At 40.6% G+C, this 72,089-nt stretch overlaps 1 protein-coding gene and 4 long non-coding RNA genes across 6 annotated transcripts; 4 read left to right on the plus strand and 1 right to left on the minus strand.

Annotated features, from left to right (window-relative positions):
- Positions 1 to 425: 425 nt before the first annotated feature.
- LOC120434250 (NLR family CARD domain-containing protein 3-like) lies at positions 426 to 6,282 on the plus strand (the record flags this gene model as incomplete). Its single annotated transcript, XM_039601998.1, has 3 exons — positions 426 to 924; positions 4,826 to 5,256; positions 5,584 to 6,282. Coding segments are annotated over exons 1-3 (1,407 nt in total), but the record flags the coding sequence as incomplete, so codon positions are not given.
- On the minus strand, positions 4,011 to 4,813 carry LOC120437507. Its single transcript, XR_005611188.1, has 3 exons — positions 4,586 to 4,813; positions 4,325 to 4,511; positions 4,011 to 4,245 (listed from the first exon to the last, which is right to left on the minus strand). It is a non-coding gene; the product is annotated as an uncharacterized LOC120437507 (long non-coding RNA).
- Positions 6,283 to 6,382: 100 nt separating the features above from the next.
- Positions 6,383 to 14,190, plus strand: LOC120437494. Its single transcript, XR_005611172.1, has 3 exons — positions 6,383 to 6,596; positions 6,676 to 6,849; positions 14,133 to 14,190. It is a non-coding gene; the product is annotated as an uncharacterized LOC120437494 (long non-coding RNA).
- Positions 14,191 to 14,262: 72 nt separating this feature from the next.
- On the plus strand, positions 14,263 to 26,809 carry LOC120437487. 2 transcript variants are annotated; one of them, XR_005611163.1, is made up of 4 exons: positions 14,263 to 14,309; positions 14,655 to 14,831; positions 21,920 to 22,117; positions 26,656 to 26,809. It is a non-coding gene; the product is annotated as an uncharacterized LOC120437487 (long non-coding RNA). The 2 variants fall into 2 exon arrangements; XR_005611162.1 differs by lacking the exon at positions 26,656 to 26,809 and adding an exon at positions 25,271 to 25,315.
- A 10,680-nt stretch (positions 26,810 to 37,489) lies between these two features.
- LOC120437508 lies at positions 37,490 to 42,846 on the plus strand. The gene is made up of 4 exons (XR_005611189.1): positions 37,490 to 37,525; positions 37,612 to 37,788; positions 38,913 to 39,002; positions 42,403 to 42,846. It is a non-coding gene; the product is annotated as an uncharacterized LOC120437508 (long non-coding RNA).
- The last annotated feature ends 29,243 nt before the right edge of the window (positions 42,847 to 72,089 follow it).

Consider the following 72,089-nt stretch of genomic DNA (forward strand, 5'->3'; position numbering starts at 1 on the left):
GAAGCAAACATTAAATTATATGCAACATTCTCTGGTTTAACATTTAAACCTATTTTTTGCACATTCCAGCACATAAAATAAAATATTTTTTTGTGTTTACACTCACTCTTTCAAATAAATGCAAGTAAAACACAGCAGAAAATAAATAAAATCAAAGACTCAGCGGTCCTGTTGCTCTATTTTCACCTGTATAGCAGGCGGAGGTTTGCCCTGGTGCAGGTGTGCCGCAGCGGTCAGTGGAAGAATCCGCGAGTTTCTCTGTGAATTTCCATGGTAGCTACTCGGTGCTCGCTCGGAAGTTTAGGGTTTTTTCGCTGTAAAAAGAAGTTTTCTTCCCACGCAGTGAACAGTGGACACTAATGTTTTTGTCACTTTTTATGGAATCAAACTCAAAGTAAGGTCAGTGCTTCCACGCTTTGAACGCTGCACGCTCATACTCTCTCCACACTCGATATATTATCCATTGTTGATCTGCAGACAGCTGTTGTCACGAACGTCGCACTCTTTACATCACTGCCATGAGACACTCACAAAAAAATCACGTTTTTAGTAACGCAGTAACGCAGCATGTTTACGGGAAAGTAACGGTAATCTAATTACCTTTTTTGCAATAGTAATCCCTTACTTTACTCCTTAAAGGGTAAAAGATGACGACACCTAAAGAAATCCTTCTGGGGACTTTGAAGGATTTGCGACGTGAAGAGTTTGAAGAATTTAAGTGGCATCTGAAGAACAATGGGTGTGTAGAAGGTTTACCAGCAATCCCAGAGAGTGAACTGGAGAATGCAGAGAGGACAGACATAGTGGATCTGATGTTTGATGCCTACTCTATCAACACTTTTGAAGTCACTAAAAATCTTTTGGGGAGCATAAACAGGAATGATCTGTTGGAGAATTTAAATAATACCATCCCAGAACCCAAAGGTAAGTCAGGGAATGACTAAACAAAAAACACACAAACAATAAAAACATTAGTTAACATTACACAGCTGCCATAAGCATCTATATAAATAATAAATCCAACACTTTCAGGAGTGAGACACTGCAGAAAGCCAACAGTTTATATGTGTTCTATGCATCTGCACAAATAACCTCCTGTGTACGCATGAATATATGCTCTTTGGGTTTTGATTAAAATTTTGATTAAAATGGGACCAGCAGCAGGTTTTCTGCCCATTTTACAGATTTATATTGTCAGATTGGTTTTATCAACATAAATGAGGCGACAACAACAGTTTGGGACATGTCACCAATATGATCAAAGTGTTTTTTCTTAAATCTATTTACCAGTTGAAGGTAAAGTTAAAAAAAAAAAAAAAAAATGGCTGCCATTTCTTTCTGCTCTTTGGAGACCCAAACAAAAAAAAAAAAAAAATGCCCAGACAGTAAATGGTTTTTATTATGGTTGATAAACAGGACACTAAGGTGATTGGTCAAAAGTTGGAGGAAAGCCACAGTTTTCCTTATTTGACTGAAATCCACCATTTCAGCTCACGTTTTTTCTTCTGCAGCTTTCTGGGAGATTCCACTTCAGCCTTCTGCTGGCAACGCTCCCATTACTATGCTTCCCTTAGGCAGCATCATTAGAAGACATAGCATACATTTACACTGCTATGCAGATGACATGCAGCTCTATCTATCCATGAAGCCAGGTAACACACACCAATTAGTTAAACTGCAGGAATGTCTTAAAGACATAAAGACCTGGATGGCCGCGAACTTTCTGCTTCTTAATTCAGAAAAAACTGAGGTTATTGTACTCGGCCCTGAAAATCTTAGAAATATGGTATCTAACCAGATTCTTACTCTGGATGGCATTACCTTGGCCTCCAGTAACACTGTGAGGAACCTTGGAGTCATTGTTGACCAGGACATGTCCTTCAATGCACATATTTAACAAATATGTAAGACTGCTTTCTTCCATTTGCGCAACATCTCTAAAATTAGAAATATCCTGTCTCAGAGTGACGCTGAAAAACTAGTTCATGCATTCATTACTTCCAGGCTGGACTACTGTAATTCACTATTATCAGGATGTCCTAAAAACTCGCTAAAAGCCTTCAGCTGATCCAAAATGCTGCAGCAAGGGTACTGACAGGGACTAGAAAGAGAGAGCATATTTCTCCTGTTTTGGCTTCCCTTCATTGGCTTCCTGTTGTTGTGGCCATTTTTGTTGAATGTTTATAAATCAATCAATATACTTTATTAATTCCAAAGGAAATCAGGGTTACAGCAGGCAGCACGCTAATGGCGCATGCGCACTTACAAAGGAACCTTCTGACCAACTTTACACAAACATCACATTGGTGAGACATGTCAGAGAGGTAGGCTGATAGGAAAAAAAAAAACAACGAAAATACATAACATGAGGTGAGAGGAGGAGAAAAAACTCCACTCAGACTGAGCTCCTAATGGGAGAACAGTTTGATAACAGAAAAAACACCTCAGCACAAAAAGCACATGACTATCAATACACCATGAAACACAAGACAAGCAACAGGGGTGGGTAAAGGGTAAGAGAGAGCCGGTGTAGACAGCGCATCCGGTCGGCAGCATGTCTGCGCTGGTCCAGTCGACTGCCATCTTCCCCTACCGGAGAAGATGCATTATAAAATGCAATTTGTATTCATTTTAGTTTTTTCTTTAAAGTTGTAAGAATATACTGACCTAGTTTTGTTGTGTAAATTTGTAATTAATTTTTGGAAAGGTTTTGGAAAGTGATTGGTTTATTAGCTTATGGACCCTCCCATTAATCAAGGGACTAAGAGCACCCTGGAGGGGTGTGGTAAATGTTTTTTGTTTGCCAAATGTCAGATAGGAGGACAGGAGGGTTAGAAAATGATTTTTTTTGACCACTTTTAAGGTTGTTAAAGCAAATTAAGTTAACTTTCGTTTAATTTTAAGTTTTTAAGAAGTTATTTGGCTGATTTTTGTTTATAATTTTCCACGAAATAAACGGCATATGATTTTTAAACAATGGAGTCAGAAGTGCGTTCTAAAACAAACCTCCCGTTGCCACCCATGGCCTTTTCTTGGACTTTTTTGGTGTTTGGAACATAAAAGGCTGTGACATTTAAGTCAAAAAAATCATTCGATTCGCATGGATGTCAACTTGGAAGCTGGGAAAACTTGCAAGATTGGACTTGGAAGATTGGATCTTCGCAGAATGGAGTGAAAAAAATGACGCAAAGTTCATGAGTAAATGCGAAACTTTGTTTGGATGAGCCGAGATGCTGAGCTGCAAAATGAAACATTTGTATTAAACAATTATCTTTTGGACCTTGTGAAACGAATTTTGTGGTTAAAATGGAGGAACAAGAAAGAGCTTTTTAATTTAATTAAAAAACGAAGAGCGAAGCTTGACATTCTGACAAGAAAACGAAATGACATTAATGCTCTCATTGATGCTGGAGAATCAAAAGCCTCCATAGATTAACACATGAAAACATTTAATGATTATTTGGGAGAGTTTATGGACTTACAGACTTCAGTTCAAAAATTGCTGAACGATGATGAAAAGGAAACAGATCACAGCGATTGGTATGAACCTAAGCTGATCGGTTAAATCCAGAGCTCAAAATCCTGCTCCTCACATACGAGGTCTTAAATAATCAGGCCCCATCTTATCTTAATGACCTTGTAGTACCATATCACTCTATTAGAGCACTTCGCTCTCACACTGCAGGCCTACTTGTTGTTCCTAGAGTATTTAAAAGTAGAATGGGAGGCAGAGCCTTCAGTTTTCAGGACCCAAAAAGATAGTTGGGTTTTTTGTTGCATTATTGCAGGTTCTTTACCTTACAATATAAAGCACATTGGGGTGACTGTTGTTGTTATTTGGAGGTATAAAAAAAAAAAAAAAAAAAAAAAAACTTGGAGTTCTTTCATTTATTCTACATATTTATTCATTACTGGCTCCATAGTGTCATTTATGTAATATGTGAAATGTTGCTAGTATTGATTTGGTGCTGTATAAATAAAACTGAATTAAATTGAATGTTTCTCTGTAAAACCTGCACTCAGTTATAACCCAAGTGTCAGGGATTGGACTCAAGCACAAAACCAAGAACCGGAAGCTGAGTGACTTTAAACAGAAATTTACTTAACTAGATTTCTTGACAAGGAAGCTGAATCGCAGCTAAATTCAACAGCGATCAAGGTATTATGAGAAGTGCAGAGCTGAGGCCAGAACATAAGCTGAGGCAGGTCAAAGGAACAACAGGGGCAGGAAACTATCCAGGAACACTGGAACAAAGGAGACAATAATCAGAGTGGTCCACAGTGTAGTGCATGAGTCCAAGATTTAAAAACTAAGAGGTCTTACGTGGCTGCAGGTGGAGATTAGCTGGAGGAGGAGATGAATTAAATCTGGGTACAGAATGAGATGTGGGTGCACAGGGAGGCAGGCAGGTGAGGACGGCAGTTTGCAAGAGTGAGTTTTACCAGCAGTGGCAGGCCAGAATCCTGAGGCGTGACTTATGGCGTGAGTTGAAGATATATCCAGGTGCTGACTAGGGAACAGGAATAGAGGGTTACGCGAAACATGCTGAGCAGCACAAGACAAAATGTGATGCAGAGAACTCACTGTGGTAAGCAGACAGTCTGGAGAAGGTTCATTGTGAGTGCTGCTCATAAATACTGCCGGAGTAATTGGCAACAGGTGAGGAGCGAGGAGGGCTCCACCCAGGGGAGGAGAGCTAATGCTGTGGAAAGTTGCTCAGACTCACCTGGATCATGACACCAAGAGTCCAGTGAACTGAACACATAACCACAGTAACCAGAATACAGTTTTCTCATTTGTGTCATTTGCTGTATCTTCATGCAGAGATTCTCCCTGAGTGTCAGCTCAAACTCAAGTCAAACCTGAAGCAGAAGTTCCAGTGTGTGCTTGAGGGGATTTCTACAACAGGAAACCCGACCCTTCTGAATGAGATCTACACAGAGCTCTACATCACAGAGGGAGGGACTGCAGAGGTCAATGATGAACATGAGGTCAGACAGATTGAAACAGCATCCAGGAAACCAGAGAGACCAGAAACAACCATCAGACAAGGAGACATCTTTAAACTCCCACCTGGAAGAGATAAACCAGTAAGAACAGTTCTGACAATGGGAGTGGCTGGCATTGGGAAAACAGTCCTAACACAGAAGTTCACTCTGGACTGGGCTGAAGGCAAAGCCAACCAGGACATCCAGTTCATATTTCCATTCACTTTCAGAGAGCTGAATCTGCTGAGAGAGGAAAAGTTCAGCTTGGTGGAACTTGTTCATCACTTCTTTACTGAAACCAAAGAAGCAGGAATCTGCAGCTTTGAAGACTTCCAGGTTGTGTTCATCTTTGATGGTCTGGATGAGTGTCGACCTACTCTGGACTTCAACAAAACTACAATCCTAATTGACCCTAGAGAGTCCACCTCAGTGGATGTGCTGCTGATAAACCTCATCAGAGGGAAACTGCTTCCCTCTGCTCACCTCTGGATAACCACACGACCTGCAGCAGCCAATCAGATCCCTCCTGACGGTGTTGGCATGGTGACAGAGGTCAGAGGTTTCACTGACCCACAGAAGGAGGAGTACTTCAGGAAGAGATTCAGAGATGAGGAGCAGGCCAGCAGGATCATCTCCCACATCAAGACATCACGAAGCCTCCACATCATGTGCCACATCCCAGTCTTCTGCTGGATCACTGCTACAGTTCTGGAGGATGAGCTGAAAACCAGTGACAGTGAAGATCTGCCTAAGACTCTCACAGAGCTCTACCTACGCCTTGTGCTATTTCACCTAAAAACAAAGGACATCAAGTATGATGGAGGAGCTGAGACAGATTCATGCAGGAAGATGATTGAGTCTCTGGGAAAACTGGCTTTTGATCAGCTGCAGAAAGGAAACCTGATCTTCTATGAATCAGACCTGACAGAGTGTGGCATCGATATCACAGCAGCCTCAGTGTACTCAGGAGTGTTCACACAGATCTTTAAAGCTGATAAGCGTAACATGTTCAACAACGTTGTTTACTGTTTCGTCCATCTGAGCATTCAGGAGTTCTTTGCTGCTCTTCATGTCTATCTGACCTTCATCAACTCTGGAGTCAACCTGCTTAAGAAACAATCTCCTCTCTCTAAAATTTTCCAGAAAACACTTACTGTAAAAGACTTCTACCAGAGTGCTGTGGAAAAGGCCTTAGAGAGTCCAAATGGACACCTGGACTTGTTCCTCCGCTTCCTCCTGGGACTTTCACTGCAGACCAATCAGAATCTCCTACGCATGCTGACACAGACAGGAAGTAGCTCACAGACCAATCAGGAAACAGTCCAGTACATCAAGAAGAAGCTCGGTGGGAAACTGTCTGCAGAGAAAAGCATCAATCTGTTCCACTGTCTGAATGAACTGGATGATCGTTCTCTAGTGGAGGAGATCCAACAGTCCCTGAGTTCAGGACGTCTCTCCACAGATAAACTGTCTCCTGCTCAGTGGTCGGCTCTGGACTTCATCTTACTGTCATCAGATCTGGATGAGTTCGACCTGCAGAAATACTCCCGTTCAGAGAAGGCATTTTTGAAGCTGCTGCCAGTGGTCAAAGCATCCAAGAAAGTGCTGTAAGTGAATCTATGAACAAATATGTTTAATAATGCTAGATGAATAAAAGAATATGTCTCCATTGTTATTCTTCCTCAGGCTGACAGATTGTAAACTCTCAAGAAGAAGCTTTGAAGCTTTGTCTGAAATTCTCAGCTCCTCATCCAATCATCTGAGAGAGCTGGACCTGAGCTTCAAGAAGCGGCAGAATTCAGAATTGGATTTGCTGTGTGTTGGACTAAAGAGTCCTGACTGTAAACTTGAAACTCTCGGGTAAGGATACAGACTTTTTGACACTTTTTGACTCTTAAATCTGTAAGTTTATCTTGATGACGACATTCAAAGTCAGCACAATTTTCCTTTTAAGTTCCCGAGTTTATATTTTTGACTGTCAGGTTGTCTGAACAGATGTTTTTATTTTTTTACTTGTCCCCAAAGTCAGAACTAAACCCACATGTAGGTGACTTTCTGTTACTGGAGCAGCCTTCCTGAAGACAGCAGTGTGTTTTCATGCTTTTAAAGCCAAACTCACCTTTCTGACATGGCTTTCATTTATTATCTACTTTGTATTTGTCATCTATATTTATCATGCACTACTTTGCTCATTTATTGTTTGGTTTTAATGTTCTTACCTGGTCTCTGGTTTGTTTGTTTGTTTGTTTTGCTCAGTTCTGTTTTTCTGAGGTTTTTTAAGTTATTAAATTTGTAACTGTAGTGATTTGTGTGTGTGACAGAGAGACACTGCTAGGGATTTTTGACACAAGTTGTTCTTGTAAAATCAGTCTGTGAAGGTTCTCAGACATCCAGGTCACCGTAGTCTAAGGAGCTTGGAAAGAAAAGCGTCTGGACTTCTTTAAGTTTCCTTGAAGATGTTTCACCTCTCATCAGAGAAGCGTCTTCAGTTCTAGAGTCAAATGGTGGAGAGTCCCAGATTTAAACCCTGTGGGAGTGTCCCCCCAAGACATGGACCAGACTTCATAATCCAGACTTTGAAATTGGCTCTGATTATTTCCTCCTCTGTTACAGTGAGCTCACCCCAACAGTTAAACACACTATTAAACACGCTATTTTCAAAGCTTTTTATTAGAAACACATTTAAACATCTACTTTTTAATATCTCAGGAAGCACAAGTAAGCCTGCAGTCTGAGAGTGCAGTGCTCTGTGAGGAGAATAAGGGATTAATAATAAGAATCAGCTCATATTAGATAATAAGGTTTATTCCAGGAAGCTGCTTCCTGTTCCAGATCAGCACACCCCACTTTGCAGTTATTTATTTGTAAAGCATGTTTGGAATCATGTCTGATTTTCGTTCCACTTCTCACGTGTACACCACTTTGTATTGGTCTTTCACGTGGAATTCCAATAACATTGATTCATGTTTGTGGCTGTAATGTGACAAATGTGGGAAAGTTCAAGGGGGCCAAATACTTTTGCAAGCCACTGTATTTCCCCCGGGTGGTTTTCACACAGCTGAATAAACGTCAAACAGAAAACTGATTAAGCAGAAGTGTGAGATGGCCGAGAATTTACTCCAGTGTCCTCTTATATTTTAGATAGCAAGGAGCAGACGGACGAGTTTATTAAACTCCACCGAGACAGCGGTGACTCAAATCTGAAGGCTAGACCGTCCCGTTTCATAGCCATTTATTTCCGGCCTACCCGACCTTCTGAGGACCCGGCCCACATAGACCGAAGGCCGGGTCCTCAGGAGGATGCAACCCATGAATTTGGACATGACCATACAGGGCTCGCAAAATTTCAAAATCTCTGGTAGCCCTTCGGGCAGGCACTCTTCAGTTTTTGGTAGCCCAAAATAAATTTAAGTAGCCCGAATAAAAAAGAGAGCAATTTTTTTAATGTTCTGTTTCCTTTACAATATTATAGATTAAAGTATAATATTGTAAAGGAATAATATAATATTATAATATTATACATTATACATTAAAGTATAATATTGTAACGGAAACAAATTTATCAGAAAATTGTTAAAATACAAATCACAACAACTGTATAAAAATTACAATCATCAACTCAAATACTTGTTTCTAATTGAACAGAAATTTCTATGAACTTGCAAGAACTGTGTAGAACATGAATCAGTCTGTGTCAGATCCTGAATCTGAAATTTCCACTGAAGTCAAGGGTAAGAGGTAAGTGGAACCAAGATCGAGGCCATTTGCTTTTTGAAGTTTGCAAAAACTGCTAAATTTGGCCAATGGTAGTTCACTCTTTGCAACATAGTACGCTTTTGAAAGATTTTTCAGGACTTCTGCTTCTGCTTGGTTTATTTTTTGCAATTGCTGTTTGTTCTGGGAAAGATATTGCAGACTGGGCAATAATGCATTTCTTGCATTTCTCATGGGTTCTGATGGGGTCTTTCTTCAAATTACTGGTCCCAGTTACAAAGGCGCTTGTCGACGCAAATGAAATGAAACTCACGACACACCCGGCAGAACATTATGTTATTTAGCTCGTCATATTCCAGCCACATAAATTCTTTTGTCCATGAAACCAAAAAAGCTGACCTTTCTTTTTGCCTCATAGTCTGATTTGTCATAACTTTTCCGTTTTCTGGTAGGCTTTTATTTGGCTGTGCCTTCTTCACCCTGACCTGTCTTATTTGGCTCAGCAGAACTAAAATTCCAGCGTAAATCCTCCTGCTTTTACACAGGTACTTACATAACGGTCAGCGATTCTCTGTGCAATCAACCTCTCACGTGTTTAAGCTTGCTGTGGGAGATTTCACTTGTCACGTTTGAATAGTAAGCTAATGAGTGATAAGACGATGTCAGAGGAATTGGTGCGCAATTAATCGTCACTCACCAATCAGTGCTGCCGCTCTCTACACACAGTTCGCACAATCGCAAAGTGAAAGTGAAAGCAAAAAACAAGCACAAATTCAAACGCGATTTCAATATGTCACATAATGACAGTGGCTCATTGATGCCAATAACATAATTACTCAGCTACATTTGCGAAAGAAAATGCAAAATCATTGACACATTTTTTCTTCCTATGGTAGCCCGACGGGCAGGGCTGAGATGGATTTTGGTAGCCCGACTGGAAAAATCGCTAGCCCCGGGACGTCGGGCTAGCAATTTTGCGAGCCCTGCCACAGTAAAAGTTAATGGTGTCTGACCATTGACTGTAGAAAACATGGACGACACGACAGCTCCCCAAAAATGAAGACAAAACGTCTCTATCGCCCCCTGGTGTCTGGCTGCAGTATAGGTCATAAACCCCGCCTCCTCCATGTTAGCGGATGGGACTGGGGTCAGACTAAAATAAATTAATTCTCCTCAGATAATTTTTTTCCAGAGATTCTTTCTTTTGTTATCAATAGTTCTCATCATGCTGATTGATGTCCAAGGGGTCTCCTTTCCCATAAGTTTGATTCTAATTCCTACCGCGGTGATGTTAAATTGGGATGAAACGTCATCATAGCAGCTTTGACTGGCAGCTGCAGTCACGGAGAAACTTGCGTATCTCTGTTCGGGAATAGCAGATAGAGCGTAGGCTCTGAGAGGAGGGCCAGCGTTACGCCACGAAAAACACGACCGAGTGTTTTAACCTGACAGCCTGAGGTGTTCTTCAGTAAACTGGACTACCTGACAGAAGGACCCGAGGCCCCGCTGCACTTTTTCGGTAAGTTAAACGTGTTTGTAAGCTAATCCGGAACTACCGTCCTTAGCTAGGTCCTGAGACCTAAGCTGTGCCCCAAAACGTCGGCTGCATCCTTTGGAGGACCGGACCTTCGCGGTCTACGTGGCCCGGGTCCTTCGAAGACCGAGAAGGCCGGAAGTGCGAGGCTGTGAAATGGGACGGTGTAGCCTTCAGATTTGTGTCACCGCTGTGTGGGTGGAGTTTAATAAACTCGGCCGTCTGCTCCTTGCTATCTAAAATATAACAGGACACTGGCGTAAACTCTCGACCGTCTCACATTTCTGTTTAATCAGTTTTCTGTTTGACGTTTATTCAACTGTGTGAAAATCCCGGAGGAACCCACCCGATGGATTAATAAAGTTTTATTTAATCTAATAACTTTGATCTCAGCCAACCTGATTTACTCCGGAACACATAAAACCAAACCAAAAAAAAGCCAAACAATTACATTTTTAAGTTATCCGAGTGACTTATATATCATGTTTAACCTGGGTAGCGAAAGAGCGGGGGTCTGAAAACGATGAAGCCAGGAGTCCGCTGCTGTCACCGGCTCGAGTGACCATTGAACCCCCCCGGCTTGCTATCGAGTGGGTGGGTAACAGACGTCTCCGAAAACGTCGGCGCACTTTTGCAAATATGCGATATCTTGATAAACCAAGCAGATATTTGAAGTTTACACCGCCACTTTCTCGCCTGAAAATATGTTAAAAATTTATTTTGTGACCCAGAAAGATTAATAAGAGTAATTTTAAAACTTAGTAGCGGCCGCCATTGTTGGAAACTGAATTTGGCTGGGCCGCGCTATGAATTCTGGGATATGGTGGGCCACGAAGGACACACCCGACCCATCCTTCAAATTCGGGGAAATGAAGGACGCATTTGTCGGCCGCATTTGAACGAGATGACGAATTGGGACAGCCTTCGTCGCCTGGCTGTGACGTAATCGACCTTCAAATGCAGCCTCCGGAGGATGCAGCCGACGTTTTGGGACACAGCTCTAGCTAGCTAAAATGAGCACTCGGCTGTCGGGGTTCGTTTAGCTAATCTGTGCAGGTGAATGAATTTACTAAAGAAATCAAGAAAAACGCCCCGGGCTACTCAGTCACTAATTACTGTTACTGTACTTTTATTACAAGTATTATACTGTGAAAGCAACAGGCTGCACCCTGCTGCAGCTCCTGTGCAGAGCTGAATATTAAATATTTTATTAAACAGCAGCATGTTTTCAGTCTCTTCCCACATGTGTAAAGACAGTAACACCAACTTTAAAAACCTGGCACTTCAGTAACTCCTCATTAATCCGTAAAAACTGATCAAATAGCAAAGCTCAATATTTACTGAAACCAACGACTTCCTGTTGGCAGCTTAAGTTAAAATGTTTGTTTCATTTTTCCACTGATTAATTTTTGAGCACTGACTGTATTTTTTTTATACTGAGTTTGTTGCAATATATTGTTAATGAGGTATGTTCACAAATACACATGCGCAGAACTCTGTACAGATTACATCCTTTAAGACAAATAGTTTGAAGCATTAATATTTCTTGTTCAATACCAGTGCTGATAACACTGCTGATAACACTGCTGATAACACTGACTCTTAAGGACCCAGGACATTCATGGTTCAAAAAACAAAACAATGAAAAACACTTTTGTCATACTTGTGTTCAGTTTTGTATAGAAATGAGACCAAATTGATTGTGAGGTTAAATGTGATAGAAACAGCTCACACTGACATCCATCCTGTTTAAACATGAGTGTCATGAAGCCTGTTTGCATTTATTTGCTCTGTTTTCCACTCTGGATGTTGTTTCTGTTCAGCTGTAAGTGTAAAAGGCTCCAGTCTACAACCTGTTTGTGTTAGTTGTTCAATAGAAACATTATTTTGTGCTGATGTTGCACTTTTGCTCACAACCAAAGAGTTTTTTGAAAGCTGCATCAAATTGCATTTAAACGACTTTTGAATATTACTTTAAATATTTAGATTTAAAGTTCTGATAAAAGTGTAAATACAAAGATCAGTATTGTTAATGTTTTGGCTGCAGTGTGTCTTTGGAGACAGCTATAACAGAACAGCTTTAGTGTTTACATTTTTAAAAATTGAGTATGAACTTATACAAAATGCAGCAAGATATTAAAAAACAATTTGATTATAAAATCGAGTATATGAGATTCATATCAATATCGGACATGAAAAGCGGCATCGTTCCATCTCTGCTTTGATTACAGACACAGCTGAGAGTTTGTAATCTGTCAGCATTTTAAAAAGTTTCCATTTCTTCAGTGTTGAAGAGCAGAAATGAGAATTTCCTGTCAGAGGCCATTTTTGAAAAAATGAGGTGAATCAACCATGAAAACCATGAATCAACATGTGAACATGAGCTGATGCTGCTGAAGTGAAGCAAAGTTACAGAGGTTTGATTACAGACACAGCTGAGAGTTTGTAATCTGTCAGCATTTTAAAAAGTTTCCATGGAACAGCAGAAACGAGGCTTTGCTGTCAGAGGCCGACAGCACTGAACACAACAGCAGACTGGTGGCTAATAAACAGTGAATGATGCAGAAACAGATGTTTGGAGCTGTTCTTGGAGGACACTGAGAGAGAGAGAGCTGTGCAGGCAGGAACAGCCAAAGTCAGAGAGAATTCATGAGCATATTTATCAAACGTGAAGCAGAGTTTGATCTTCTTTTGCTGCTGGTTCACTCAGTTTTGGTTGGAGACAGATGAAACCTGCAGCTTCAGGATCTGTCAGCTGTCCACTTTCAGCCCCGACGGCGTGTCCGTGTACGTGCCGTCGAGTGAACGATCCACGCTCTGTGTTTCCATCTTTGTGTGTTTAGCTGCTCTCATTTACTGTTTTATCTGTTTGCTGCTGGTTGAAATAGTTTGTGAGCTTTAAGCTGAGATTCTGGCAAAATACATTTATATTAAACATCAATTCAGGATTGAATGAATCAACATCGTTTTATTCCAATTCAAACCATTTAAATGGGAACATGAATTTTTTACAGCCGCCTCTAATGCTGGGTAATGTCAGCTGGTCCATGTGCAGCTGGCTGTGAGGCTCAGGGAGCGTCTACAAAGTGCAACACTGAAAGAACATCATCCATAAATATTGAGGAATAACTGGACTCTCATACAGCGAGACTCAAATGCCTTTAAACATCAGCTTATCCTGCTGATCCAGGTCCAACACTGAGTTTGTAAAAACATGTTTGTCAATCATTTTGTTTGGTTTGTGAGGAAAATGATTCAATAACTTGCTGCTAATACACAACATTTCATCATATTTCCTCATAACCCTCTTTTGTCTGACCATTTGATCCCATTTGAATTTGCAATAAAGGATCCACAGAGTTTGGTGACAATAATGACAGTAGATGTTTGTGTGATGGAAGCAAATGAGTGTGTGATGTTCTTTCAGTGTTGCACTTTGTAGACGCTCCCTGAGCACTGGTCTCACAGCCAGCTGCACATAGAGACCAGTGTTGTTAGTCCAGGTCAGAAGATGACTTGTTGGAATGAAAATGAGCTTGTAGTTTGTCTGCTTTAATAATGTGACTGGAAAAAGGTGTTGGACTTCAAATATGTCCATTTCTTTCACACTTCACCTTTAAAAGTGAAGCCATGTGGTTCCTGGAAGGAAAAACATGACTTTTTCAAGTCTTTGTCCTGTTTTAATGAGAAATGTACGACTTTAATGTGAAACATTCAGAGTTTTTTCTCTTGTTGTGTTTGTTTGAAGCTGCTTCCTGTTGGCTTCAGCTGTTTGGAGTTTCCATTTTCTAAACTTCTACATTCTGAACCTTCTTCAGCTCTGAACAGATGATGAAACACTGAATGATTTCAAGCACTTTGTCTAATAAACTTACATCTTTCATTCTTTATACAGATTGAGGAGCTGTGGTTTGTCAGAGATCAGCTGTGAATATCTGGCAGCAGCACTGAAGTCCAACCCCTCCCATCTGAGAGAGCTGGAGCTGAGTGAGAACAACAAGCTGCAGGATTCAGGAGTGAAGCATCTGTGTGGTTTCCTGGAGAGTCCAGGATGTGGACTTGAAACTCTGAGGTCAGTCAGCATGTTTTAGTTGTGCTGAGATGAATATGATGTGAAAGTTGTGCTGACACTAAACTGCAGACATCAGGCTGATATTATACTGATCCACACTGAGGATCTTCATGTCTTTGTCCTGTTTTTATGAGAAATGTACGACTTTAATGTGAAACATTCAGAGTTTTTTCTCTTGTTGTGTTTGTTTGAAGCTGCTTCCTGTTGGCTTCAGCTGTTTGGAGTTTCCATTTTCTAAACTTCTACATTCTGAACCTTCTTCAGCTCTGAACAGATGATGAAACACTGAATGATTTCATGCTCACACTTTGTCTAATAAACTTACATCTTTCATTCTTTATACAGATTGAGGGGCTGTGGTTTGTCAGAGATCAGCTGTGATTATCTGGCAGCAGCACTGAAGTCCAACCCCTCCCATCTGAGAGAGCTGAACCTGAGCTCCAACAACAGCCTGCAGGATTCAGGAGTGAAGCATCTGTGTGGTTTCCTGGAGAGTCCAGGATGTGGACTTGAAACTCTGAGGTCAGTCAGCATGTTTTAGTTGTGCTGAGATGAATATGATGTGAAAGTTGTGCTGACACTAAACTGCAGACATCAGGCTGATATTATACTGATCCACACTGAGGATCTTCATGGTAAAGTCTGTTTTCTTCTTCTCTGGTTTAGTCCATTGACTGTAGCAAGGCAAGGCAAGGCAAGTTTATTTATATAGCACAATACAACAACAGGGTGATTCAAGGTGCTTTACAGAAACATTGAAAACAACAGATAAAAAACATGATTTAAAATTGATTAAGACGAGCAAGCAAACAAACAAACAAACAAACAGTATATAAAATCAAAAATCAAAACAGTAGATAGAATCAAATCAGTAGATAAAATCAAAACAGTAGATCAAATCAAAACAGTAGATAAAATCAGGACAGTAGATAAAATCAGTAGTTAAAATGTAAATTTTGAAATTTAAGCTTAAAAGTGTGGATTTGGTGTTTTATTCAAATGCAGCTGAGGATAGGTGAGTCTTCAACCTGGATTTAAATAAACTGAGTGCTTCATCTGATCTGAGGCTTTCTGGGAGTTTGTTCCAGATATATGGAGCATAAAAGCTGAATGCAGCTTCTCCATGTCTGGTTCTGACTCTGGGAACTGATAAAAGACCGGATCCAGATGACCTGAGAGATCTGGAAGGTTCATACTGGGTCAGGAGGTCACTGATGTATTTTGGTCCTAAACCATTCAGAGCTTTATAGACCAGCATCAGAACTTTAAACTCTATCCTCTGATGGACAGGCAGCCAGTGTAAAGACCTCAGAGCTGGACTGATGTGGTCCACTTTTTTGGTCTTAGTGAGGACTCGAGCAGCAGAGTTCTGAATGAGCTGTAGTTGTCGGACTGATTTTTTAGGTAGACCTGTAAAGATGCTGTTACAGTAATCAAGCCTACTAAAGATGAATGCATGGACTAGTTTTTCCAGGTCCTGTTGAGACATCAGATCTTTTATCCTTGAAATATTCTTGAGGTGATAGTAAGCTGATTTTGTTATTGTCTTAATGTGTTTTTCTAAGTTTAGGTCTGCATCCATCACTACACCCAAATTTCTCGCCTGGTTTGTGGTTTTTAGGTGTATAGATTGAAGTTCTCTGGTGACCTGTAATCGTTTTTCTTTGGCACCAAAGACTATTACCTCAGTTTTATTTTTGTTTAGCTGGAGAAAATTGTGGCACAACCAGTCAATAATTTCCTCAATGCATTTACCAAGAGCCTGTACAGGGCCTCGGTCTCCTGGTGACATTGTGATATATATTTGTGTGTCATCTGCATAGCTATGATAGTTTATTTTGTTGTTCTTTATAATCTGTGCCAGTGGGAGCATGTAAATGTTGAACAGAAGGGGTCCCAAGATGGAACCTTGGGGAACTCCACATGTGATACTTGTCTGCTCAGATGTGAAGTTACCTATTGATATAAAGTATTTCCTATTTTCTAAGTATGTTTTGAACCAGTTTAGTACAGTTCCTGAAAGACCTGCCCAGTTCTCCAGTCGTTTGAGTAATATGTTGTGGTCAACTGTATCAAATGCTGCACTGAGATCCAGTAAAACTAAGACTGACATTTTTCCACTGTCTGTATTCAGACATATGTCATTAAACACTTTGGTCAGAGCGGTTTCAGTGCTGTGGTTCTGTCTAAAACCTGACTGGAAGGCATCATAGCAGTTATTCTGTGTTAAGAAGTAATTGAGCTGTTGAGAAACTGCTTTTTCAATGATCTTACTTAAAAATGGGAGATTTGAGATCGGCATGTAGTTATTCATTTGTGTCTTGTCAAGATTGTCCTTTTTCAGTATAGGTTTAATTACAACAGTTTTTAGTGATTCTGGAAACACACCTGACATTAAAGAAAAGTTTACGATCTGTAACAGGTCTGACTCCAAAGTCTTTGAGACCTTTTTGAAAAAACTTGTTGGCAGGACATCTAAACAGCAAGAGGAGGAGTTCAGTTGACCTAAGATGTCCTCCAGGTCTTTGCTGTTAATAGGGTGAAACTGTTTGATGGTGTTTAAGCAGTTTTCGGTGGACACAGTACATATCCTGGATCTGCTGTTGATGTACCAATTGCTTGTCTAATCTTTTGGATTTTTTCTGTGAAGAATTTGGCAAAGTCATTGCAGGCCATGGTCGAATGAAGTTCAGCTGCCACTGACACAGGAGGGTTTGTTAGCCTGTCAACTGTAGAAAATAAGACCCAAGCATTATGACTGTTTTTGGTGATGATGTCAGAGAAGTAGGACCTCCTTGCACTCCTCAGTTGTAAATTATAATTGTGAAGTTTCTCTTTATAGATGTCATAATGAACCTGGAGGTTTGTTTTTCTCCATCTGCGCTCAGCTTTCCTACACTCTCTTTTTTCATTTTTCACCAGTGTGGAGTTTCTCCATGGAGACTTTTTCCTTCCAGAGATAACCTTCACCTTAATGGGAGCAATAGTATCCATTACATTTAACATTTTAGCATTGAAGCTGGTGACGAGCTCATTGACTGAACCTCTGGACAGGTCAGGTGTTAATGGGAAGACCTGGTTAAAGATCTCACTACTGTGTTCAGTTATACACCGTTTTGTGATCACTGCTGTTGATATATTTGTGTGGGCTAAAATTTTACTTTCAAAGAAAACACAGTAATGATCAGACAGGCCCACATCAGACACAGTAACCTTTGAAATGCTCAGGCCCTTGGAGATCAGTAGGTCAAGAGTGTGTCCTCTATTATGTGTGGCCTCTGTTACATGCTGAGTCAGCCCAAAGTTGCCCAGAGTGTTACTCAGGTCTTTAGTCCCTTTGTCCTGAGGGCTGTCCACATGGATGTTAAAATCCCCAACAATAATTACACAGTCAAAATCAACACCGATCACAGACAGCAGTTCACTGAGATCATTAAAAAAGTCTGTGCAGTATTTGGGAGGCCTGTAAACATTAAGAAACACAACTTTGGAATGGTGCCTTCAGCTGTAAAGCCACATATTCAAAAGACTGAAAACTTCCAGGAGATAACTGCTTACATTGAAATGATTCATTAAATAAGACAGCAACCCCTCCTCCTCTCCTGCTCACCCTGGCCTCACTGATAAAACTGTAGTTAGGAGGGGTCGACTCGATGAGGACAGCTCCACTGTTACTTTGGTCCAACCAAGTTTCAGTTAAAAACATAAAATCAAGGCTGTGCTCGGTGATTAAATCATTAATTAAAAATTTTTTCCCAGCTAAGGATCTAACGTTTAATAAAGCCAACTTAAGTGTTTTAGAGGTATTATTTGCCCCCTCGTGTTTGGGAGCAGTCTGTGGCACACAAGGTATGTTTACTATATTTAAAGATCTTTTAGAGTGCAGCTCTCTGTGTTTTGACCAGGCCACATGTCTCCTTCTGTCACCTAAAAGTACAGAAATTTTAAAACCTTCTAATAAACAGGGTCCCAGCTTCTCCTGGGAAAAGTCACCACTGCCATAATCCTCGCAGCCCGGACCCTCCACACATCACACATCAGACTGCGGAGACAGAGCATGAAGGTGGTAAGGAGGAACTAGGGGGCGAGGCTGCTAATGTAACTCGATTGCTCTGTTGAGGGCGGGGCTCGATGGCGAACCCTTGGCTGCTCTAGTGGGGGTTTATGGGGACAAAAGGGATTGGGCCGGGGAGATCTGAGCCCAGCATTGACCCGCTCCATCATCTCCTCAGTGAATTTCAGGTGTGGGGATGAGGGAGAAAGGGAGGGGAGGAGGGTGATGGCCTGTCAGGGGTTCCGGGGACTGGGGAAGGTCGTGGTCCCTGGTCCTGGTCGTTGGTGTTGTTGAGAGAGTTGGAGGCAAACAGGGACCCTCTTCTTGCCTCAGACATCTCTCCTTTCTGAGGCTCTTCCCGGTGGGGGCAGATGGAGCTCCTCCTCAAGGTTTCTGCTGGGCTTTGTCTGTTCTCGAGTACTGTTTGTTCCTCTTTATGAGATAACTCCTCGCTTATCTCAGCTTTGGCACCAAGCACAGATGGATGACGTATGGAATAAAACAGGTTGGAGGTGAACAGTTTCACCCCAGACTTGTTAAAATTAAATCCATTTGCTTTAAACAGATGCCTGCGTTCCCAAAAAAAATATTAAAGTTGTTGATAAAATGCACTGAGTGGTCAGTACATGCTGATATGAGCCATTTATTCAGTGCAAACAACCTGCTGAATCTCTCGTCTCCTCCTCTGATGGGCGGTACAGGTCCACTGATGAATACAGCTGCATTCAGAGAGTTTACAGTGTTTAATAATCCAGTAAAGTCCCGTTTCAGAACCTCCGACTGTTGTTTGGACACATCGTTTGACCCTGTATGCAGAACAATGTTTGTCACAGTTGGATATTCATCTGCAATTTGAAGAATTCTCTCCTTCAGGTTGTTGACCATATCCTTAGGAAAGCAGAGGACTTTAGTGTTCTTACCGCACATCCTTTGTACATCCTTTACGGCAGAGTCACCCACAATCAGAGTTTCAGGCTTAGCCTTTAGCTTTCCCTGTGGCCTTTTTACTTTTCAAGAGATTTTCAGACCTTACTTCGCTACTTTTAGGTGGATGGTTGTCCAATAGAGATCCAGGGTCCTTTGATAGTGGAGCAAATCTGTTCTGCAGTTTCACATTCAGTTGTTTTGGAGGTTTGTTGTTAACCTTCCTATTCACGGTTGTCCAGTCCTGTTTCCTCCCATATACAGGGGTAGAAGAGCTTCTCTGTCCCGTAGGAAGTGAAGGCCAGTCGGTTTCAGAGATTTCAGCTCGCTGTGCTCTGCCTGTGATACGTCCTCCCCCTTCCAGGAGACATGATTTATGTCTTGGTTTTGCACCAAGACAGTCCAAGGGGGGATTATCGCTTGAGGATTTATAATAATGATGCACAGAGTCTACTTTCTTGGTCATGTTACCTGTGCTCCTTAGCTGTGTACTAGCTTGCTCGTCGCCATTGTTTTGAATCAAAGGCAGGGTTGTTTCATTTCCGCACAGTCCATTTACCTCCACGTTTACTTCTAAGCGATGAATTTTGTCTCCAGTACTGCAATCTTCTGCAGGAGGCTGTGGTAGTCATCTGTGGAGAGGGAAGGCATCTTGTTGCTAGTTAGCCTAGCGGTTAGCAACAGAACAGCAGCAGAACAATGTTCACATTTCAAACAGTGATACTCAACGTATGGCCCGCGGCCCACACGCGGCCTGCCCACCTTTCCTAATTCAGAGAGAGTGGACCCTGATTAACTGTGTAGCTTCTTCCTCATGGTTCTAAGTATCAGACACAACAATGAATAATCCACAGCTGACTGTCTTTAGCAGGTCAAAGGTCACGACACACAGCAGACAGTCAGAAATATTATAATTCTGATCATTTATCAGTTGTGACACTGTGAGACTTGATCAGAGGTGTGATCATCACAGCAGAGGCCTTTGTGTCAAAGTCACTGAGGATCAAACAGAAACACATGAAGCAGATTTTCCTCTTCTGGCTTTTTATAGCAGATAACCTTCAAAATATTCTGCAGTCGATCAAAAACTGAAGCAAACCATGAATCAACATGTGAACATGAGCTGATGCTGCTGAAGTGAAGCAAAGTTACAGAGGTTTGATTACAGACACAGCTGAGAGTTTGTAATCTGTCAGCATTTTAAAAAGTTTCCATGGAACAGCAGAAACGAGGCTTTGCTGTGAGAGGCCGACAGCACTGAACACAACAGCAGACTGGTGGCTAATAAACAGTGAATGATGCAGAAACAGATGTTTGAAGCTGTTCTTGGAGGACACTGAGAGAGAGAGAGCTGTGCAGGCAGGAACAGCCAAAGTCAGAGAGAATTCATGAGCATATTTATCAAACGTGAAGCAGAGTTTGGATCTTCTTTTGCTGCTGGTTCACTCAGTTTTGGTTGGAGACAGATGAAACCTGCAGCTTCAGGATCTGTGAGCTGTCCACTTTCAGCCCCGACGGCGTGTCCCGCACGTGCCGTCGAGTGAACGATCCACGCTCTGTGTTTCCATCTTTGTGTGTTTAGCTGCCCTCATTTACTGTTTTAGCTGTTTGGTGCTGGTTGAAATAGTTTGTGAGCTTTAAGCTGAGATTCTGGCAAAATACATTTATATTAAACATCGATTCAGGATTGAATGAATCAACATCGTTTTATTCCAATTCAAACCATTTAAATGGGAACATGAATTTTTACAGCCGCCTCTAATGCTGGGTAATGTCAGCTGGTCCATGTGCAGCTGGCTGTGAGGCTCAGGGAGCGTCTACAAAGTGCAACACTGAAAGAACATCATCCATAAATATTGAGGAATAACTGGACTCTCATACAGCGAGACTCAAATGCCTTTAAACATCAGCTTATCCTGCTGATCCAAGTCCAACACTGAGTTTGTAAAAACATGATTGTCAATCATTTTGTTTGGTTTGTGAGGAAAATGATTCAATAACTTGCTGCTAATACACAACATTTCATCATATTTCCTCATAACCTCTTTTGTCTGACCATTTGATCCCATTTGAATTTGCAATAAAGGATCCACAGAGTTTGGTGACAATAATGACAGTAGATGTTTGTGTGATGGAAGCAAATGAGTGTGTGATGTTCTTTCAGTGTTGCACTTTGTAGACGCTCCCTGAGCACTGGTCTCACAGCCAGCTGCACATAGAGACCAGTGTTGTTAGTCCAGGTCAGAAGATGACTTGTTGGAATGAAAATGAGCTTGTAGTTTGTCTGCTTTAATCATGTGACTGGAAAAAGGTGTTGGACTTCAAATATGTCCATTTCTTTCACACTTCACCTTTAAAAGTGAAGCCATGTGGTTCCTGGAAGGAAAAACACGACTTTTTCAAGTCTTTGTCCTGTTTTTATGAGAAATGTACGACTTTAATGTGAAACATTCAGAGTTTTTTCTCTTGTTGTGTTTGTTTGAAGCTGCTTCCTGTTGGCTTCAGCTGTTTGGAGTTTCCATTTTCTAAACTTCTACATTCTGAACCTTCTTCAGCTCTGAACAGATGATGAAACACTGAATGATTTCAAGCACTTTGTCTAATAAACTTACATCTTTCATTCTTTATACAGATTGAGGGACTGTGGTTTGTCAAAGATCAGCTGTGATTATCTGGCAGCAGCACTGAACTCCAACCCCTCCCATCTGAGAGAGCTGGACCTGAGTACTGACTCACGCTATTCTTCGACTAAGAACAAGCTGCAGGATTCAGGAGTGAAGTATCTGTGTGGTTTCCTGGAGAGTCCAGGATGTGGACTTGAAACTCTGAGGTCAGTCAGCATGTTTTAGTTGTGCTGAGATGAATATGATGTGAAAGTTGTGCTGACACTAAACTGCAGACATCAGGCTGATATTATACTGATCCACACTGAGGATCTTCATGGTAAAGTCTGTTTTCTTCTTCTCTGGTTTAGTCCATTGACTGTAGCAGGACAATGTTCACATTTCAAACAGTGATACTCAACGTATGGCCCGCGGCCCACACGCGGCCTGCCCACCTTTCCTGATTCAGAGAGAGTGGACCCTGATTAACTGTGTAGCTTCTTCCTCACAGTTCTAAGTATCAGACACAACAATGAATAATCCACAGCTGACTCTCTTTAGCAGGTCAAAGGTCACGACACACAGCAGACAGTCAGAAATCTTCTAACTCTGATCATTTATCAGTTGTGACACTGTGAGACTTGATCAGAGGTGTGATCATCACAGCAGAGGCCTTTGTGTCAAAGTCACTGAGGATCAAACAGAAACACATGAAGCAGATTTTCCTCTTCTGGCTTTTTATAGCAGATAACCTTCAAAATCTTCTGCAGTCGATCAAAAACTGAAGCAAACCATGAATCAACATGTGAACATGAGCTGATGCTGCTGAAGTGAAGCAAAGTTAAAGAGGTTTGATTACAGACACAGCTGAGAGTTTGTAATCTGTCATCATTTTAAAAAGTTTCCATGGAACAGCAGAAACGAGGCTTTGCTGTCAGAGGCCGACAGCACTGAACACAACAGCAGACTGGTGGCTAATAAACAGTGAATGATGCAGAAACAGATGTTTGAAGCTGTTCTTGGAGGACACTGAGAGAGAGAGAGCTGTGCAGGCAGGAACAGCCAAAGTCAGAGAGAATTCATGAGCATATTTATCAAACGTGAAGCAGAGTTTGATCTTCTTTGCTGCTGGTTCACTCAGTTTTGGTTGGAGACAGATGAAACCTGCAGCTTCAGGATCTGTGAGCTGTCCACTTTCAGCCCCGACGGCGTGTCCGCACGTGCCGTCGAAAGTGAACGATCCACGCCTGTGTTTCCATCTTTGTGTGTTTAGCTGCTCTCATTTACTGTTTTATCTGTTTGCTGCTGGTTGAAATAGTTTGTGAGCTTTAAGCTGAGATTCTGGCAAAATACATTTATATTAAACATCGATTCAGGATTGAATGAATCAACATCGTTTTCTTCCAATTCAAACCATTTAAATGGGAACATGAAATTTTTACAGCCGCCTCTAATGCTGGGTAATGTCAGCTGGTCCATGTGCAGCTGGGGTCCGTTCTTCGTACCTCGCTTACTACATCCAAGATCAAATGACACATCCAAGATCAAATCATCGCGCTAACTTTGAGCTCGCTAATCCGGTTCTCCGAACACACCTGTTGTTGACGATTAGTATAGCTGGATGAAGTAATGTGAGATCACTGGGTGGCTTAAAAGGGCTACGATCGATAGTAGAAACATTGATCGGCAACCCTGTGATTGGTCGGCGAAGATGTCGAAGGAGCGCGCTCAGTATTTCACGGCAGCAGAGCAAGAACTCTTGATTTTGGGATATCAGGAGTTTCAGAGTTTAATTAAAACGCAAGGAAACACTGCAAAGGCTGCAAAAGCAAGGAGAGAGGGCTGGCAGAAAGCTGCTGACAAATTAAACTCGTAAGTAATTTATTATATTATATTACATTATATCCTCTTTCACATTAGAGCCACAACAGGACCCACTAGAACATGGGGACAAGTAAAAGTGAAATATAAGAATATTCTACAGAATAGTAATATTTATCACTTATATTGCTTTTAGTCTCTTGAAAAGAGACCCTGAAATAATCTGTTTGTTTGTTTATAACAGCAGCCAAGAAAAGGGCAGAGCAAATAAAGACAGGTGGTGGTCCTGCACCCCTCGTCACACACCCCGGCTTTTTGTACTGTGACATTTATTGACATTGTGGGGTTTTTTGTGTGTAGTTTTACATAACACTCCATCACTTTTACCTGTTCCCATGCAAGGGTGACTGAAGCATGCACAGTAAGTTGGGAGATATATATATATATATATATATATATATATATATAGAGAGAGAGAGAGAGAGAGAGAGAGAGTGTGTTATAAATAATACCCTCACGGAGAATCGATATCTCTATGAGCACACTGTCGCGCTGAGCTAAAGGATCCTGTCTATCCCGCAATATACGCTGAATTCTGTAAACTCTCCTTATCAATCTTGCACCTTCCTTGCTTGCGTACAAACGGACAGGACATGGCTGCGACAGACTTCCCAAATCCACCTTCGCTTTTATAGTCGTGGTCTCTCATCTTGATTGCACGTAGTAATTTACTATTACTACTCTAAAATATGAATTACATCTGACATGATCTACTACATGTAATAGAATGATTAATAGTACATTTCCCTTTTTTTCGGAAATGACCTGTATCTATCTGTATGAAATCAATAAAAGAATCAAATACTGCATTATCTTTAGTTACATTGATAATATTTATTTATGGTAAAACAGTGGCGAAATATCGCTCTTGCTTTCCTATAAATGAAGCGGACATACCTGAGTGGCCGCGATCTAATCCTGTTTACATAAAGTAAACCTGCTCCCAAGCAGGTTTACGCTTACGGATCTGTTGCTATGCCAGCAAGTCCTGGATGAGCTTCGGAGAACCGAACGATCCAAGATCACGCGAAATCGTCAACATTCAAATCCGGCTAACTTACTTAGCGAGGTACGAAGAACAGGCCCCAGTGTTGTTAGTCCAGGTCAGAAGATGACTTGTTGGAATGAAAATGAGCTTGTAGTTTGTCTGCTTTAATCATGTGACTGGAAAAAGGTGTTGGACTTCAAATATGTCCATTTCTTTCACACTTCACCTTTAAAAGTGAAGCCATGTGGTTCCTGGAAGGAAAAACACGACTTTTTCAAGTCTTTGTCCTGTTTTTATGAGAAATGTACGACTTTAATGTGAAACATTCAGAGTTTTTTCTCTTGTTGTGTTTGTTTGAAGCTGCTTCCTGTTGGCTTCAGCTGTTTGGAGTTTCCATTTTCTAAACTTCTACATTCTGAACCTTCTTCAGCTCTGAACAGATGATGAAACACTGAATGATTTCAAGCTCACACTTTGTCTAATAAACTTACATCTTTCATTCTTTATACAGATTGAGTCAATGTGGTTTGTCAGAGATCAGCTGTGATTATCTGGCAGCAGCACTGAAGTCCAACCCCTCCCATCTGAGAGAGCTGGACCTGAGCTACAACAACCTGCAGGATTCAGGAGTGAAGCATCTGTGTGGTTTCCTGGAGAGTCCAGGATGTGGACTTGAAACTCTGAGGTCAGTCAGCATGTTTTAGTTGTGCTGAGATGAATATGATGTGAAAGTTGTGCTGACACTAAACTGCAGACATCAGGCTGATATTATACTGATCCACACTGAGGATCTTCATGGTAAAGTCTGTTTTCTTCTTCTCTGGTTTAGTCCATTGACTGCAGCAGGACAATGTTCACATTTCAAACAGTGATACTCAACGTATGGCCCGCGGCCCACACGCGGCCTGCCCACCTTTCCTGATTCAGAGAGAGTGGACCCTGATTAACTGTGTAGCTTCTTCCTCACAGTTCTAAGTATCAGACACAACAATGAATAATCCACAGCTGACTCTCTTTAGCAGGTCAAAGGTCACGGCACACAGCAGACAGTCAGAAATATTATAATTCTGATCATTTATCAGTTGTGACACTGTGAGACTTGATCAGAGGTGTGATCATCACAGCAGAGGCCTTTGTGTCAAAGTCACTGAGGATCAAACAGAAACACATGAAGCAGATTTTCCTCTTCTGGCTTTTTATAGCAGATAACCTTCAAAATATTCTGCAGTCGATCAAAAACTGAAGCAAACCATGAATCAACATGTGAACATGAGCTGATGCTGCTGAAGTGAAGCAAAGTTACAGAGGTTTGATTACAGACACAGCTGAGAGTTTGTAATCTGTCATCATTTTAAAAAGTTTCCATGGAACAGCAGAAACGAGGCTTTGCTGTCAGAGGCCGACAGCACTGAACACAACAGCAGACTGGTGGCTAATAAACAGTGAATGATGCAGAAACAGATGTTTGAAGCTGTTCTTGGAGGACACTGAGAGAGAGAGCTGTGCAGGCAGGAACAGCCAAAGTCAGAGAGAATTCATGAGCATATTTATCAAACGTGAAGCAGAGTTTGATCTTCTTTTGCTGCTGGTTCACTCAGTTTTGGTTGGAGACAGATGAAACCTGCAGCTTCAGGATCTGTCAGCTGTCCACTTTCAGCCCCGACGGCGTGTACGTGCCGTCGAGTGAACGATCCACGCTCTGTGTTTCCATCTTTGTGTGTTTAGCTGCTCTCATTTACTGTTTTATCTGTTTGCTGCTGGTTGAAATAGTTTGTGAGCTTTAAGCTGAGATTCTGGCAAAATACATTTATATTAAACATCGATTCAGGATTGAATGAATCAACATCGTTTTATTCCAATTCAAACCATTTAAATGGGAACATGAATTTTTTACAGCCGCCTCTAATGCTGGGTAATGTCAGCTGGTCCATGTGCAGCTGGCTGTGAGGCTCAGGGAGCGTCTACAAAGTGCAACACTGAAAGAACATCATCCATAAATATTGAGGAATAACTGGACTCTCATACAGCGAGACTCAAATGCCTTTAAACATCAGCTTATCCTGCTGATCCAAGTCCGACACTGAGTTTGTAAAAACATGTTTGTCAATCATTTTGTTTGGTTTGTGAGGAAAATGATTCAATAACTTGCTGCTAATACACAACATTTCATCATATTTCCTCATAACCTCTTTTGTCTGACCATTTGATCCCATTTGAATTTGCAATAAAGGATCCACAGAGTTTGGTGACAATAATGACAGTAGATGTTTGTGTGATGGAAGCAAATGAGTGTGTGATGTTCTTTCAGTGTTGCACTTTGTAGACGCTCCCTGAGCACTGGTCTCACAGCCAGCTGCACATAGAGACCAGTGTTGTTAGTCCAGGTCAGAAGATGACTTGTTGGAATGAAAATGAGCTTGTAGTTTGTCTGCTTTAATAATGTGACTGGAAAAAGGTGTTGGACTTCAAATATGTCCATTTCTTTCACACTTCACCTTTAAAAGTGAAGCCATGTGGTTCCTGGAAGGAAAAACACGACTTTTTCAAGTCTTTGTCCTGTTTTAATGAGAAATGTACGACTTTAATGTGAAACATTCAGAGTTTTTCTCTTGTTGTGTTTGTTTGAAGCTGCTTCCTGTTGGCTTCAGCTGTTTGGAGTTTCCATTTTCTAAACTTCTACATTCTGAACCTTCTTCAGCTCTGAACAGATGATGAAACACTGAATGATTTCAAGCTCACACTTTGTCTAATAAACTTACATCTTTCATTCTTTATACAGATTGAGTCTCTGTGGTTTGTCAGAGATCAGCTGTGATTATCTGGCAGCAGCACTGAAGTCCAACCCCTCCCATCTGAGAGAGCTGGACCTGAGCTGGAACAACAAGCTGCAGGATTCAGGAGTGAAGCATCTGTGTGGTTTCCTGGAGAGTCCAGGATGTGGACTTGAAACTCTGAGGTCAGTCAGCATGTTTTAGTTGTGCTGAGATGAATATGATGTGAAAGTTGTGCTGACACTAAACTGCAGACATCAGGCTGATATTATACTGATCCACACTGAGGATCTTCATGGTAAAGTCTGTTTTCTTCTTCTCTGGTTTAGTCCATTGACTGCAGCAGAACAATGTTCACATTTCAAACAGTGATACTCAACGTATGGCCCGCGGCCCACACGCGGCCTGCCCACCTTTCCTGATTCAGAGAGAGTGGACCCTGATTAACTGTGTAGCTTCTTCCTCATGGTTCTAAGTATCAGACACAACAATGAATAATCCACAGCTGACTCTCTTTAGCAGGTTAAAGGTCACGGCACACAGCAGACAGTCAGAAATATTATAATTCTGATCATTTATCAGTTGTGACACTGTGAGACTTGATCAGAGGTGTGATCATCACAGCAGAGGCCTTTGTGTCAAAGTCACTGAGGATCAAACAGAAACACATGAAGCAGATTTTCCTCTTCTGGCTTTTTATAGCAGATAACCTTCAAAATCTTCTGCAGTCGATCAAAACTGAAGCAAACCATGAATCAACATGTGAACATGAGCTGATGCTGCTGAAGTGAAGCAAAGTTACAGAGGTTTGATTACAGACACAGCTGAGAGTTTGTAATCTGTCATCATTTTAAAAGTTTCCATGGAACAGCAGAACGAGGCTTTGCTGTCAGAGGCCGACAGCACTGAACACAACAGCAGACTGGTGGCTAATAAACAGTGAATGATGCAGAAACAGATGTTTGAAGCTGTTCTTGGAGGACACTGAGAGAGAGAGAGCTGTGCAGGCAGGAACAGCCAAAGTCAGAGAGAATTCATGAGCATATTTATCAAACGTGAAGCAGAGTTTGATCTTCTTTTGCTGCTGGTTCACTCAGTTTTGGTTGGAGACAGATGAAACCTGCAGCTTCAGGATCTGTGAGCTGTCCACTTTCAGCCCCGACGGCGTGTCCGTGTACGTGCCGTCGAGTGAACGATCCACGCTCTGTGTTTCCATCTTTGTGTGTTTAGCTGCTCTCATTTACTGTTTTAGCTGTTTGCTGCTGGTTGAAATAGTTTGTGAGCTTTAAGCTGAGATTCTGGCAAAATACATTTATATTAAACATCGATTCAGGATTGAATGAATCAACATCGTTTTATTCCAATTCAAACCATTTAAATGGGAACATGAATTTTTACAGCCGCCTCTAATGCTGGGTAATGTCAGCTGGTCCATGTGCAGCTGGCTGTGAGGCTCAGGGAGCGTCTACAAAGTGCAACACTGAAAGAACATCATCCATAAATATTGAGGAATAACTGGACTCTCATACAGCGAGACTCAAATGCCTTTAAACATCAGCTTATCCTGCTGATCCAAGTCCAACACTGAGTTTGTAAAAACATGTTTGTCAATCATTTTGGTTGGTTTGTGAGGAAAATGATTCAATAACTTGCTGCTAATACACAACATTTCATCATATTTCCTCATAACCCTCTTTTGTCTGACCATTTGATCCCATTTGAATTTGCAATAAAGGATCCACAGAGTTTGGTGACAATAATGACAGTAGATGTTTGTGTGATGGAAGCAAATGTGTGATGTTCTTTCAGTGTTGCACTTTGTAGACGCTCCCTGAGCCTCACAGCCAGCTGCACATAGAGACCAGTGTTGTTAGTCCAGGTCAGAAGATGACTTGTTGGAATGAAAATGAGCTTGTAGTTTGTCTGCTTTAATCATGTGACTGGAAAAAGGTGTTGGACTTCAAATATGTCCATTTCTTTCACACTTCACCTTTAAAAGTGAAGCCATGTGGTTCCTGGAAGGAAAAACACGACTTTTTCAAGTCTTTGTCCTGTTTTAATGAGAAATGTACGACTTTAATGTGAAACATTCAGAGTTTTTTCTCTTGTTGTGTTTGTTTGAAGCTGCTTCCTGTTGGCTTCAGCTGTTTGGAGTTTCCATTTTCTAAACTTCTACATTCTGAACCTTCTTCAGCTCTGAACAGATGATGAAACACTGAATGATTTCAAGCTCACACTTTGTCTAATAAACTTACATCTTTCATTCTTTATACAGATTGAGTCTCTGTGGTTTGTCAGAGATCAGCTGTGATTATCTGGCAGCAGCACTGAAGTCCAACCCCTCCCATCTGAGAGAGCTGGACCTGAGCTACAACTTCCTGACGGATAAAGATGTGAAGCAGCTGTCTGATCTTAAGCAGAGTCCAGACTACAGACTGGAGACTCTGGAGTAAGTAGAGTGATGGAGTGAGTGGGTGGTGCTTTCAGCAGTATTGTACTAAACACAGTCAGTATGAAACAAAGATCCAGTGTTTCCTGTAAAGCTGCAGCTTCTCAGTGAAGCTGTGAGAGGAGAATGGTGACAGGCTTCAGGATTGGACACAAACACTTCCTGTTTCTCACCTTTATGGTCACCATGGTAACGACTGACACGCTCTGATCAAACGCTGTCAAAAGCCAATCAGCTCTCTGAACAAAGCAGCATGCAGACCAATGACTGCATTCATTTCCAGGTTTAAAGCAGTGAAGAACACAGTCTGTAGGTGAGGAAGACTTTAGTGAGAGCAGATGTTTGGATGGAACAGCTGGAACCGTCCATCTGGATTGTTGGGGTAGTTGTTGGGGTTCCTACAGAGCTCAGAGTGGACACACCAAGGTTCTTCTAATGAATTAAAGTCCAAACTCAAACTAGGAGGGAAAAACATTTTCATCAACTTCAATAAAAATCCAAAGATTAGAAAAAGTGAAGCAACAATGAGTCCTAGTACAGTCCCAGCACTGAAGTCCCTGCTGCTCTTTGTACTGGATGTGTATCATCACTGACTGACAGCTGATGAAGAGTCTCTGGAAACACTCGTTTATCTCCTCTGCTCTTCCTCCTTCTCTCTGCAGTTGCGTTTCATGGCTATAAACAGGACGGTGTGTGCTGAGAGAGGAGGAGCTGTGTCCTGATGATCCAGAGAGGTTGAAGCAGCAGCAGCTTGTGTGTAGAGACGCTCTGACTGGGCCATGTTACTGGGAGGTGGAGAGGAGAGCTTCATCCAGCAGTGACTGACAGAGGAATGAAGTGCAGATGACTGTCAGTGCTGCAGAGTGAACTGCTCTGAGAACAGCTCCACTGTCGGACACAATGTAGAGTCCAGCATCATCCCTGTGTGTCCCTCTGGATCTGACAGAGGATCATCAGTGGATCTGGACTGCTCTGCTGCTGCTCTGTCCTTCTACAGTCTCTGCACAGTCTCTGTCTGACTCTGGCTTCAGACCCTCCTGGATCAAACTCACCTGGAAAGACTTTCAAACATCTTTGATTGATAAACATAATGTTTTTATAAGATTGATGTCACGTATTCATGTTTATGTGCAGTTTAACTGTTTTTTATTAGAAATAATTAAATTGTTGCTTAAATTTACACCAAATGTCAGAAATCGGCACTGAGATGAAGGTATAACTGGACATCTTTGACTACAGTTTGATTTCACCTGTAATTGTTTTGCCTTGTTTGGTTTCAGTGTTTTCAGCTCAACCTCACATGTCTGAATTTACAGCCATGTTTTCATTGACATACTGTAGTAACACAACTGATCTGAAATCACACAAAAACATAAAATCCTAGTAGTACTTATATTTTACTGTAAAAAACACAAACATGTTTACTGAATGATTTTCATAACTTGACATACAAATATAGATGTTAAGTTTAGAAAACGATGATTTTCCCAAACTAAACGTGACGATTCAGAAAAAAACACTGCGTCTGTTCTTTTATCGTGACTCTGGTTTTAGTGGCCGATCAGTAACATTTACAAACTGATGTATAGTTTGAAGTCTGAACTAACAGGAGTTAAAACACAGACTCAGCGTGGCTGCAGCTCGTTGCTGTGTCAGATTAAATCCATCATGTGATCTGGAGGCGTGTCCATGGACCTCAGAGGGTTAATAACACTCACCTTTATTCCATTTCCACACTGTCCCTGTGTGAAGTCTGCCCATAGTGTTGAGTCAACATGTGCTCTGGCACCATCGTAGGCCTCGTTGCTACTGACAACAACAAATAAACCCTGTCCACTCTACGGGCTGAACCATGTTTATTATTTTATCTGATGTGGTCTTTAGATCTTTAACACACTGTCTTCTGTTCACTGCATCATGTTTCTGTTTATTACAGTTTTTTCTGATTGCTTAAGCACATTTTTTGTAACTATTGGCTATTTTTGCAAAACTCTACACACAAATAAGAAAACCTGTCACCAAATTATCAAAACATTGTAGTTCTTTTGCAAAAGCGAACACAGCTAGATTAACTCTTCACACCTTCGTAAAACTGGTGTTTTCGTATCAAACAGTACACACAAGCCATCATCTACTAAGCACACAATGCGCCAACTGCACACTGATCGTATGAATACAAAACACATCTGGCTTTTGCTGTCAATGTGTACAGATGTCAATTTGAGGTCACACTTTTGTCATAGTGTCATGTAAACATACAAGGATCCAAACTTCAAGTATTGGTGTTTATTCACACTCATCAAAACCAAGACAAAGTCAGAACACAAAATAGGAATTTCACAAAAAAAAGAAAAAAAAACGACAATCAGCCTTCATCATGTCGTCTTTCTGGGTCCAGCTACAAAATTTCGTCCACATCGCATGCGATATCCTCCAGTCCAAGGCACCGGGGAAAATATCTCCTTGAATGCCGTATCCAGGCCTGACATGATGCCTGGTCAATGTCTCCACATGCCTCCTCCATTGCCTGTAAAAGGGCTACCTGTTGATGAGGATGACGGTCGTACACTTTCCAGCGCCAGGCAGAGAAGAACTCCTCTATGGGATTTAAGAATGGAGAGTATGGAGGGAGGTTGATTGCCATGAAGGATGGGTGGTCTGTAAACCAGTTTCGGACCAAAGCAGCCCTATGGAAACTAACATTGTCCCATATGATGACGTATCGGGTCTGCTCTGGTCTCTGAACAGTGAGCATGTCATGCAAGGTGTCCAGGAATGCAATAATGTGTGCAGTGTTGTATGGGCCTATGGTTGCATGATGGTGAACAACACCATTTTGGCTTATAGCTGCACACATGGTTATGTTACCACCACGTTGTCCTGGGACATTGATGATGGCACGGTGTCCAATAATGTTCCTGCCACGTCTCCTGGTTTTACTGAGGTTAAAACCGGCCTCATCCACAAAAAGTAGCTCATGTCCCATTGCATCTGCTTCTAGTTCCATCACTCTCTGGACAAGACAAAACAAATGCAACACATCAGGCCCATGCACAGCACTACAGTATGCACTTCCAAATTCAGAACCAATGACACTAGCTTACCTGCACATAGTCATATCGCAGTTGCTTTACACGTTCTGTGTGTCTCTCGAAAGGAACTCTGTAAATTTGCTTCATTCTTATTCTGTGTACACAACTTAGTGCAGAAATGCTTGCACTGTGTATATTTTGAAAGATGGTGTCATTATCAATTATGCGCTGCTGTATTTCACGCAGTCTTATTGCATTATTGGCAATCACCATGTTCACTATATGGGTCTCTTGCTCTGGAGTGAACATTCTGCCTCTGCCCCCAACATCTGGACGTCTAGCAATTCTGTAAAGTAACAATTTCAGTATTTTTGCATGTATGGTACTGTTGTGTTTCTCATTAGAGTATGGCAGTGCTACAAAGTACTTACCGATTCTCATTTCGAAATGTCCTAATGATGCCTGCCACAGTGTAGCGGCTCAGTTTAGGCTGAACCTGTTGGCCAGCTTCCCTCAGGGTCATCCCATGGTTGATGACATGGTCCACTATTGTAGCTCTGATGTCATCAGTTATTCTTACTCTTCTTACCCTTCCTCTTTCCCCTCCTCATCCTCTTCTTGCTCCTCCACGTCCTCTTCCTCCAACTTCTTCACCTCCACGTCCTCTCCCTCGGGCTCCTCTGATTCTCACTCTTCTCACTCTTGCTGCTCCTTCCATTGTACTCCACATAGACAGCTTACCTGTGGCCTGTTTATAGTGCTTAGGCTGATTGCAAAGTGGACTAATTATCTAAAAAAGTTTTCACATGTGACAGTGTGCCAGACAGTTGGCAAAATAGTGTTAATGATAGCCATACATGTGTATAATTTTGCTAGGAGTGTGTTGGAAATTTGGTAATTGAGTGTAAGCAGTGAGTTGTGTTTACAGTTCTGCAAAAAGAGTGTTGTGCAGTGAATTGTGCCTACAGTTTTGCAAAGTGTGTGTTACAAAATGGCAAACTGAGTGCAAAGCAGTGTTTGTGCTTTTAGTTTTGCAAACTCAGTGAGTGGTTTTGCTATAAGTATTAATAGTTTTAGAAATTGTGCTATAAGAACCACAGTTAGGGTTTAAGCATTCAGAAAAAACTGTAAAACAAGCTGCTGATTATTTCACATTTTACTTGTGAGCAACGGCACATTTAAATCTTACAAATATAGTTACTTGGCTTATATCGTGATATATATCGTTATCGCCTGAAATGAAAAAAAAACATATCGTGATATGAAAAAATCTTATATCGCACAGCTCTAGTTTCTAATATACCAGATATGGAGCCAGAATATGTTGATTAAGGAGATCTGCAGGACAGGCAGATGAAGGACGGAGATGTAAGTTTGATTCTGAAAAGTGTGACAACCACTATTAATAGAACATACCAGAGTCAGATCTTCATGACAAGAACAAACAAGAACAAAATGAGCCAATTAGAGTCTTCAGGCTGAGAGCTGTTCCTCCAGCTGAGTGAGTAGTAATCAGATAGGAGCTGGTTTCAGCCATTTGGCGATGACATTGTTACTTCTGACAGGATACTACCACCTGCTCCAATAACTCTAAATATGAGCTAATTAAAACATAAGAAAATAGCAATATGTGTGCAATATTTCTGGAAATAACCAGAAGACCATCGAACAGGAAACATACAGACTGTCCAAAATTAACACCATAAAGAGGATGTATATGGATTCCACCACGCCTTTCTGTACCACTGTGCCTCCAGACAAAATGGAGTTTCTATCCTCGTTGAAGACATTTTAAGACCTCCTCTACCACTAGGGGTCAGTATAACACAATTTTATTTACTGGAGCCAGAACGGGGTTAGTGTCTCTGTGCTGTCTGTCAGTGACTCTATCAATTGCTGTGCTTCACATTTTCAGTGTTTTGGTGGAATATTTTGATAATTAGAAATAAAAATACTCTACATAAGTTCAGTGTATGCAGCTGAATGATTGAGTCATTGAGTGTTTGTTTAATCTTCAGGTTCTGTTTGTAAGATCATTCTTGTTCTGTGAGGTTTAAACCACACACACTGATGCTCATGTAGAGATCAGATCAGTCATTTATTGAATCAAATGACAACACAAATATGTGATGATCTGAGTGTAGCTGTTGCTCTGTAGATTACAGAGAAGCAATATTGTGATAGGCTATTCCACTGATCAGCTACAACCTCATCTGCTTCAGTTTCCAAAGTGTAATTAGAAAATTATTAAAAGGAGGGAAGCTGCAGAGTCTGATGTTTCCTCTCTTTGATTGGTGGGGCTTCTACGCTAGTCTGATGCTCTGCTGTGTATCTTTTCCACTTTTTTATTATCTTTTTTCTGCTTATTTTTTGGATTTTTCTGTCATTAGATTTTATTATTGTAATTTGTAAGCATATTATTTTTCTGTTTTTAGTCTTTTGCTTCATTTTACAGCAGTACATATGTTTTAAATTTCGATTTACAGTGGGAAAATTACATTTAAAATAATATATATATATTTGCTACACTCTCTGTCTCTGGCTATCCCCTGTGTAACGTGAGCAAAAGCTGAGAATTACAATTAGAGTCCCTCTATTAAACCTAGCTGCCATTGCCATGGTTAGTTAGAATAGTGCTACTTAAGGCGGTTTTTGGACACTGCATGCACAAGCCTCCATGCCACTTTTAAATGATCTACCACATAAACCTTTCCAACAGTATATGACTAATGGCCAAGAAGCACTAAGAAAAAAAATCAACCAAACATAAATTTTGCTTACTTGTTGTTCTAGTTTCTTTTTTTAAATGATTTTACCTTTTGTTTCTCTATTTGAAAGAGAAATGTAACTTAAACACAACAGTCTTTGAACCAATAGAAAGCTGGTGCTCAGAGGAAGAGGGCGGGCTTTACTTGGTGTCAGTGAGAGAAATGAAAAAAAGCTGAAATGAGTGAGAAGGACGATGAAGGAAACATCTGTGCTGTGTCTGCTCTGTAAGTAGAATCTCTGTGTTTGTTTGAATTCTTGTACTTTGACTGTCTGCTTTCCTGATAACTGATGATGGAGGAGAAGACATGAAAAACAAATCAGGCTGAATTCAAGTTCAAAACACCACGAGGACCAACTGCAGGTCTGAACTGACTCTTTATCTTTGCTCAGGAGTCGAGGAAACACAGCAGGCAGTGAAAAGATCAAATCATTCACTCATTATATCAACACAGCTGCACAGTGGACACATATTTTTATTGTGTTATTCAAAAGTAGAGGATATTTTACATAGATTCAGTTAATATAGGTCAGCGCCCACATCTTTTTTTGGGGGGGGTTGCCTTCATTGGATAGTAAGTAGAGATGGACAGGAAATCAGGGGAATAGAGGAGAAGACATGAGTGCTGCTTTCAAACCATCCAGCACATTGTCATCTGCTAAAGCTCTGAGCTAAACCAGCGTCCCTCACGGCTGATTTTAAGATAGAAAGTCATGATCATGGTCCAAAACCCTGTACTGACAGAGTTCGAACATGAAGAATCTAAACTCTGTCAATACTTGTGAGATTTCCCAAAAGATGGTTTTTGCTTGTTTGTTGTTTTTAAACTTTATACACACTCCAGTCGTATGTTGCTCAAACTTTACTAAAGCATGTTACTGACATCAAAGAGAAAATGAGCAGATATATCAGAGAGATGAGTTTGTGTGTTTGTCAGCTGTTTGTGTGGAGTTGTTCTTTATGTTCACCTCAAATCAACCTGAGTGTCATTTCTCTTTAGATCTGATCTCACTGCGAGCTGCACAACAAACCAAGGTCAGTAACCTTCTTCTGTCACAGTTTAAACCTGAGAAATGCTCACTGATATGACCTGATTGAGTTCATGTTTCAGAATGAAAAGTCTAACAGATCATCAGTTTTTCATTTTAACCCTCACAGCTCGTCTGACTGTGAGTCCCAGCAGCTCTCAGTTCTTTGAAGGAGACTCTGTGTCTCTGAGCTGTGAGGAGGACGACAGCTCTGCTGGATGGACTCTGTGGAGAAACAAAAGCAAACCACAGAGACTTCAGTGTGCAGGTCAGATGGCAAAGCTAACCAGTTCTTCCTGTAACATCAGTAAAATCCCCACATGGGACAGTGGAGTTTACTGGTGTGAGTCCAGAGAGGGTCCCATCAGTAACATGGTTAACCTGACAGTCACTGGTAAGCTGAGTGTGTGGAGTTAGTGTTGATGAAGCTGTGTGTAAATGGATGAAATGCTGTAGTTTGTCTCTGTGTTGAGGTGGATCAGTGATCCTGCAGAGTCCTGTCCTCCCTGTGATGGAGGGAGATGACGTCACTCTGCTCTGTAAAACAAAGACCACTCCCTCCAACCTCCCAGCTGCTTTCTATAAAGATGGCTCCCTCATCAGGAAGCAGCCTACAGGTCACATGACCATCCAGCATGTTTCCAGGTCTGATGAAGGCCTCTACAAGTGTGACATCAGCGGTCATGGAGAGTCTCCATCCAGCTGGATCACTGTCACAGGTGACACACTCACCTGTCTGTGTTTCTGCAGCTTTCAACATTCACAATGTGACGACAACTTAATGACTGTGTTTGCTTTATTTTAGACAAACACACCACCACACCTCCACCTACATCTACCTCTCCTCCTACATCCACACCACCTCCATCACTCTCTCCTGTGGTTCTCTCTGTGTTGTCATGTGTTGGATCAGTTTGTGTTGTCGTTCTACTGGTGTTACTGGTTCTACTGGTGAAACGATGTGTTCACAGGAAACCTGAAGGTGAGACTCAGAATTTGGATCTCACAAGATTTGCTTGCATAGTGATTTAAACGTTTACTATCATTACATTACTGAATTGAGATTCTTTGCCCATTCAAGAAAGTTTGAAGTTAGAATTAGAGAATTTTGTTGGGTTGATGTGTTTTTTTTCTCCCAGGTTTCTTAAACTCCCAAATCATTTAGATTCTTTAAAAGAAAAACGATAATGACCTTTGTTAAATTCCATTATTTCAGCTGAACAAGAAGAAGCTGCAAACAATATTGTCACAGATGACATCATGTACGGTGACATCAAAAAAAAATCACAGCATCAACAACAGTCAATCAAAGAAAACACAGATAAAATGTTGTTGCTTTTTACTGTCAGGGCATGTGAGGGCTGGTTGTGAAAACAAAGGAAATTTAATAAAATTAGAATAATTTAGAGAAGTATAAAAAGTTCTTTAATTTACAAAAATATGCACTGCAAGGGAATTTTCCAGTTTAGAAAAGAAGAATAAAAATTGTAAAACTGAACATTTATTTTCATTCGAGCTTCAAATTACCTGCTCAGCAGATTTGTACACATATTTTGATTTGGTATAATTGTTTCAGACTGTGTTCATATGAACTGTTATGAAGAAATTAGGAGCATGTGAGGAATGGTTACAATTATAAACATTACCAAAAAATTACTTAACGAATTTATAGTTAAAATTTTGTCAATGCATATTTTTAATTGGATTTGATTCCTTCCTCAAAATTTTAACAAACTGATTATCTTCATCAAATTTTGTGGTCTGTCTTCAGCGTCTCATACTGTGCTTACCGCGCATTATTCTTTGCATGCTGGACTGTGTATTTGTGGTCTGTGGTTAACTGAAGCTAACAGCTCTGCAGTCGTCCAGCATCCTGTTTCTGATAGAAAGAAAACACTTCAGCTGCAGCTGTTTCAACACAGGGGTATTACTTTTAAAACCAGAAACCTAAGATGTAGATGTTTTCACACAACACTGATACTGGCATTAACTTCATTGACTCCAGTATTAGTTGTCGTTTTCCACAGAATTAATGTGGCACCAATATTTTTTGGTGTCAGATGTATTACCTGCAGTAATGTCCTCTGTGTGTGTTTTATTATGCAGACAGGGATCCAGTTGCAGTCAACACAGCAGAGGGAATTGAAGACATTACCTATGGTCAAATCATTGTCAAAAACAAAGCCACCATTAGAGGTACAAATGCTCTTCTTTTTTTTCATCATATTTCAGTTCTACATCCAGACACTGATGCCTTGGTTTAAGCTAAATGCTAACATTAGAACACTAAGCAGTATTATAAGTATGTATGATGTGTAATGTAAGTGTATTCTTATTTATGCTTGTCATGTTAGTAAGTGACGTATCCTTGGGAGCTTTGCAAATGTTTGTATCTGTTGCTTTAAAAAAAGTCATAAACTCTAGAAATTAAAATATATCTAATTAGCTTGTGCATGTGAGCCAGACTTCATCACAATGTTCAAACATGGTGTTTGTTATGGACAACCTGCGATGACTGCAGATTCCAATAACAGAAGATTGATCAGGTTCAGATTGTGCAAACTGCTTTACTTTACCATGCCAGTGTCAGAATCCCACAGAGGGAAAATAGAGTACCCCAATGATGTCTTTTCCAGCACCCCAAAGACAAATTATTCCAAACTTGTTTTTAGCAATATGAAAAAATGAAAAAGAAAATTGAAAAAGATTTGATGAGCAAAGGGCAGCTTTTCCTCTGTTTTACCATTCTTTCCACGAGGAAGAAGTTTGACTTACTGTGGACAAGGCATACCAATATCAGTACAGTAGTACCATAGTAGAAATTGATCAAGTCCCACATTTGTTTAGGGAAAAGAAAAAAAATCTCAGTATTGTTTCGTTTAGATTATGTACATCTGCAATTTTTGTCGAGCAACATGTAGCCATATCTAATGGTGTAAACTCAGCCACATATGGCCATTGCAAGGTGGACCTGCCTTGCAATGGTGTCAAGTCTGTTTCAGGTCAGGCAGTGTTATAACTGAGCAGTTGTAAAGCACCTCTGATTAGGCCCATCTGGTTTTGGTACACATATTTATTAAAAGGATTTGTTTTTAATATAAGGTTCATAAAAAGACAGAACAGCAAGGTCATTTAATATAATCATTAGTTTTGTCTTCTTAAGTCCTGTAAAGCCAAAGCAGCAACTTCCTGTTGTTTAGTACAGTTGATCTGAAGCCGATGATACTTCTCACTTCAGTGTGCTCTGGTTTGGCTATAAATAGTGTTCATGCTGTGAGAAAATGTTTGCTGTGTGCTTTGTGGTGAAGTACAACGGTTTGCTATTATTGAAGGTAGCAGCTTTGTGGTCGTCCGCCTTTTTGGGGGTTTTTTTCCTCACACAAACACTTTTGGGTCGACTGTTTCACAGCAAAGGTGTTAAGCCATGAAAAAAAAAAGAAAACCTAAAATACGCCGTACTGTTGCAGCCACTGCTGACAAGAAGTAAATGTTAGCAGATCAGACATGCGACCGGCGGGTCACATGTCTGATCTAAACAGCAAAGCAGCTGGTCGTAAGCTAACATTATGCCAACTGATATTAAAAGTCCAACAAAATCACACTCTCCACCTGATAAATAGTTTGATTACATTCTTACATGATATTAGAGTTTTTTCACTAAGCGTCACAAGGTCCAATGTTAGATTCACTTCAAACCCTTGTTATTTTCACTAATTGTCAATAACAGCACCTAAAAACTACAATCGAAATTTAATGTCTTTGATCTCTCTTGGCTGACTAAAACTTCTCCTATAACAGCTAATATAATCTAGGATAATGCACTAAATTTAAGAAGTTGCAATCTACAATATACTGACATTTAGTAGTCTAAAATTTACACACAGTAACTTAATGGAATGTCCTGCACAGTGCAAACTGTATTGAAAGTTCTCAGGCTTCTGTTCCATTTTACGAAAAATATCTAAATTCATATGTTTATATATTTTTACCTTTGGACAGAGCCAAACTAGGCATGTAAACAAATAAATGGTAAATGGCCTGTATTTGTATAGCGCTTTACACATCCAGTCATCCACCCATTCACACACACATTCACACACTGGTGATGGCAGCTACATTGTAGCCACAGCCGCCCTGGGGCGCACTGACAGTGCATCGGTCTTTTCTAAGTCTATTCTAAGATAGGCTAGCCACATCCTGATTGACACTGTAAAGTTTATTTAGTTAACATTAAGACAAAGCATGCAATAAAATAAATATTTTTTTAAACAAGTAAATTAATGTTAAAGCAAATCAAATTTGAAAAACACACACACACTAAACACTTTATCATTCATTAACTTCCTGACATCAACCTGCTGCTGTTAGCTGGCTGCACATAAAGTCTTCCTCTATGCACTAATGATAGATAAATGTGTCCCATGTTCGAGTTTTGTGAATATCAGGGTGGATTCAAGACACGCCTAAAGTGTTGGCAGTATTTAATGATGTGATTCAAAGTACATGACCTAGATTATACATGAAAAGCAGCCATGATGTGTATATTGGCGCAAACAATAATTGTTTGCATGATCAGTGGGATTAATTTGTTGTTGTTATGAGTGAGCAGACCAAATGTCCTCAATTTGACTTCATTAAAGAACTTGTTCTTGTTCATTCTTGTTATCTATAGTGTGAAACTGGTGAGACTCACTGAGGTGTGCCCTAGTTTGGCAAAGAGAAGTGTGCAGTTGATGGGAATGTTTTGTACTTTTGTGCCTGTGGTCAAGTGTGTCAGTCTTCATTTAAACAAGATCAACATTGTCAAAGATTATCTTGTTTAAATGCAGACATAAACAAGATAACATCTTTGATGTCGTCCACCTTCCTTTTCTCAGAAACACCCCCCAGTTCTTTGTGTTCACTGATTTTGTCAGCAGAGATGTTAAGAAGAGAAATAAAACTGGAGTGTGTACAGTTTATGAAAATCATGACTCTCTTCATAATGCCACATTAAAAAGGTTTAGCCATAGATGTAATAATATAACAGCACTCTTGTTATACCTGCAGTCATTTTTGAAGTTTTTTAATGTCCAGAGATAGTTTCCATTACAGTCAACTCAGCAAGTCTTGAAAAAGCAAATGATTTCCTCCTTTTCTTTACCTGATGATCATTTAACCTCCCATCAAATATGATTATCACATGACAACAAACATGAAACATCCTGCAGATTAGAAATAGAACCAGACAGCAAATTTCTGTAAAGGGAAAAATCATGAAAAATTTCATGTAGATTCTGTTCATTTTAAACATGGATAACATTTCAAATAATCAGATTAACAAGTAATCTCTGTGTCACTGTTTTGTGGCTCTGTTGATTATAGCCAACCTTTTAATATTGATAACAAACCCCAACATTATAGCAAAGCACACATTAGAACATGCAGTTAAAGTGTGAGCAGTATGAAAGCTCTGTGATTTGTTTCTGAGCTGGTTCCCAGTAAAGTCTGAACTGGGACTGTGTGATGCAGAGAGGTGGAGATTGGAGGTCTTGATTGAACTACAAAGCTTGTAATCATGTTTCCTGTTGTTTGAACTGTGTGTGTTTGTGTTCAGACTTCAAACCAGAGCCAGACGTCATCTACTCTTCACTGAAGTAGTCCACCAGTCCAACCACTGATGTCCAGCTGCTGGTCTCTAACTGGTCCCCCAGCATCTCACACCAGAGGACATCCACATCCTGAAAGAATTTGTTTATGTTTTGTCTTTTTCACACCAAATTAGACAAACTATGTAAAAAAAACATATATTTTAACTGCCATTTTAAGAGTGTATTTTTTCTTGCCAGATCAAAAAAAGGTTTTATAAACATGTTTGTGTATTTTATGTGTAGTAACCTCAGTGCCATTAGTATTTTATTTGTGCTTGTTGACTAATATTCCCAAGCCTGTGGTCTGTTATCTTTGCAGTATTAATAATCTTTTCTCCAAAAGTTGATTCTGTTCATCTGGACGATTGATCAACAATCACTGATTAATGGCCATGAGTACCATTCACAGAGAGTTGGGGAATGGCTGCAATCACAGCATTGTAAGATGGTGACAGATGTACCCTTAGGCCCCCTCCTCGATTCAGAGATGGTCTTTCCCTTTTCACGTAAATGGCCTCCTTGACTCCGCACTCAAACCAGCGTTCCTCCCTGTCCAGGATGTGTACATCCTCATCATTGAAAGAGTGTCCACTGGCCTGTAGGTGTAAATAAACTGCAGAGTCCTGGCCTGATGAGGTTGTTTGGTTTCCCCGATGTATAAATCCTGGCAATCCTCCTGGCACTTAACAGCGTACACTATGTTACTCTGTTTGTGTCGGGGGACCCGATCCTTGGCGTGGACCAGTTTTTGGTGCAGCATGTTTTGGAGTTTAAAAGCCACAAAGACGTGTGGACAGCTGAATGCGTCTCAGCTGCTCCGATACTCCTGACACATATGGGATCACTACGGGTTTTCGCTTAGGCAGTTGTTGTCCTTCTCTCCTGGATCGGCTGGAGCTTTCTTTTGGCGCCATCCCAGCTTTGACAAAAGTCCAGCTGGGATAACCACATTTGGCTACATCCAGATGAACAGAATCAACGTTTGGAGATTAATTTTAAAAACAACAGCATGTCTTTATAAATGCCTTTAGGGGGGAAAATAAACTATGTTTCCCACAAAATACGATGTCACTTCCGGTTTTGGCAGGTAATGGCGGACATGTGATAGTCAGGAAACAAACACCAAACTGCAGGCTAACAACAGCAGTGACATTGTTCAATACAACTTCAATACAGGATGTGGTGTCTGAAACATGCTATGTCCTTGGACACTCAGAAACCAAAACATATCAACTGACATGGTAAAAAATTTTATGCAGTGCTTCATAAAGTTTAAATACGAAAATGTCCAGTATTTAAACATGAATCTTTTTTTTTTCTCTAATGATTTTTAATTAAAAAATTTTAAATAAAAGGTGGCACAGTGGTTAGCACTGTTACCACCAGGCCTGGGTCTTTCTGTACGGTGTTTGCATGTTCTGTGTTGCTTCTCCTCGGATACTCCAGCTTTCTCCCACAGTCCACAGTCCAAAGTTAGTGGGGATAGGTTAATTGCTCAATCTAAGTGTCCCATAGGTGTGAATGTGAGAGCGAGTGGTTGGCTTTCTCTGAGTATTACCCCTGTTACACTCTGGCGACCTGTCCAGGGTGTACCCTTCCTCTTGCCCTATGACAGCTGGGATAGGCTCCAGAGCCTCCTGTTACCCTGAAAGGGATAAGTGGAAGCGAATGGACGGATGCATTTTTTCTGTCCTTTTGTGTGTCTGAAACTATACTCTCATGAACATTTGAGTCAGGTTGGACTTCCATCCTGACCACATCTCATGAACCTCCACCTACCATGGCTCACATTTCAAATCCACCATCTAGTAATTATTCTGGGTATTACATCAGAGCAGTTTCACCGCTTAACATCTACCAGATGACCATTAAACCAATTTGGGTCATTAGACTAGACTGGAACTTAGTAGAAACTCCGAAACTCAAGTTTCAAATCAATTCCTTTAAACGTGTTTGCATTCAGGTATGATACATAATTGAAAATCTCATATAAAGTGATAAATGAGAACCAAAAACAGCTCACTGATGATCTGAGGCCTGAAACAGGATTTTGTTTTATCCAGGTAACTTCAGGAATAATCCTGGGTTCATATAGAGGATAATTTACTTCTCCTGGAAGATCCTTCAGACCTTTGTGTTCAGTAGGAAGGTTAAAATAATTACGCACACCCCACTTTGCAGTTGTTTACTTGTAAAAAATGTTTGGAATCATGTATGATTTTCGTTCCACTTCTCACGTGTACACCACTTTGTACTGGTCTTTCACGTGGAATTCCAATAAAACTGATTCATGTTTGTGGCTGTAATGTGACAAAATGTGGGAAAGTTCAAGGGGGCCGAATACTTTTGCAAGCCACTGTAAGAACCAATTCACTTCTGTCCATGTGATTGTTTTATCGCCTAACGATGTGTTATAAATAATCAATGTCAAGATAAAATCAGTGTATCACACACTTTTCTGGAAAATGAGATTTCCTCCTGACATCATAACTCCTATGAATCAAAAGCTCTCAAACTTTTATGTCCTAGTTGTTATAACTGTGCTACTGGGGTGATAGCAATTTAGTGACTGTTTTTGGTATTTAAATAATGTGAAGATACTGCAACTAATCCAGTGATCTCCCTGTAGTCACCTCTTTCTATGTTGAAAAGTCTCAAATCTATAGTATGACCTGTACCGGTGGATTGGTCCACATGGTCCCTGACTCAAATTTTCTATGTGGTATGGACTGATACTGGCAAAGCATTTAATGTGTATGCACTCCATCATAGCATGTTGAAGTCCCAAAGTGATTATGTGTGGAGAATTTCTTGTTTGCAGTGTTAATGTGCAGGAGTCTCCATGGACTGCTGTGTTTGCAGGCAATACTGTGATCTATAGTATATGTAAGAGTAGAGAGCAGGTGGAAGAGTACAACAAGGTGACAACTCAGGATGAGCAGTAGGGAAATAAAGTTAGAGAGATAAGACTGAGATGATGTAGATGATTTAGTGCTGAGGAGGGATAGTGAATATACAGGACAGCGAATGTTGATGATGTAGCTGCAAGGCACAAGGAAAGGATGAAGCCTGGTTGACAAAAAAAAAATTGTTGAGAGACACGTGAGGGCTTTTAATTTGAAATCAATACTGAAAGTACAGTTTTGCATGAAGAGAGCATTAACACAGTTGTCAGTATCATAATGAATATGAGATGTAAAAATAGCAATAATGTCAACAGTGCTGGTTTTGAATTTAAACATTTTTAGATATTTCTTTTGTTTTGTTTTTCATCTTGTTCCATCATCTTTACTTGTTATCTTCTGGTTGAAAAATGACTGTGATACTGGACTGTACAGACTCATGACTCTATAAACACATCTTTAATCTCAGTTGCTGCAATAGTGTTGAACAGACTGTATAAACAGCATGTCTGCCCACAAAAAAGGAGAAAAAGATCAGTCTTGGTCTAAAAATTGATGTTTTAATTCAAACAGATAAACAATCAAATACATGCAGAAAAACATAAATGACATAAAATGGTTTGACTGAGTGAAGAATTGTTGATGATCTGCTTAAAGTCCAACATCTCCCTCTAGTGGCCATATATAAACCATGTGTGAGGATGGTGTTAATGTAAAATGTGAATCATAGTGTTCCAGTCAGTCATCAGTGTGTTTCTGCACAGCTGTAATTAAAATGTGTTCAGAGGGCCTCAGTGTCTGAATGGTTCCAGTTCAGCTCCATAACAGCAGGGTCCCTGGTTTGATTCCTGTGTTTCAGCTCATATCTGCCTCTCTCACTGAGGGGGACGTAACTACATGGACATGGATTTGTTCATCAACCAAACTACAGATCAGTGAGAGCAGAGGACATTTTATTATTCAAGTTTTTTTTTGTTTTTTGTATAAACCTATAAATGTCACAGACACCTTACTGGTTTAAAAGTTATGTATTTAAATAGTTTTATCACTTGCATTAGTTTTTAGAATGTTTTTGTTCACCACTGTCTTTGCACTAATAGTGAGCACAGAACTAAAGAGAAATGACACTCAGGTTGATTTGAGGTGAACATAAAGCCCGCCCTCTTCCTCTTCAGAGGAAGAGGGCGGGCTTTACTTGGTGTCAGTGAGAGAAATGAAAAAAAGCTCAAATGAGTGAGAAGGACGATGAAGGAAACATCTGTGCTGTGTCTGCTCTGTAAGTAGAATCTCTGTGTTTGTTTGAATTCTTGTACTTTGACTGTCTGCTCTCCTGATAACTGATGATGGAGGAGAAGACATGAAAAACAAATCAGGCTGAATTCAAGTTCAAAACACCACGAGGACCAACTGCAGGTCTGAACTGACTCTTTATCTTTGCTCAGGAGTCGAGGAAACACAGCAGGCAGTGAAAAGATCAAATCATTCACTCATTATATCAACACAGCTGCACAGTGGACACATGACTTTACTGGAGTGAACATGTAAATGGCAACAGTGTACTCACTGTATACAATTGGAGTAATTGCATTCAGTTCCACTTTTTAGATAAAACTATGTATAGAGTAGTATGATGACGGGGTGGATGTAGCTCAGGAGGTAGAGCAGGTCAGCTGCTGATAAGAAGGTTGGGGGTTCGGTCCCTGGCTCCCTCAGTTTGTATCCCAAATATCTTTGGGCAAGACACTACCCCCGACGTGCTCTCCGATGCATGTATTGGAGTGTACATGATAGTTAGAAAGCACTCAAAGTGTAGACAGTAGTGCATGGGTGAATGTGAGCTGCACAGTGGGCACATGACTTCACAAAGAGTAGTGGATATATTCTATATAATCACAGTGTATTCAGTGCCCAGTGCTGGTTTTAAGATAAAACAAACTGATGTAGAGAAGCATGAAGATTCAAAACTCTGTTAATACTTGTAGGATCTTTCAAAATATTTTTTTTAAATGAACTTTAGGGGAGACCGGGGATAGTTGTAACATTTTGACATGTCTGTCTGTAGCTTGGAGCTCTTTTAAGGTAGTGGATTCAAAATGTAATGCAAAGTATTTACATGTCTCTGCTATTAAATAGTGCAGCTATTTTCTCTGCAGCACAATTACCCATTGCATGGTATGGTCTCAAACACAAAGAGTGAAATGTTACAATTAACCCCATAGTCTGGGTTAGTTGTAACATATCCTGGGGTGAAATGTAACACAATGAAATAAGGGTACTAACAAAACATTAACATGTGATCTTTGTTTATTCAACACATGAATGCACTTAGAGCCATTTATGTAGCTGTGTGTGTGTGTGTGTGTGTGTGTGTGTGTGTGTGTGTGTGTGTGTGTGTGTGTGTGTGTGTGTGACAGAATGCAGAAATCTAGCTTTTGAACATATTCCAACCCCCCAAAAAAGACAAATGATGGAATTTTCTGCAACTGAATATTTCATTAATTTTGGTTGGTCTTCCTTGAGTTTGGCCTCATTGGCTCAGTGGGCATTATAACCTACAACTCTTGCACCGACTTTTGAACATAACAATGAAGCTGAAAAAATGTAGTTGTTCACCAGCATCGCAATTCCATTACTTTTTATCATGGCTTACCTTGGTGTGATTTGCAAAGTGCTTCAGAAAGATGAGGAAATCTGTTTCTTGCACCCATCCTGATTTATTTCCACTACCAGTACTTCCTACTGGTCCATCTGTGACACAGTGGTCTGCATAATGTATGTGTGGGAACACAAACAGTGGTTGTGTTGCCAATGGCATTAACCGCATATACAAAGGCGACCAGTGAACCTCTCTCTGCTGATGTCGTTGCCCCAACTTGTTTAATATAAGTTAAAGTAATAGTGTGGTAAGTTGTAACATCTGCATTATTGTTACAACTAACCCAGACTGTTGCTGTTACAACTGACCCAGACTCCTATAGCCATGAACTAGCTAACATTACAGCCAACGGCTAAAACATTAGCACTAAAGACCTGCACAGAATATATCTCCATAGACATACAAATAACATAATTTAAGTTTGATGAGTTTAACTGCAAAGCAGATAATGCTATTAGAAATTGAAATAAAGTAGAAAAACTTACTTTTTGGCATACAAATTACTTTTTTCATGTTAAATTGTCTGTGTTTGACAAAATGTGCTGATTTTTCACATGTGATAGCAGAACTGAATTGGGCATGCACAGGATGAGTCACATCATTTGAAACTTAGCCCTGAAATCGGAAGTGTTACAACTGACCCACGTTACATCTATCCCCGGTCTCCCCTACTTTATTAAAACATGTTGTTGTTGGCCTTAAATAGAAATGAGCATATATATATTAGAGAGATGAGTTTGTCCCTCCCTACCCCCCTCCTCCCTCTTCCCGCTCCAACACAATCACCCACACATGCAGGGCCTTGGGATGAAGGTGTAGGGGTGGGGTGCCCTCGACCTCTCAGCCTGGGGCTCGGTCACTGTGGCACAGCTGGCTGCCGGCGGAACTCACGGGCACGTCAGTGCAACCCCCTTTACCTTCTGCTCCATGGCTGCTGAGTGACCCCTCATATGGGGCTCTCCTCAGCTCTTTCCGGGAGAGTGGCACAGTTGCCCCTCCGTTGGTCTTCCTTGGTCTCTTGTGTTCTGAGGGTCTCTGGATGTCTGGAGCATGGATCTCCTCCATATGTTCACCTTCTTTATGTTCACCTCAAATCAACCTGAGTGTCATTTCTCTTTAGTTCTGATCTCACTGCTGAGCTGCACAACAAACCAAGGTCAGTAACCTTCTTCTGTCACAGTTTAAACCTGAGAAATGCTCACTGATATGACCTGATTTGGTTAATGAAGTCATGATGTGTCAGGACCCGAGATGTGATGCAGAGGCAGGTTATACAGAAGGCTAGCACTTTATTGAGCTGATAAAAACCACATGAGGCAATACAAAAACTATCCCTACAAACAAATGAAAATAAATATAAAACAGAGGGGCTTTGGCACTGGGGGACAAAGACCAGGAAACTAGATTAAACAGTTAATGCTGATGAAGGATCAAATCAGACAGAGACAATATATATACCCACAGAAGGGTGATTAGGGGACGTGGAAACACAGCAGGAGCAAATCATGAATACGAGACAAGAGAAGTTAGACTCAACACAAGACGAGACAAGAGACTAACAGAGTAAAACACGAACATAACTAATACTGAGACTGAGACTTAACAGAGGCACAGAAAAGAACATGGAGATTAAACACACAGTAGACTAGAATTAGAGTAGGGTCACAAAAAGATGATCTAAACTAAAATAAATATCACAAAACCAGAAGAACCAGAGTATAAACAGAGATTGTAAAGGATTTAATAAATGGTACAGGAAACCATGACTCATATTAATGTATGAAGAGAACTAAATAATATATAAGAGACTCACAAAACCTCAAATTTAGAAATTACAACTGCAAAACATGGGGTTCTCAGATATAAAACTGATCAAAAAATGATTCTGCAAAGTAACGTTTTCGCATTCGTAACAGTTTTGACAAAAGTAAACAGATCAACACATATTTCATTTTAGTCCTCACAGCTCGTCTGACTGTGAGTCCCAGCAGCTCTCAGTTCTTTGAATATGACTCTGTGTCTCTGAGCTGTGAGGAGGACGACAGCTCTGCTGGATGGACTCTGAGGAGAAACACAAGCAAATCAAACATCACTCAGTGTGGAGATGGGTGGGGAGAACCAGCAGGTTCTTCCTGTAACATCACTGTTTTTCCATGGGACAGTGGAGTTTACTGGTGTGAGTCCAGAGAGGGTCCCATCAGTAACATGGTTAACCTGACAGTCACTGGTAAGCTGAGTGTGTGGAGTTAGTGTTGATGAAGCTGTGTGTAAATGGATGAAATGCTGTAGTTTGTCTCTGTGTTGAGGTGGATCAGTGATCCTGCAGAGTCCTGTCCTCCCTGTGATGGAGGGAGATGACGTCACTCTGCTCTGTAAAACAAAGACCACTCCCTCCAACATCACAGCTGCTTTCTATAAAGATGGCTCCCTCATCAGGAAGCAGCCTACAGGTCACATGACCATCCAGCATGTTTCCAGGTCTGATGAAGGCCTCTACAAGTGTGACATCAGCGGTCATGGAGAGTCTCCATCCAGCTGGATCACTGTCACAGGTGACACACTCACCTGTCTGTGTTTCTGCAGCTTTCAACATTCACAATGTGACGACAACTTAATGACTGTGTTTGCTTTATTTAAGGGGAAGACATCACCACACCTCCAGCTACATCCAACTCTCTGTCTGTATTTCCATTACTCTCTGTTTTGCTGTCTTTTGGATCAGTATGTGTTGTGGTTCTACTGGTTTTACTGGTGGTGAGACGATGTGTTCACAGGAAACCTGAAGGTGAGACTTACAGATCAGAATCTTAAATGCTTTTTTGGTAAATAATCTAGACATTTATTAATATTTTTTGCCGATTCAAATATCGAAATTTTCAAACATCAAACACTTTTCTTCAATTTCAGCTGAACAAGAAGTAACTATAACTTCACAGATCATCCTAGTCATCAAACTACTCTGCTAATACCACTAAGCTATTCTCATGACACTTATCAAAGGGCAACCAGTGTGGCACCACACATACCACTTACAGAGATATTGGCCACCAGTTAAGCAAAGAAATGTGGAATAAGCCTTCACCTCACTGTGCTCAGCTTACAGTCTCCCAGTGTTCATTCTGGAGGACTGAGCAGCTCACATAGTCCACTGGTCTTCAGTCACAGTTCCTCACCACATGGATAGTTTGATATTTAGTTGACATAAATAAAAGAAGAGGAGGGAAAAGCATTTGTCAGCGGTGCTTGAACAGTTTCTACCAATCAATTACTCCAGTGTCTCTCACCAGCCCCCTCTTACTTCCTTCCACACAGTTTATTAGACCTGTAGCCCCTGTTTCCGACTCCCTTTTATCCTACAACAACCAACCAAATAAAATTTTTAAACTTTTTTTTTTTGATACTGACTTTATAGCTGCCGTTTTTATGTCTCTTCTATGTTCTCTGCTCAATTCATTTAGGCAGGAGCTTCATTACAATTGTCTGGAAGCCTTCCTCCATAACTAGACTTGTTTCTACGACCACTTTCATTATTTTTCGTGTAGTAGCTTTAGACATCATTCAAACTAATTACAATGAATGCATTATTGAGCATGTGAGGAAAGGTCAGACATTAAATGTGTAGTAAAAAAAAATGTAATTATTAACTGACAAAATTTTATGATTGTACTTTAACTTTTAACAGTGTGCTTTTTTATTTGACCTTCCTTTCCTTGTCCTAAATGTAACACATTGAGCATCTTAATCAAATGTCTTTAAAGTCACATATTTTGCCTTCTGAGTATTTTTCTTTGAATGTTGAACTGACCTGTGGTTAACAACTCTGCCGTCGTCCAGCTTCCTGTTTCTGATAAAAAGAACACGCTTTAGCTGCAGATGCTTTAACACAGGGGCATTCGTTTTAAAAACTGAAAGTAACATGTAGAGGCTTTTAAATAAGATTCAAATTAGCATTAACTTAATTCACTCCAGCATTATTTACCATTTTTCTTTTTAACTAATTTACTTTTTCATATTTATGTGACACAAACATTTAATGGTTTAATTTTCATGTGTCATGAATACCACCATGCAATGATTCCTCTTTGTGTGTTTTTATTGCTCAGAAAGTTGTCCAGCTGCGAACAACACAGTAATGAGAGCTGGAGATGTGAGTTATGGTCAAATCATCATCAAACAGAAGAAAAACAAGTTAAAGAGAAAAGGTACATCTGATCTTTGTCTCCATCATGTTTCAGTTCTACACACAGACACTGACCCCTTGGTTTAAGCTAAATGCTAACATTAGAATGTTAACAGGCTGATGTTTAGTAAGCTTTATGCTAAATATCTTCATCATTGTAGTAGGTAACATTTCCTTGTGAGCTGTGTACAATCTAAGCAGAAATCTAGATCTCCCTCTCTGTAGCCAAGTTTAGGGGAATGCCAGGATGTGGTGCCTGTTCCAGCATTGCTAAGCCAAGTATTCCTGACTGGTGTTTAGTAACCATCAGAACCTTTTGCCCAACCCAAAGGCTGAGGGAACCAACCGTGTCATCCACCTTTAGTAGTGACGTAACGGAGTAATAAGTTCCACACCATTTCAGATGTGTTTGATATCTTGTTTTGATACATGCATTTAATGTATAGAGCTTAATGTATAAAAAGGAACACTCAGCGAACTAAATGTCTTTTGATATGATAATTATTTTTGACTTCTTTGAACAAGCATGCAGTTTTGTTTTGTTTTCTTTTTTTTTTCTTTTTTTCAGTAAATTTAAGCCAGTGAGGCCTCTCACTTGTTTATTTTGTGCTTTGGCAGATAATAACAGCATGTTTGCTTTGTGCTCTTTGGTGAAGTGCATCAGTTTGCATTAGGATAAACATAGCAGCATTGTGGTCGTCTACCTTCTTTTTCACCCAATCACTCACCACTTCTTTTCTGGTCAACTGTGGCTTGCAGCAGAGGCGTGAAGTGGGAAAAAAAACCTGTGAAAACCTGATGCTCACTTAATATTTTTTCAATGCAGGATGTAACAAAAACATATTGCCATAGCTGTAGTGTTATAATACAGGATTGCAGTACTACTGCTATTGATGTTGTTGAAGTAATTTAAGTGTTTTATTGTGCAGAGACTAATCCAGCAGCAGTCTACTTAGCAGTGGGAACTGAAGACATAAGTTATGGACAAATATTCATCAGACCAAAGACTCCAAGAGGTACATCTGCTATCTATCTTAAAGTTTGAACAGAGCCAAGCTAGCCGTAATTCTAAGCTAAGCTAACCACATCCTGTCTCAAGGTCAGGATGTCAAATTTGTCACCTCTATCAGACAGCAGACTGAATTTCCTGGAACACTGTGTCTGCATGAGTCTGTTGGCTCAGATCTTTAGTTGAGGGCCTTTTGTCTACTCCAAAATCAAGACTTAAATGTAGAAGCATTAATACCTGGGAATGACATGCATGAGGAGATCAGGTTCACAAAATCAGTCATCCTCTTCAAATCATTATAAAAACACCAACAATTTCATAGACTTGCTTTTTGTGTGGTTGCATTACATCATTACATGTGATGTAACACATGTTGTCTAATTCTAGTTTCAGTCATTTGGTCACCTGAGAGTGTTTCTGCATAAATGATTGTTACCAGACAGACATACCAAGCCAACAACACTATCCAGTACTACCCAGTAAAATACTTGAAAAGGTGAAAATCTGGGTGCAGTTGCATGAACAACCACACCATCCTGCACTTTATAGATACTACATGTCTTGGTGGTTAAAAGATTTAAAAAAAAAAAAAAAAAAATCTGCCTGAGTCTGAGAAACCTTCTCCAAGGTTCAAGAGAAGAAGGAGAGATATAGACAAGTGGATTTCATTGATTCAAGAAACTTCTAAAGTGTTGGCAGTGTTTGAAGAACTAAAGTCTAAACTGGGACTGTGTGTGATGCAGAGAGGTGGAGATTGGAGGTCTTGATTGAACTACAAAGCTTGTAATCATGTTTCCTGTTGTTTGAACTGTGTGTGTTTGTGTTCAGACTTTAAACCAGAGCCAGACGTCATCTACTCTTCACTGAAGTAGTCCACCAGTCCAACCACTGTCGTCCAGCTGCTGGTCTCTAACTGCTCCTCCCAGCACCTCAAGAGTACAACCGATTGTTAAAATACTTTTATATATTTTGTGCCTTTTTCTTACTGAAACTTACTCGAACGACTCAAAAATTGTAAATTTTTAACTGAATTTTCTGCCAGGTAGGCAATGATCATATAAACATGATAATATGCTTTATTCATTTCATTGTTATTTCAACGTTATTTATGCTCAGTGACTGCAATCTGGTTTCTTTGGCAGATTAACTTTCCTGTGTGGTTATGTGGGCTTTACCAAGCTGTGAGATGGAAAATGTGACTGGTTTGGTTGTGGCTAACCAAAGAAAATGTCTCTTCAGTGGAGAACACAAACTGTTAGATTTGTTTTGTTGATTGTCATTTATGCTTAGAAATATCTACTCATATATGCTTAGAGTTGTATGATCAATGTCATGTTGGTAGAGGTTTGATCCTTAATAGTCTGCAAAGACTTTGTGTGCATTCCAGAATGCTCTGGCATTCACACCCACATCCTGGGAGCATGGGAGAGGTCGTACCTTGTCTTATTGTTTTGTGGTAGGATAAACGTGTCTATGTCTGTTTTAGTCTAAGTGCCTTTTGTTTAGATGTACTACTGGACTTCCAGACCAGCAGGTTTAGGGAAGTCGTTTATGGGGTCACACTCTGACCCCACACACAAACACACACACACACACACTTACACAACGCACAGGCAAGGTACTCTTTGTGTGTATGTAGACGTCACATGTTAATGAACCTATGCATATTCATGTAACCTCAATAAAAGAGCAGTGTTACGGGGGAGCGGACAAGAGCGACTGGGGTCAAGCAAAGGAACGGCGCTTGTCGTGGTTCTCTCCCTCATATATGAGTAACACAAAGAACTTTGCCTACTTGGTGTTCAATGCTTTTGCTGTGTAGTTAAATTGTCTTGAACGTTCCAGGTTTAAGCTACAAACCTATCACAAACACTAAACCACAATTGCAGGCTAAAAAAAGCAGGGACATCATTCAGTGGTTTCAGTGAAGGTGGTGTCTGTTTGAGGCTAATATTATGTCCTTTGACACTCAAAAACAAAACAGCTTTTTTGAATTTTTATTCACTTATTTGCTTCCAAACTGCAAATCCATCCATCCATCCATTTGCTTTCAGGTTTGCAGGAGGCCGGAGTCTATCCCAGCTGTCTAACATTGGGATTTGTCTGCTGATGAGACGGAAAACAAACAAAAGCAAATTTCAACATGTTGGCTTGGAGTCTGGAAGAGAATAAGATATTTTTCAACTATGCTTTATCAAACCCCCCTTGAAGCATGGTTGAAAAGTAATGCCTGACTTTCATTGGTTAACATTCATAATTTTTTTAAAATTTATTATTACTTTTGTCAGGTTAAAGTTATTTCTGTGACCATTGTGAGTTTTTCTTTCATTGACCGAAGGGTACCAACAATTTTGTCCATGTCTGTACATAAAAATAAAGTCATAAAAATGCAGACTCAACAAACAAAATGTCCTTTGACAAAATTATTATTTATGACTTTCTTACAGAAACTTCATGTTATTTCAGTTGATCTAAAGCCAGTGAGGCTTGTCACTTCTTATTTTGTCCTCTGTAGTAAAGTGCATCAGTTTGTATTAAGATAAAGATAGCAGCATTGTGGTTTGTGACCTGTTTTTGCCCACCAGTTCTCTCTGGTCAGCTGGTGCTCGCAGCAGAGGTGTCAAGTGGAAAAAAAAAATGTGACAACCTGCTGCTTTTTAAAAGTCATCATTTACTCAGTTTGACCTCTTACCATCCATCAGCTGATTGTTGAACCAGAATAGGTTAGAGTTAGTTTCAGAAACAAGATGTCTTAGTTTGAAATTACACAGAGATTATAATTCCACAGAAAGGCAAAGTTAAGAATAAACTGTTTGCTGTTGATCTGGTGGATGTTGGAAAGTTACTACTGCGAACTGGATGATCTCTCCTGGCCTGGGAGCATCTTAAAATCACCCAGGAGGATCTGGAAAATATATGAAAAACTGCAGAGGGTGCTGCAGCACCCCCTGGTGGATATGGAAGCAAAGTTAAAGAAAAAAATCAGTCATGCGCGATAAGACGACTAACAGTCTGTGACTATCAGTGTTCATTTTCACAGCAATTACTGAACTAGTTTTAATAATTGTCATTACAGTCATTTAGTTTAGTTAAAAAACAGCATAAGAACACAGTAAACTAAATCTAACGTTGATTCAGTTACTAACAAACAAAGTGTAAGTTTTTACTGGTGAGAGTTTCTCCACATGGTTTGCAAAGTGTCATTTTTTCATTTAAATCAAATACAAAATCTTTCTCTGTCTACTGTTTTCCTGCTCCCAATTCTTCTATTTTAAAAAGAGAGTATAAGGGTTAGCTGTACTTTTTATTTGTCATTGTTGACCGATTAATTTCAGACCCAGAAATAATTTCATATTCTTTATTTACTTAAGTAAAAACTGACTCTAATTATTCTAAAGAAACATCAGGGGGCTTCACATTGAAATCATTACTCAGAGCGCAGGATTTTGTATACACATAATAATGCAATAACATAAACATGGAACTGAAAAGGCCCCTCTCTATTAGAGAAAATACGGTATTCATGTGACAACAAAAGACATTTACGTTCCCATATCAGTGTTAATACTGTGACTACCTTCTGTGTTCTTTTAGTCTGCTTGATACACTCACAAGCCGAATCCAGGCCTACAGACTCTGTTTTCTCCACACACACAACAACCACAACTGCTCTGCTAGTTGGTTAGCTAGTTAGCAAGTTAACAAATGTCAAATGTGAAAGTGAAAAAAAAAATAATGTGATGCCGGAGGGAGTTACAGCATTTTGTTATTTAGCATTAAATGTCATTGTTGTTATCCGTTCCGCTCACCACGCTTTTATGTTTCTTCTCTTCTTCCCCCTTTTATCTTCGTTCCTTTTTCACTCTTAGAAGAAAGACTTTTCTTCATTTTCATTGTCCAGCATCAATCACTAGGTTTGCTTAAATGCCACATGCGATAGAAAGGCAAGCTTAACTGGCTACAGATGGAGACAGGTAATTTTAATTCTAAATATACTGAGACAAAACTTGATGCGTAGCAGTAGGCCTAGTAACTGGCTACAGTTTCAGGCTACACACACAGAGGTGCTGCATGCAGCCAGACAAGGTAGGCAACTAATATATATATATATATATATATATATATATATATATATATATATATATATTCTGCTGTTTCACCACTTCTGTCTTATTTCCATCTCTGTTATTGCCTCAGTAGCACAATAATAAAAAGGAAAACTGTCAAACCCTTGAAGAAGCTGGAGGTATGTAACTGTAAAGTATGCGACACACACGATGATTGTGCTCACAAGTATTTATATTTTATTGCACAAGGGAAACAGCCTATTCCAGTCCAGCTCTCCCTCTCTCCTCCCACTCGACTCTGCCGTCACTATAAAGGGAAACGGAAAGAGACACTCACATCAGTCAATCGCCACCACCTGTGGCTCACCTGCCTCCCGGTACCGCCCCCTCGAGCTCAGTGCACCACTCCTCCCCTGCAGCTGAGCCAGAGACTACACCTCCGCCACAGTAACACTTTTCCATATTAGGATGTTCTGAACTATTTGGTTGTCTATATTAGCTCTAATATGAAGCTTTAATATGAAATCACTTCATAATCTGACATTTCATGAAAACAAAATAACATCAAAGAAGGAAAGAAAAGGTGAGGCTTCCTGAATTTTTAGGCCATTCTAAGGCGAGAGCTTTAGGAAGCATAATGTGACTTCTTTATGAGACTCACTTACCACAACCACAACGCTGACTTTAAAGATTTCTCCAGACATTTTAGAGAGAATAGTAACAGGAAGTACTGGCAATAATGAAACGTTTGTATGTTGTAACTTTTGTGAAGCCACATATAACACTTGGTCATGTTTATTCATATAAGCCTTCAAAGTTTACTCAGAATGCACTTATACAACCAACACGTGTTTTTGTTGCTCAAAGAAGCTGTGATATTGTGGTCAAGATTTTTTAAGCTTTGAATATTTCATGTGGATCTCCCTGAAAAAAAAAATGCCAGATGCAGACAAAACAGAATCATGTGTACTAAGAGGCCGAGAAGAGAGGTATGTGGTTGCAAAGGTGTTACAATGGGAACTTATGTCAGATGAAGGGTGTGTTGCATAAAACAGGATGACAGACAGATATAGAAGTTAGTTTTGTCTTCAGACCGTTTGACACAGCTTTACTTTTTATACACAAATTTTAATTTTTATCTTGTAACTTTTGATTTTTTTTCCTTTTTCCTTTATAAATTCTAAAACCTGGAATAAAATGTATTTTGACCAACAGAAAAAGCAGATGGAAATAAACAAGCCTCACTCTTTGTTTTCCTATGTTTTGTGGATATATTTTACATCCTGATGATCAGAGTGTTTGTGGTTTCAAAGACCCCACTCAGAAAAACAGTAAGTGCTTAAAAAGTAAAGCATCTGATTTATCATAAATAATGAATTCAATGTGTTTCATCATTTGAAGTCCTTTGGCTGATGATGGTCTTTAGTATGTAGCTGATGATTGATGATGACAGAGGTTATGTTTGTGTTGTTCTGTGGAGATCGTTCAAAAACTGAATCTGTTAAACACTCAGACCTGCTTTAGATTTCACTTCTTTAGTTATGACGCACTTATTTATAGTCACCCTAAAGTCCAACCTACCAAACGTCACTCTAATGCGACTCCTTAAGAGACATCGAAAGTGTGGCGTTTGAATGAGTGGCTGAAAAACTAATGTTTCAGCTTTATTTAAATCTCAAATTTAACCTCATGTAGTCAAGTTTTAACTCAGGTTCTGTTATTAACTGAAAATACCAACAGACTCAGACTTTTAGAAAAATCTAAGAGTCAGATCAGCAGAAACAGAGAACAAGTTGTCTGCTGCAACTCCGTCGCAGTGCTCCACGTTGCTCTTTCTCAGTGTCTTCGTGTTTGTCTCTGCAGGTGAGGTTTATAAACCAAACAGTGTTTACATGTTACTTAAACTAAACAATTAGTTTCAGTTTGCCTGTGTGGGTGAGGGCATCACAAGGTCTTGTGGTGTCTGTGTGGATTTACCCGCTTAGTCAGCAGTGCAGTTTTCACCACAGAGACAAAGAAGTGTAATGTGTGTGTCAGTGTGATGTGTTGTAGTTTCAGGACTCAGTAACAGCTACAAAGTTTTTTGTTGGAGATTATGTATCGGAATTTCAGGAGCAGGACCACGCCTCCAAACACGCTCCTTCCGGGTGTTATCTATATAGGTTCCCCCAGTTCTGCAAGCTGTTCATTCTCGTTTACGTGCTCCACCCTCCCTCCCTCCTTGTTTTCAGTTCTTTAACTTCTTCACTTCTATACAGTGCATGGGGATCTGCCAGGCCCGGGTGCCGTCGCCAGTCGCCTTCAAGGCCTTCCCCAAACTGCAGCTCAGTTCATGTCCAAGCCATTCACCTTTCCCTACTAAAATGCTGTCAAACCTAAAATGAGAATGTGGGCCCAGCTAGTGAATTCAGTGTATACAAACAGCTGTAGCTCCATAAAGGCAGCATGCAGAGACTCACAGTGTCTTATAATGAGAGGCTGCTTTCTCTCACACATTATGTTCACTTATTATCAGCACATGTTTTTGTTCTGTGGAAGCTGCAGAAACTGAATTTATTTTTGATATAGTCATATATTTGTGTTAAGTATTTTAAATGTCGTTTTTGTGTTGTGATAAAGAGCTGATAAGTTTTCAGTCAACCCACTACACCACCTGCATGGTTGTCGTTTGCTACTGTCACACAGATAATACAAGTGAAGTCAAGTGGCTTTATTGTCATTTCAACCGTGTGCAGTGAAGTATGACAATGTTTCTCCAAGACTGGTGTTACATATGACTGTGACAAAGTGGATGAGCAGTTGAGATACAATCCACTTGTCCCAGATGTGTTGACTTTTTTTTTTTTGCACATTATTCTGTACGTTTATTTATTTGCTATGATTTGCTTGCTTTGTCAAAGTAACATTGCTGCATTGACTATCCCGGGTTTGTTTGTGTAAACATTCTGTTGCCGGCAAACCAAACATTCAGCAAATTAAGGCAAATACTCAGTTACAAGTCCTCAGTGCAACAATGACAGTTGGTTGTGCAAAAAGACTGAGCATTGTGCAAGAGGTTGATGTATGAAGGTGTGTGTGTGTTCCTGTTTAGACATCTTTGTGAGGGCCAAAATTGGCATTCTACTATACTTGTGAGGACCAACAGTCACTTGTTAGGACACGCACACTGGTCCTCACAAGTCTGAACACATTTAAAGGCATTTTTGAGGCTCAAAATGTGGTTTTAGTGTCAGGGTTACAATTAGATTATGATTAGGTTTAGGGGAAGGATCAGGGTTAGGCATTCATTTTTGACTGTTAGGGTAAGGGGCTAAGGATAGCATTATGCCAATGAATGTCCTCACCAAAATGGCTGAACGAGTGCATGTGTTTGTGTGAGAGTGTATATGACATTGTCATAGTTGGACTGGCCTTCGGGCATATCGGGTATTTGCGGTGGGCCGATATTTTTTTCATTTTTGGTTTTTTGGGGGATTTTTTTGTAATGGTATAAACAATGAAAGGTGGTGGATTGGCCAATTGGTCATGATCAACTCTGGGCTGGACCAATTACAGCTGATGAAGTCGAACTTTAAAGTTCCAAATTGAGGTGAAAAGCAACGTCATTTGTGTCGTGCTTCAGTTAGAATGAAAAAACAACACAAAGCTGGAGTTATTCTGTGTCTTTACACTGTGCAGCTCTTCTTCTCCCCCTCCCTCTCCTGTTGCTACTTCAATCATGAAACTGATCAATGATCAGCTGATTGGCTTTTCTGTCACGACTCCCGTCTGTCTTATTTGTTTATTGGCCATTTTGCGCCAGAAAGAGGAAACCAGCGGATGTCGCACTAAACAACAGTAGCACATTTAAGCTTGATCAGCTGTTAGAATTTATTTAATATTACTTTCTAGTATCAGCTGATGTTTGCTGGAGCCACATCATACCTATACCTACACATGCCTAACTAATTTACCTATTAGTTAGGCATATGTAATTATTGACAAGGTTGATAAATATTTCAGCTAAGTATTGTTTAGAATACCAGAATAGGGAGGATGGTGTAGGTTCAAGTTTATTAGATTGATACATATATACCAACAAGACAGTGTACATCACTGTCACACCAGCATTTGTTTTCATTCAAAGGTTTTATGGCTTTTTCTATAATACCTGGTGGGCCGGTCTCTAGTCAAAATGCCTGGGACAATGTTTTGTTTTTTTGCAGTCTGGTATTGAGAGCCCGGATGCTCTGGTACCTCTTTCCGGGAGGCAGCAGGGTGAAGAGTGTGTTTGAGGGGTTGTATGTTGACCTTTAACCTCTCTGCTCTGTGTTGTTTCTTCTTTCAGACCAGAAAAACATCACAGCTGTGTCTCAACAGAACGTCACTCTGACATGTCGAGCTCCAAATAACAACAAGCCCATAGTGGTAAAGTGGAGCAGGCATGAACAGGGACAGTATGTCTTGATGTACCGAGATGAACAGTTTGATCCAGACGACCAGCATCCATCTTTTCAGAACCGGGTGGCTCTGCAGGACAGACAGATGAAGGATGGAGACGTGTCTTTGATTCTGAACAATGTGACGATTAATGACACTGGAATTTACAGATGTGGTATTGTTGAGGGAGTCAGACAACCTATGAAGCTCATCAGCATCATCTACCTGAGAGTTGTTGATCCTCCAGGTGAGTGAGTAGAGTTGAGTGTGTGTGTGATCAGAGGTGAAGCTGCTTCCTGGTTGTTGATGTTTGTTTCTAAAGATGTTGTTGATGAGACTTTGTAGAAAGCAGCTGGTCTGAGTGATGTGATCAGAGTGCAGTAGATAATGTCTGACAGCAGTTTGAAGAGGAAATGGATTCTGTTCTGTTCTTCACTCATCACCTACCTGACAGCTGACACCTCACACCTGTTTCTCACCTGCAGGAGGAGACACAGAGGATGGATCTGTTGGACCCAAAGTTGGTCTGCCAGTTTCTGCTGTACTTCTTGTTGCTGCTGTTGTTGTTGTTGTTTTTTCATCTAAAGGAAACATAAGAGTTAAAACAGAGTCAGATTTCATACCAGCCTTCTAGTGATTTGTGGCAGATTTGAGATCAGTTCAACATGCAGAATGACAGATGAAAGAACGACAGAAACAGCTGACAATAATAATAAATCAGCTGACAGAGGTCATTAAACAACTACTGAATTTGTTCTTCAGTGTTTTTGTGCAAGACAAACATTTAATCAAAGATCAGTGCACTCTACCACCCGAGGACCAACACTGTGATCACACTTGAACAGACAGATGGCCATGTTAGTCATAAAAAGGTTCATTATAATCCAACATTAAGACAGTAAAGACAAATCACACAGAGATCCTGTGCAGCTTGGATAATAATCAGAAAAAATAAAGATGACTGACAGTGCATTATTAACACTTGTAACAGTGAATAAATGTCTAATATCAATAGACTACTCTAAAACAGCTACACTGAAATAGTCTGATAACTGACAACATTTTTTACCTGCTGTATTTCTTTTTAATATTATCTTTAAATTCTTCATCACAAATGAGTCATCTATGACACAACAGCAGGTCAATATTTCAGTTGAAGCAGTACAACATTTATGAAGTAAATAAGATTGATATTAATCTGAATATATTTATAGTTTCTCTTTCTGTGTTTTTCAGTGATTTTGTGGAATTTGTGTCAAGAAGAAAAACTCTGTTGCATAAATTGATTAATTTTGTTTCCTCTTTTGTAACAGTATCTAAGCCAGTCACTGAAATAAAGGTAGAATTTGGCAAATTTTAAAGTAATTTTGGTTTCATTTTTGTTTTCAACAGAAAGGATTTTGTTTACACTTATTCATGTCCATGATTTCAGTGTCCTGTATGTAAGAGTATCAGAATCAGTGACTGTGTTTTATATTCAGGTTTTATCAAAACAGACTAGAAATCAGGAGTATTACAGTATTATGTCTGTCTGATCCACCTGACCACAAACACACGCATGTGATAATAAATAAAGTGTTGATCTGTGGGTTACAGCAGTAACATACAGTATTCACTGTTTGCTATAATTTAACATGAGTGTGACAAAAAAAATGACATCTCCTGCTCACTGACACTATAACACCAGCTGATCTTGAATCCAACCAGTTTCTGCAGTTTTAACGTGTACTGGTGTGCAGTGATGCACTGGTGCACCAGTCACTGTTCTTATATCAATGACTGACATAAATGTTAGACTGACTTTATGTACTGATCAATAAATCATTTGCATCCTTCAGCCTCGTGTTCTTCTCAGCTGTCTCATCACCTTTATCAGACTCTACACATCATTTGTAAATATTACTCAGACGATCAGTCCTCTCTGTCTCTGTTGTAGTGAAATAACACTGGACTTAGTAACGAGCTGTTAAAGTTTTGAAGAAATACTAAAGCCTTTGATTGATGACTGGAAAATTTTAGGAACTAAATGAATCCCCCTTCCCTTTACTGAAGAGGCAGTGTTTGGTTTTGTTGTTAAAATTACAGGAGACAATCTTGTTTTAAATGGCTTACTAGGTTTTGTTGAATCGCTATCAAACGATGGATGTCATATCTCAGTGACAATCTTAGAAAACCATCTTTTTTATTCCTCTTATGTAAATAATTTAATTTTCCCACAATATGTTCCTGAACATTTCTCAAAATAAAAGCCTGGTTAACAAATCAAGGATTTCTGAAAACCGAAATATTTGAGGCCTTTTAGTTCGAAATCAAGGCAGGAAGTGTTGTGTTTCACATACATATGGCACTAACACAACTATCACTATTATGATGAATACGGAGTGCCAGGGAGGTGGCGGCTGGTACTTTGTAGTTAGAGCAGGTGTCGTACTAATCACAAGGTTGGTGGTTTGATCCCCGCCTGCTCCAGTTCTCCAGTGTGTCCATCAGACTTAGATAGATAGAAAGCACTTCAGAAAAAAGTGCTTCAATGTGTGGCAATGACGCAAGTTATATAAAGCAGTCTGAGTGCTCAAGTGGAAAAACACTACATAAGAACCATTTAACAGAGTTAGTCATTACCCCAAAAAAGCTAAATTAATGCAGTACTTGTACTGTGAGGAACCTTGGAGTCATTTTTGACCAGGACATGTCCTTCAACGCACATATTAAACAAATATGTAAGACTGCTTTCTTCCATTTGCGCAACATCTCTAAAATTAGAAATATCCTGTCTCAGAGTGATGCTGAAAAACTAGTTCATGCATTTATTACTTCCAGGCTGGACTACTGTAACTCATTATTATCAGGAAGTTCAAAAAACTCGCTGAAAAGCCTTCAGCTGATCCAAAATGCTGCAGCAAGAGTCCTGACAGGGACTAGAAAGAGAGAGCATATTTCTCCTGTTTTGGCTTCCCTTCATTGGCTTCCTGTTAAATCCAGAATTGAATTCAAAATCCTGCTCCTCACATACAAGGTCTTAAATAATCAGGCCCCATCTTATCTTAATGACCTTGTAGTACCATATCACCCTATTAGAGCACTTCGCTCTCACACTGCAGGCCTACTTGTTGTTCCTAGAGTATTTAAAAGTAGAATGGGAGGCAGAGCCTTCAGTTTTCAGGCCCCTCTTCTGTGGAACCAGCTTCCAGTTTGGATTCAGGAGACAGACACTATCTCCACATCTCTGTAAGTGAAGTTCATTTTTATCCACAGTTAAATTAAATGGAAATGCCCGTGTTAATTCTTGTAAGAAGTGGTGGTAACATCACTGATGATCTGTTTGGATCCACGTTAGTGTTTAAAGTCCAACATCTCCCTCTAGTGGCCATATTTAAACCATGTGGGAGGATGGTGTTAATGTAAAATGTGAATATCTGCCTCTCTCACTGAGGGGGACGTCCACCACATGGAAACGGATTTGTTCATCAACCAAACTACAGATCACTGAGAACAGAGGATATTACATTTCTCAGATTTTCAGATTTTACATTGTATATCTGCTAAATTGCGAGGAATTGATTCAATCACACATCAATATAAGATATATCAATTAAGGGCAACTACAACAGTTCTTCCTTGTGTAGGTTTTTGCATTTGCCACAGTGGACTTTAACTACACTAATTTTTTACTGCTCTTGTCTTTTATGTTTGTGTGTAAGCTTTAAGTAATAGTGTTTTCAGAGTGTATAAAGAAAGGGACTATAATCTCATTATAGTTACATTGAACATGATTTTGGCATGAATATAAAAAATAAGTTACCCACCTGTGTTTGAACCAATAAAAAGTTGGTACTCAGAGGAAGAGGGCGGGCTTTACTTGGTGTCAGTGACAGAAATGAAAAAAAGCTCAAATGAGTGAGAAGGACGATGAAGGAAACATCTGTGCTGTGTCTGCTCTGTAAGTAGAATCTCTGTGTTTGTTTGAATTCTTGTACTTTGACTGTCTGCTCTCCTGATAACTGATGATGGAGGAGAAGACATGAAAAACAAATCAGGCTGAATTCAAGTTCAAAACACCACGAGGACCAACTGCAGGTCTGAACTGACTCTTTATCTTTGCTCAGGAGTCGAGGAAACACAGCAGGCAGTGAAAAGATCAAATCATTCACTCATTATATCAACACAGCTGCACAGTGGACACATGACTTTACATTTTTTTTTATATTGATGTAATGTGGAGATCATTACAATCAGAAGGAAACAATAATTGCATTTAGAGACTTTTTGTTGAAAAAAGTACAGGAGCTTGAAGAGTCCAAACTGTGAGAATACTTGGAAGATATACCATGAGCTGTATTTTATTTGTTTTATTTTTTAAACACTTTCAAGTCTTTTGATGTCCAAACTTCATTTTCCTCCCCGACGGGAGTGAGTATGTAATCAATTACATTGTTTGTTTCACTTTTAGTCTTTTTGTTGGGAATTTAGTATGCATAGATTGCAAGATATCATTTTCACATTTTGTGTGATGGAAGATGCCAGTAAAACCTCAAGCTGATTTAATTGTGGTGAATATTCGGTAAAGGTCACATCAAATGTGACTTTAAAAAAATTAAAACATTAAATCCATTTGAGGTGTTACTGGTATCTACCTATACATAGAACTTGAACTGTGGTGTCTTTATATTAGCAACATTTATTATGTTTTTTATGGATCATTTTAAAACTCTACAACAATTTACCAGGCCTAGGTAGAGATGAGTACACCATTTTGGTATTCAATGCTTCAAGAATTTGGTCAAAGGTCAAATATGAGAATGGTATAAAAGCAGGCTGTGCAGACATGTCGTAATAAAAATGTCATGAAAAATAAAGGTTTTAGTTTAGCCTTTTCACTGTGAGGTGAATTGCACTCTGAATGCTGTTATTGACACGTTGCAGACATCAAACAGAAAAATGAGTAGCTATATAAGCGAGAGACAAGTTTGTGTGTTTGTCAGTTGTTTGTGTGGAGTTGTTCTTTATGTTCACCTCAAATCAACCTGAGTGTCATTTCTCTTTAGTTCTGATGTCACTGCTGAGCTGCACAACAAACCAAGGTCAGTAACCTTCTTCTGTCACAATTTAAACCTCATAAATGCTCACTGATATGACCTGATTGGGTTCATGTTTCAGAATCTAAAGTCTAACAGATCATCAGTTTTTCATTTTAACCCTCACAGCTCGTCTGACTGTGAGTCCCAGCAGCTCTCAGTTCTTTGAAGGAGACTTTGTGTCTCTGAGCTGTGAGGAGGACGACAGCTCTGCTGGATGGACTCTGAGGAGAAACACAAGCAAACAACAGAGGACTCAGTGTGGAGATGGGTGGGGAAAACCAGCTGGTTCTTCCTGTACCATCACTATCATGATTCATGACAGTGGAGTTTACTGGTGTGAGTCCAGAGAGGGTCCCATCAGTAACATGGTTAACCTGACAGTCACTGGTAAGCTGAGTGTGTGGAGTTAGTGTTGATGAAGCTGTGTGTAAATGGATGAAATGCTGTAGTTTGTCTCTGTGTTGAGGTGGATCAGTGATCCTGCAGAGTCCTGTCCTCCCTGTGATGGAGGGAGATGACGTCACTCTGCTCTGTAAAACAAAGACCACTCCCTCCAACCTCCCAGCTGCTTTCTATAAAGATGGCTCCCTCATCAGGAAGCAGCCTACAGGTCACATGACCATCCAGCATGTTTCCAGGTCTGATGAAGGCCTCTACAAGTGTGACATCAGCGGTCATGGAGAGTCTCCATCCAGCTGGATCACTGTCACAGGTGACACACTCACCTGTCTGTGTTTCTGCAGCTTTCAACATTCACAATGTGACGACAACTTAATGACTGTGTTTGCTTTATTTTAGGGAAACACACCACCACATCTCCACCTACATCCACACCTCCACCTACCTCTGTATCAGTCTCTCCTGTTGTTCTCTCTGTGTTGTCCTCTTGTGGATCAGTGTGTGTTGTGGTTCTACTGGTGTTACTGGTTCTGCTGGTGAGACGATGTGTACGTAGGAAACCTGAAGGTGAGACTCAGACTTCCTGATCTTACAAGATGTTTTTTATGAATGAGTAAAACATTTACTATTATTTTTTTGTTGGACTGGATTGTAGTGTTCAAGTAATTTAAGTTCTTTAAATTTACAAATTACAGAAATAATTCTCAAAAGTGTTTTCTTCAAGTCTAAAATCATTTTAATTTATTCGAAGACCAATAATAACAACAGCTACAAAAACAAACAGAAAAAGAAGCATCAAATGATAATTTCACAGATTACATCACATATAGTGACATCAAGCCATCGCATCATAAATCAATCAAACAACACGGAGGTAACATTGTGTTTGTAAGGGGATATGAGTAGTAGTTGTAAAATAATTGTGTACACATGATCTGGTTAAAATTTTGTGCTTATGTATATATATACATATATATATACAAAAAACACCCATCTTGCCCCTGTGGGCAGTCTATCCTTCAAGTTTGGGTCCTCTACCAGAGGCCTGGGAGCTTGAGGGTCCTGCGCAGTATCTTAGCTGTTCCCAGGACTGCGCTCTTCTGGACAGAGATCTCCGATGTTGTTCCCGGGATCTGCTGGAGCCACTCGCCTAGCTTGGGAGTCACCGCACCTAGTGCTCCGATTACCACTGGGACCACCGTTACCTTCACCCTCCACATCCTCTCGAGCTCTTCTCTGAGCCCTTGGTATTTCTCCAGCTTCTCGTGTTCCTTCTTCCTGATATTGCTGTCATTCGGAACCGCTACATCGATCACTACGGCCGTCTTCTCCTGTTTGTCTACCACCACTATGTCCGGTTGGTTAGCCACCACCATTTTGTCCGTCTGTATCTGGAAGTCCCACAGGATCTTAGCTTGGTCATTCTCCATCACCCTTGGGGGCATCTCCCATTTTGACCTCGGGACTTCCAGGTTATACTCGGCACAGATGTTCCTGTACACTATGCCGGCCACTTGGTTATGGCGTTCCATGTATGCCTTGCCTGCTAGCATCTTGCACCCTGCTGTTATGTGCTGGATTGTCTCAGGGGCATCTTTACACAGCCTGCACCTGGGGTCTTGCCTGGTGTGATAGACCCCAGCCTCTATGGATCTTGTGCTCAGAGCTTGTTCTTGTGCTGCCATGATTAGTGCCTCTGTGCTGTCTTTCAGTCCAGCTTTGTCCAGCCACTGGTAGGATTTCTGGATATCAGCCACCTCCTCTATCTGCCGGTGGTACATACCGTGCAGGGGCCTGTCCTTCCATGATGGTTCCTCGCCTTCCTCCTCTTTCTTGGGTTTCTGCTGCCTGAGGTATTCACTGAGCACGCTGTCAGTTGGGGCCATCTTCGTGATGTATTCGTGGATGTTTCTTGTCTCATCCTGGACTGTGGTGCTGACACTCACCAGTCCCCGGCCTCCTTCCTTCCGCTTACCGTACAGCCTCAGGGTGCTGGACTTGGGGTGAAACCCTCCATGCATGGTCAGGAGCTTTCTTGTCTTTATGTCAGTGGCTTCTATCTCCTCCTTTGGCCAGCCTATTACCCCAGCAGGGTACCTGATCACGGGCAGGGCGTAGGTGTTGATGGCCCGGATCTTGTTCTTACCATTCAGCTGACTCCTCAGGACTTGTCTGACCCTCTGCAGGTACTTGGTGGTTGCAGCTTTCCTAGCGGCCTCTTCATGGTTCCCATTCGCCTGCGGGATCCCCAGGTACTTGTAACTGTCCTCTATGTCTGCAATATTGCCTTCTGGTAGTTCGATCCCCTCAGTTCTGACTACCTTCCCTCTCTTTGTTACCATCCGACTACACTTCTCCAGTCCGAACGACATTCCAATGTCATTGCTGTGTAGCCTGGTAGTGTGAATCGATGTCTCGTTCACTCTTGGCATACAGCTTGATGTCATCCATGTACAGGAGGTGGCTGACAACTGCTCCGTTCCGTAGTCGGTATCCGTAGCCAGTCTTGTTAATGATCTCACTGAGGGGGTTCAGGCCTATGGAGAACAGCAGTGGGGACAGAGCATCTCCTTGGTAGATCCTGCACTTGATGGTGACTTGTGCTATGGGCTTGGAGTTGGCCTCTAGTGTTGTACGCCACATCCCCATTGAGTTCCTGATGAAGGCTCTTAGGCTCCTGTTGATCTTGTACAATTCTAGGCATTCCAGTATCCAGCTGTGGGGCATTGAGTCATAGGCCTTCTTGTAATCAATCCAGGCTGTGCACAGGTTGGTCAGTCTGGTCTTGCAGTCTCGGCTGACTGTTCTGTCTACCAGTAGCTGGTGTGTTGCGCCTCTGGTATTCTTGCCAATCCCTTTCTGTGCCCCGCTCATGTATTGACCCATGTGCCTGTTCATCTTAGCCGATATGATGCCTGACAGGAGCTTCCATGTAGTACTGAGGCAGGTTATTGGTCGGTAGTTGGATGGGACTGGTCCCTTCTTGGGGTCCTTGGGGATCAGGACCGTCCGACCTTCGGTTAGCCATTCCGGGTGTCTCTCGTTAACTAGCAGCTGGTTCATTTGTACTGCCAGACGCTCGTGGAGTGCAGTCAGCTTCTTCATCCAGTAGGCGTGAACCATGTCGGGCCCTGGTGCTGTCCAACTCTTCATACTGGAGACCCTTTCTTGGATGTCTGCCACTGTGATGGTTACTGGACCCTGTTCAGGGAGGTCGCTATGGTCTGCCCTCAGATCCACTAGCCACTGAGCATTGCCGTTATGGGTTGCGTCCTTCTCCCATATGCTCTTCCAGTATTGCTCCGTCTCCAGCCTTGGTGGTGCTGTTCTCTTATTGTTCCTCTGCCACTGAGAGTACACCTTTGCTGGTTCTGTGGAGAACAGCTGGTTTATTTTCCTGCCTTCTATCTCTCTGGTGTACCTCCTCAAGCGGCTGGCCAAGGCTGTGAGTCTTTGCTTGGCAGTTTCCAAGGCCTCAGGTATGGACAGCTTGCTGTATTTCTTATGCACCTTCTTTGTCGTGCCTTTCTGCAACTCCGTTAGTTGGCTAACCTCCCTCCGTGCTACTTTGATCTTGCCCTCTAGCCTCCTTCTCCATGGAGGGTACTGCCCCTTGTGGCTGTTCAACTTGTAGCCAAGCATCTCACTGCTGCCGTAGTGTAGATAAGCTTGTTAGTGTCGGTAACTGTGGTTGTAGGTATCATCCGTAGTGCTGCATTAACATCATCTAGCAGACCTTCTGAGGGTACTTCACGTAATCTTGGTAACCGGCTACAGGGGATCCAGGTTTCAAGCTTGGCCATGATCCTATCTTTCAGGTCAGTTCCTCTCGCACTCAACGATCCTTCTCCTATCGCACTTGGGGCTATGTACCCAATCTCGGGTGGGGGTGATGATATCTCCCCCCTGACCTGGCGTCCTGACTCCTCCTTGCCGTAGCATTTATGTTGTACCTCGTCAATCTCTAGCTGTGAGAGCAGTCCCTTTTTTCGAATGTTGGAACACTGAGCTACTAGTTGTTTCGCCGTCATTGTGGATGTTGGGTATCGAAGAATCCATAGGTCCCTCATCCTATTCATGTAACCCCTTCCACCAGGGTTACTTGCGTAGTAGCATTCCAACAACGCCCTATTTTCGTCTCTTGCCCACCGATGCCTTCTTGTTCCAGTAGCCCACTTGTCGTCAGGGTGCCCTGGTTCCTCAACACCTGGTACTTGTAACTATCCTTGATTTCTGCAATATTGCCTTCTGGTAGTCCGATCCCCTCAGTTCTGACTACCTTTCTTTTCTTCTTTACCATCCGACACTTCTCCAATCTGAATGATATTTTAGTGTTTTTGCTCTATATCCTCGTGGTGCGGATCAGTGAATCGATGTCTCGTTCACTCTTGGCACACAACTTGATGTCATCAAGTTTTTTTTGGTTTCTTTCTAGAGCTCATGGTCAGAATAAGAATGCAGTTTGATGTATAAATCATCAGCAGTTGTTCTATTCTTTCCTTATAACAACATAACACTACAGCACTTAAGGCACGAATCTGTCTCTCAGTCTTATGCTCTTTCCTTCCCTCACTCACAAACTTTCATGTTTTTTTTTCCTCCAAAAGGTAATCTATGTTGTCTCAAAGAAACAGGAAATGTTTAATTTGTTAATCCTGTGTTTATTTCAATTAGGAAACATTTTTACCAATCAATCAATCAGCAATCAGCATTTTGTTTTGTTCAAATAATGCACATCTCTAGTTTTTTTTGGATTTCTTTTAGCCTTAACTCATGGTCTAGCTTCATCAACAGATCCACCTTGCAATAGGTGTTAGGTGTGTTGTAACCTTTGGGTTATACCTGAATAAGTTCCAAACAAGCTGAGATTCGACCCAGCTATGTGTGCTCTATGGTTTTGGTACACACACTAACTAGCAGGATGAAGTTTTAGTTAACATGA

Source organism: Oreochromis aureus, linkage group 3 (genome assembly GCF_013358895.1).
Source record: "Oreochromis aureus strain Israel breed Guangdong linkage group 3, ZZ_aureus, whole genome shotgun sequence".
Taxonomy (NCBI): domain Eukaryota; kingdom Metazoa; phylum Chordata; class Actinopteri; order Cichliformes; family Cichlidae; genus Oreochromis; species Oreochromis aureus.